This window comes from Amblyomma mixtum, chromosome 5 (assembly GCF_055824585.1).
Source record: "Amblyomma mixtum isolate Tamu chromosome 5, ASM5582458v1, whole genome shotgun sequence".
NCBI lineage: Eukaryota > Metazoa > Arthropoda > Arachnida > Ixodida > Ixodidae > Amblyomma > Amblyomma mixtum.
In genome coordinates this window covers 160,772,658-160,836,164 of record NC_143016.1, presented here as the reverse complement: position 1 = coordinate 160,836,164, position 63,507 = coordinate 160,772,658, and the positions used below count along the sequence as shown (strand labels likewise).

Genomic DNA, 63,507 nt, shown 5'->3' with positions numbered 1-63,507 from the left:
ACTGTGATGATGGCTGAGATTCCTTAATGACATGATTAATATTAGTTGCTTGTGCCTTTTTAATGGCATCGTTTATATATATATATATATACACATATATATATATATATATATATATATATATATATATATATGTATATATATACATATATGTATATATGCCGCCGCGGTGGCTCAGTGGCTATGGTGCTCGGCTGCTGGCCCGAAAGACGCGGGTTCGATTCCGGCCGCGGCGGCTGAATTTCTTTGGAGGAGAAATTCGAGGCCCGTGTACTGTGCGATGTCAGTGCACATTAAAGAACCCCAGGTGGTCGAAATTTCCGGAGCCCTCCACTATGGCGTCTCTCATAGCCTTAGTCGCTTTGGGACGTTAAACCCCATAAACCAACCAACCAACACATATATATATATATACATACACACACACACACAAATACATATATATATATATATATATATATATATATATACATACACATATGTATATATATATATATATATATATGCACATATATATAAATATATATATATATATACACATACCTACCTACCTTCCGTGCCCACAGAATTAGACGCTAAATTAGCAGCACTCGAAGCCAAATTGACCACACACTAAGAGCTAGACGCCCGCCTCGAGGCCAGATTCAATCACCCTGCAGCCAGTCTCACCGAAAAACTTGAGCAGCGCATGGACGCTATGCTTGCCAAGATGATGGAGCTCATGGAACATAATCTTACCCATCGCTTCACCCAACTTCAAACCACCTCCACGCTCCCCGTCCTACCTCCGCAAGCACAAACCATCTTTCCTGAGCAACACATACCACTTCACACCAGTCTTACTACCCCCCTCAACCCTCTCCCCCACTATCCATAATGGCGGAGGGGGGGCACTACTTATTTCCCCATTTTAACTTGGAACTGCCGCAACTTCCAGGCCCAGCGCGCACCTCAGCAACTTCTCCTTCCCACCATCGCACCCACACCGCACACACTTCTTCTCCAGGAGACTGCCCACCAGGCAACCCTCCCCTGCTACACACCTACACACTCGGATACCACTAACACACCCAGGGCGTCCACACTCATCCACCGCAGCCTCACCTACAAAACTCATCACATCATGTCTGAGACGCCCTGCGTGATCACAGAACTTATACATCACACACATTCACTTCCTTCTATATTTATAGCGAAAATATACCACCCCCCGTTCCTGCCGATGGCCTCGCTAGAATCACTTCTGCGAAAGCTACATAATCTAGCAGGGAAACATCCCCTACTCATCGGTGGAGACTTTAACAGTCAGCATACCAACTGGGAATACCCAACCACGACACATCGAGGTCGCAGGCTCTGGCTGCTCCTGCAGAACCTCCAACTCACTGTGTACAACACGTTCCAGACGCCTACGCGGATCGGCAACAGTGTCAGCATGGACACCAGTCCGGACCTGACGCTGAGCCGCTGCATCCGCGGCGTTACGTGGAACGAAAGACAACATACACTGGGCAGTGATCATTACATTGTACAAATCACTGTCTCGTACAAACCAACCCGTCACGCAAATACAACACACAAACTCATTAACTGGGATGCCTTTCGCCCTCCACGCACTGCCCTCCCAGACACTCCCATCGCAGACATCGACGCATGGGTACAGTCACTCAAGCATGATGTTCACCACAACACGCGACACATTGAAACTTCAACCGTAACCCCTACCATCGACACACGCCTAGCCCACCTCAGGGAGGCTTATCAGAGCCTCCTGGAACGCTGGAATGGCAACAAACAGAACAGGACACTTAAAAAGCGGCTGGCCGCGCTGCAGACACAAATCCAACAACACTCTGAGGAGCTCTGCCGATCCAACTGGGGACAGATATGTGACGGCATCGCCGGAAACCTGTACAGCAAACGCGCATCGCAACTCTTCCGACACCTCATTGACCCTTCGCGCACCAAATCAGCAACACAGCACCTCGTGACACGCCTCACACATGAACACATTGACGACCCAGACACCCTCCTAGACACACTTCAAACCATGTACACATCTCCAGGTGCCCCCACACCTCTACCCCACTACACAAGACAAGCAAATCCCACACTCGACACCGACATCACGCAGACTGAAGTCAGAGCGGCCCTCCTGATTCTCCGCGCCAACTCCGCACCTGGTGAAGACTAAATCACAAACTCCATGCTCTGTAATCCGGATGATTAATCTATAACCCACATTACGAAATACTTCAACCAGTGCTGGAGGGAGGGTAACCTCCCGCAGTCCTGGCGCCACGCGAAGGTAATATTCATACCTAAATCCAGCAAACCACTTCAAAATCTTCGCCCGATTTTGTTAACATAATGCCTCGGGAAGCTCATCAAGCATGTGTTAGCGAGACTCACATGCCACATGGCGGATGACTATCTTTACCCGCATAGCATGGTGGGATTTCGCCATCTATCCGCACAGGACGCCATGCTGCAACTCACACACGACATCTCGACCCGCTTCTTCCAGGTCACACCAAGGCAGTCTTAGCTTTGCATCTCTCCAAAGCTTTTGATCGCATTGAACATCAGGCGAACATGACTGCTCCGTCCCCATTGAATGTGAGTGTGCGCATGTACGCCTGCACTCAAGCATTCCTCACTGACCGCACGGCTGAGATACACTTCCCCGTGTACTGTGCGATGTCAGTGCGCGTTAAAGAACCCCAGGTGGTCCAAATTTCCGGAGCCTTTCACTACGGCATCTCTCAAAGCCTGAGTCCCTCTGGGACGTTAAACCACATAAACCAAACCCTAGATACACTTCGGCCCTCTGTCTTCCCCTCCTATACGCTTCAGAGTATCGGCACCCCTCAAAGGTCCGTCCTTTCCCCCTTTCTGTTTACCATTACCCTCACCCTCCTCGCCCGAAAATTGGGAGCTATTCCCCATCTCAAGCACACTCTTTATGCTGACGATGTCACCCTGTAGACCACCTCCGGCTCTTACGGCCGCATAGAGAACACCTTACAGGAAGCAGGCACCCTCACCCAAAATTACGCACGGACCATCGGACTGTCTTGCTCACCACAGAAGTCCCAACTGCTCCTCATCCGGCCTAAGAACCACCGCTGCCCCCGCTCCCCCCTTTCCATTGAACTGAATGCTGACCCGGTACCTGAGGTTGGCACCCTCCGTGTATTGGGCCTGCACATCCAGAACGATGGCAAAAACACCACCGCCCTCAAGAAACTTAAGCAGGTTGTAGGCGCGATATCGCACCTCATCCGCAGGGTTTCGGGACATCATAGAGGCATGAAGGAGAGCGACCTATGTCATGTCGCCTCATTCATGCCTTTGTCCTCAATCGTGTGCTGTACACTACCCCATACCTACAATTATCCAAACATGACATAAACGCTTTGGATGCCTTGATTCGCAAGGCATTCAAGGTAGCACTTAATCTTCCCCTCAACACACCCACAGCCAGATTACTAGGCTCGGGCCTCCAAAACACGAATGGGGGACTGCTTTTGACATACTGGAGTCCCCCGATGCACCCCCACCCCGCCGAGTGTAGCTGATATGGGTGCCTGCGCTCTCCGGGAATCCCGGAAACGGAGCCGCCAACCTTTTATCCCGAGGTTCTTTAAACCGGGCTCAGGTGCCCTCTGATGGGGGATTCACGAAGGAGCGTATGCACTCATTCAGCGAGCTGACGCAGGCATACAGAGCCTCACGCCAGCTCTACCCCCCGCCCCACCCGTTCCTAGATAACACGCAACACTCTGGCGCAGACTACAGACACACACTCTCCCCTTACCCCTTAACCTTGCCCACTATCATCCCTCCTTCCCCCCTCCTGCTTGCGCGCTATGCCCAGATCCCTTCGCTTCTTCCCTTCACATCCTTCCCCTCTGCTCGGAGGGCGCTCCCCCGCGGGACCTAGAGAACCTCAAGACCTGGGAGGACTGGGAGACCCTGCTGCACTCGGAGGACCCGGCCGTGGAGACCATCGCTACCGGCCGGGCTGCCAGTGTTATGGACTTTAGGAACATAAACATTTGATTGCAGTGGGGTCGTGCGGGTACCCTGGGGCGTGCCCCGAATTCCTCTTACAATAAAGTTTTTTTTTATGCGAAGCATATTACTAGAGCTACACTACAGCCCGTCGAGCGCGGCGGTGGAGCTACCATTGACCTTTAGCGTGACCACGTGACACCACGTGACAACATGACGTCACAGCAGAGGAGAGATGGGCTGCCGGCTCGCGCGGTCGGCCGCGGCGGTGGAGGCTCCACATCATAGTCTTCCTCGGCCCACAAAAGAGACAAAGAAAGCCCCATGAACATGGGATAACGCTAACGGTAAACGGGGACAAAATACCCTCAGTGGAGATGATTAGAGTACTGGGTCTTTGGATACAGGCAAACGGTAAGAACACCGAAACGATACGAAAACTCGAATCGAGTGTAAGCCAGACGTGTAGGCTACTCAAAGGAATAGCAAATAAACACGCGGGAATGAAGGAGACGAACCTCTTAAGACTAGTTCAATCATTTGTAATCAGCAGAATCACATACGTGGCACCATACCTACGGCTAGCCAAAGCAGAAAAAAACAAGATTGAAATCCTAATTAGGAAAGGCGTCAAAACCGCTCTGGGCCTCCCCCCGTACACATCCACCCAGAAAATTCTGAACATGGGGATTTCGAACACACTAGACGAGCTCATTGAGGCTACCAGAGTAGCGCAACAACAACGACTCCTACGCAGCCATTCGGGGCTAAAAATACTAGAAAAGCTAGGCTTCGAACCTCGAGCGCGGCTCAAACACACGGAGAATATCCCAACAGACATAAGGAACAAAATCAGAATCCCACCACTCCCAAGGAATATGGATCCGGTACACCATGAGGGTAGGCGAAAGGACAGAGCGAAAGCTCTGCAGAAAAAATTAGCCAATAGACAGGACGTGGTTTACACGGACGCGGCGGTATATGAAGGCAGAACGGGTTTCGTAGCCCTAGCGACCAGGGAGGGCGGAGACCGCGTCTTGTGCTGCAGCACCCAACAGAGAGATGCAACAGCGGCTGAGGAGGTAGCCATTGCGCTGGCTTTAACTCAACGGAATGTCAGGGTGATTATAACAGATTCCAAATCGGCTATCCGCAACTACAACGCAGGCAGGGTATCTGTCGAAGCAGTCAAAATTCTGAATGTCGGCCCGACACCGGCAGAACTAATTAACCTTGTTTGGACTCCTGCCCATGAGGGCCTCCGGGGAAACGAGACAGCGCACGCATTGGCCCGAGGACTCGCACACCGGGACCCCAATGCGGTCTCGTCGAGCAGAGAGCCCCTTCAGACGAGCGAGGAGCTGAACACGTACCAAGATATTCTTAGCCATTAGAGATTAGGAAGACAGACATTACCTGGAGCATGCAAGGGCCTCAGCAAAAAGGAAGAGGTCATATGGAGAAAGTTACAGGCGGGAGTTTTTCCGAACCCACTCGCACTAAGCAGATGGCATCCGGCGATCCAAGACCCCAGGTGTAAACAGTGTAATGAAATAGCAGACATGATCCACATGGTGTGGACATGCCCTAGCCACAACGAACCAGACAGGAATATAGAGTCCTGGGAGGCTTTAATGGCCAGCCAGAAAGAAGAAGAACTAAAAGAAGTCATCCGTCTGGCCCTGGACACCGCTGAATCCCAAGGGATCCCAGCCTGCTGAAAGGGGAGGAAGATGACGGCGGTCAAGACTCGTCTTTTTCGCCCTCTGATTCCTTGACGGGTGCCAATAAAGTTATTTCATCATCAGGCGCGGCGGCTGACCACGTGACAACATGACGTCACAGCAGAGGAGAGATGGGCTGCCGGCTCGCGCGGTCGGCCGCGGTGGTGGAGGCTCCACATCAGAGGCGCTGCAGCTGACCACTTGACGCTACAGCAGCGGTATAAAGGTGAGCTTGCCTCGCTCTCCAGACAAAGGTGTGTCTGTCCTCGCTTCGGCGAGCGCGGCTTCGGCCGCTTATCTGATTTTTTCAGCAGCGCCCGCTCCGGCGGACGCAGTTGTTTCTGCGACGCGCGTCTCTTCATGCCTTTTTCTCTTTCTTATGATCTCTTACCTCTCCTCTATCTGCACGTGGCAGCGGTGGTGGCTTGGCTAGAGCCAGTAGCAGGCCCGTGCAATTTCCTTTTCATCCTTCTCTCAGTCACAACAACAACAACTCTCCAGACACTTAAGAGGCGGCCAGGTGTTGGGATGCCGCCTAGAAGCAGCGCTGATTTGAACGAGAAGCGAAAGCTTCAGCGTGCCACAGGGACAGATGAAGGGCGGGATGAACGTCAACCAAGGAAAGCCATGACGAAATTAGAAGGCGCCGACCAAAAGAAAGGATGAGATGACGTTTCGGCTCCCCCACGGGAGCCTTGTTCACAATGAGGCAGAACGTAGCTGCGTTGTCCATTTTATACACGGCGCAAGAGCGAACCCAGGCACCTGGCGTAGATTGGGGGCAAGTTCCCGTCATTCCGATTGAGCGTATGCGCTGTCGTCTGGATAATCAGCGATTCCAGATAGAGGCGTGATATTTTGTCCTTTTCTTTTTCGATCACACGTGCCTCTGCCCAGTCTATGTTGTGTTTGGCGGACACTGAGTGCTCGGCAAGCGCATTTTGATCTGCGCGCCGGCTTTTGACGTGATTCTTGTGATCACGCAGTCTCCGCTCAGTCACCCGACTCGCCAATGTATACAGACGGGCAGTCCGCACATGGGATCGAATAAATGACACCTGGGAACTTTTCCTTCTTCAGTTTATCTTTGACGTGCACAAGCTGACTCCTCAGCTTTCGAGCGGGTACATGTGCGGTCTTTACATCGTATAACCGACAGAGGCACGTGTGATCGAAAAAGAAAAGGACAAGATATCACGCCTCTATCTGGAATCGCTGATTATCCAGACGACAGCGCATACGCTTAATCGGAATGACGGGAACTTGCCCCCAATCTACGCCAGATGCCTGGGTTCGCTCTTGCGCGGTGTATAAAATGGACAACGCAGCTACGTTCTGCCTGATTGTGAACAAGGCTCCCGTGGGGGAGCCGAAACGTCATCTCATCCTTTCTATTGGTCGGCGCCTTCTAATTTCGTCATGTACCATCCCGACCAGACGGGTTTCCGTCAAACACTAGACTTCAAGGAAAGCCATGTATTACCAAGCCTAGCCATCAATATGCTTCGGATCTGACTAGGCTTAACCTTAGCTAAGCCTCAGCCATTTTTTTCTCTCTCACTCTCACCCTCTCTCCCCAATAAGTAGACATACTCTTTTACTACTTGCAGCACCTCGCTACCAATTGGAAGCTGCTGTTACCTTGCTAGACTGTTGAACATTTGGTTTTCTGCATGTTAATTTTTGGCCCCACCGTTCTGCTCTGCCTGTCTAACTCATTGACCATGCTTTTCTGTCCATGTAATGCAGGGCTTGAAATGTAATGCGAAGGCAAGCGAACCGCTGGTACGTAAGGGTATCGGAGTGGACTCCAGGAGAAGGCAAGCATAGCAGGGGGCGGCAGAAAGTTAGGTGGGCGGATTAAATTAAGAAGTTTGCGGGGATACGGTGGCCGCAACTGGCAAAAGACAGGGTTAATTGGAGAGACATGAGAGAGGCCTTTGCCCTGCAATGGGCGTAGTCAGTTTGATGATGATGATAAAAAGTAAATAAGAATGCTTCAGTAAGAGATGAGAGAAGCAAGGAAGCTAAGACTAATAGGAAAAAGAAAACCTTCCTAAAGTAAACGTAAATCACAATTCGAATAAAGCATCAGATGTTTTATGAATCACACCTGACCTGAAAAATAAAATTAATAAGAAGCACAAACTCTATCACAAATTCATCAAATCAAAAGAGGTCAATGAACTGTAGACTTTCAAAATATACCGAAACCGCCTGAACAAAGAACTTGAGCGAGCAAGAAACGCTTACTACGTTAACCAGTTTGGTTCTGCAGGAGGTAAGACGGAGATAATGTGGAAAAAATTAAGCAATCTTTTCGCTTTTAGTAATACTCGCAATGATATTAATGTTATCAAGCAAAATGGGGTTGAGATATCGGGACAACAGTTAGTAAACAAATTCAACCAGCATTTCGTTAATCTTTCAATCCCGCCATACGTGCATAACGACCTTCGCAACATCCCTTTGAGCAGTGAAACAATATTTCTCGACGTTATTGAAGAAGGTGAGGTACTGCATGTTTTCCAGGAGCTGAACAATACCACAAGTATAGACATTGACGGGATGCAACTAAAACCCATCAAGTTTGCCCTTGATGTCCTGCTTCCATGCCTCACACATATTTTTAATTTGTGCATTGCTAATGCTATCTTCCCATCTAAAATGCAGATTGCACGTGTGTCTGTCATATACAAAAAAGGCGACAAAAATGACTTCGGCAATTATAGACCCATCTCTGTGCTACCAGTATTTTCTAAACCACTTGAAAAGCTAATTCACAAACGTTTCGCAAAGTTCGAGGAGAAACAAAATATAATAACTGACTCACAGTATGGCTTTCGTAAGCACCGTTCTACAGAGCACGCATTACTAGCTCAAAAAGAGTACATATTAAAACACCTTGATCAAAATAAAATAGTCATCGGCATTTTCATAGACTTTACAAAAGCGTTTGATTTGTTGAATCATGCATTACTAATCCGCAAACTTGACCGCTACGGTTTCCGAGGTCACGCAGGATCTCTTGTACACTCTTACTTGAGTAATCGCAGACAAGCTGTCAGTAATAATGGGTATATATCAGAAATAGAATCACTTCACCGCGGTGTTCCCCAGGGAAGCATACTGGGTCCTTTTCTTTTTAATATTTTTATTAATGATATTGTGCAAATCGCCCCTGCAAAATACATAATATATGCTGACGATACCAGTATATTTTTTTCAGGAACTCAAGTAGATACTTTAATAGATACAGTGAATTCTACCCTCTCAAATTTATATGAATGGACAAAAAAAAATGGTTTGCAGGTAAATGTCGCGAAAACAAAAGCAGTTATTTTTAGAGCAAAAAATAAGAAAGTTACACTTGTAAAAGACATTTGCTTCAATAATGCTCATGTAGATATAGTACCTACATTTAAAACACTGGGCGTTGTATTTAATGAAAAAATGACTTGGGATGACCATGCCTTTTTTATTTCCAGCAAACTGTCGCAAATTATTGGTTTAATTTGCAGATATCGCCAACTGCTGCCAACAAGAGCATTGCTGGCCATATATCATTCACTCTTTAGTTCTCGCCTCAATTACTGTAATTTAGTGTGGGGAAAAACTTCGCAAGAAAACATCAATAAGCTACTCGTATTACAGAAAAATTTTATCAGAATAATTGAAAATGTTCCTAGAACATTCCATACACAAGAACGTTTTTATAAATACAAAATACTCCCGGTAACTAAATTGTACATCTTTCGCCTCAGCCACGCACTGAAGCGCGAAATTATTAAACACACGTCCTTCCTTCATGAACTCTCCAACATTGTAGTAAGCTATAAAGTACACAACACAAGAAACGTCGATCAGTGGCACATTAAAACATACAGAACAACATATGGCTGTCAAACACTTGAAAACATATTACCGCGTCTACTAAATGCTCTTTGCGTCAATGACATTGACCTAAAAACCACCTCACACAGAAAGCTTTTAGAATATTTTTTATTTACAGATACTGCATTGAATCTGTGAACCGAATTTACTGTATTGCACTCTTCATTGCTTTGTTTGTCATTTTGTTTTTCTTGTGGGAAGTACCTGTCGCGATTTTTTTTGCAATATTGTATTTAGTTTCGAAGTGTGCCACGGTTTTGTTGCCAAAGTTCGCAGCTGGGTGTCCATGGCTAAGTCAAGCGGTCCAAGAGGCCGCTTTTACTATGGGCACCCTGTCACCATGTATATTGTGGTGGTAAATAAATAAATATCAAATATCAAATGTCTTTAATGGGGTACTGACACATAAGCGCAGTTGAAAGGCTATTGATTTCGTACTCCCTCTATATTAACGTAATTGTTCGCGCCTGAATTTTTAGGCATGCGCTTACGCCGCTCATTCGTCGCCAGCATCCTTGGAATGCAGGTAGGCTGAGGCGACCAGGTAGCATTGTATGTTTGCACTCGCAAGCTTATCTCGAGGTCTGAACAACCTCCGGGAGATCAGCACCTCAGACTCGGACCCCCTCGAGGTGAAGCACTGGCCATGTAACATGACACAACTACTATTGGGATGGAAGACGAATTTATCCGCCTCCGGATGCCGACCTCAGCAAATCTCAGGCCATGATGCTAAGAAGGATCCAGACTCGATCCTTTCGAAGTCCCCACAAGTTATTTGTTACGAATGGGAAGTATAACCCCACATGTCTAAATTGGCAGATCACATATTACGCAGACGTGAAGTCACGCCTCAACCTCCCTCCGAAGACAGCTGGAATCAACTGCTGCTCATGCAGGAGAAGACAGCACAAGAAGCTGTTGTTAACTGGTCCTTTGAGGACACCTCTGTATGGGGGCCGCACTGAGGTACAGTCGCCCACGACGCGCAAATATTAAGGCGAAAGCCTGTAATGTTGCATCGTTGTAAGCAGCAGTTGTCGACAGAGAATGTCACGCTTTTCAGTTGGTCGAAACGGTCGTGACGTCACAGTGCGCCAATTTCAAACTGGGCCAATTGTACTTTGGCTAGTAACCATGCAACCAATTGAAGGGACCATATAGTGATGCTTTAAGTGGGACTGAGCTTAGTTAATTACTTAATTACCCAATTAGCCTAATTAACTTCTCTAGTCAGGCCATATAAATAAATAAAACCTAGTAAGAAATTGGTCGAGCTCGGGAATCGAACCCCGGTCTTCGGAGTGTGAGACGAGCATGCTAACCACTCGGCCATGCCAGCTCGACGGTTTGGAAAGAACAAAGGCGCCTAGTGAATACGGTGTCTTCGCTCACTCCCATCCTCCTTCCGGCGAGGTTTAAGTGTCCACCGAGATATGAGAGACAGATACATTTCCTTTCCTGAAAAAACAATTTACCGACGAGCGAGGCGTAGAAATGAATTGGCGATGGCGTTCTATGGACTCCCTGGCAGCGTTGCAAGACGCTGTCGTGTTCCACTCTTAGAGGCGAAGCTAACATCTTAACCACACATCAGTGACCACACTTTAAGTCAAAAAGTGCACCCCCCCCCCCCCCCCTGAATTTTGACGGGTGTCCACTGAGATATGTGAGACAGTTACTGCGTAATTTTCTTTCCTCAAATACAGTTTTCATTTCCTTCATTACGGGCCATCTTCGTCTTTCTTCTTTCACTCCCACTTCCTCCGTTCCTCTACGGTGCGGTTCAGGTGTCAACCGAGATGACAGAGAGTTACTGCGCCATTTCCTTTCCTCAAAAACCGTTGCGATCAAACGGCAAGGCATCGCGCCGAACGGGTGGTGGTGTTCCGTGGACTCCCTGGCAGCGCTACAACACGCTGTCGCGTTCCACTCGTAAAGGCGAAACTTAAGCGTCATTAATTAGCAGTTAATTAGTATTCAGGCATTGATTAGTAATTAACAATTAATTAGTGGTTTGTCATCACTTAGTAATTAGTACTCAATTACACGTGACGCCACCAGTGCCACAGAAGCAGTAAAAGTGGTGCGAAAAACGCTTCTGCCTCTACGCACTTTAGACAGTCAAAGTGCCCCCTGAATTTTTTGGCAATAAAGTTGTTCCTCTCTCTGTTCTCTCGATAAGGTGTTGCAACGCTACTTCTGCAAGTACCGCTCACATAGAAGGTGGCACTGCGGGTAGAACTAGGCACCTAAGTTTCGAAAAACAATGCCCATAATTATACAAAGACGTCAAGAAAGGTATCTGCTCCAAACCCCACTGTTCTGTGAACTGAACCAATCGCTTGTGTTACAAAAACAATGTTATTTTGCAAAGTGGTCAATAGCGGGCTGGTTGCATCGCAAGGATAACACGATTATTTTATGGACATATAGGGGATCCTTGGTCGCAGTGCAGGTAATGAAAGTACACTCGACGGCCTTCACTGGGTTTTTACATAAAAGTTATGGTTAAGGGCACTCGACAACACAGCCAAACGTTTTAAGTTAGCCACACGTTTTCGAACCCGGCCACTGTGGCCCGGTTTCGATAGAGGAGAAGCGCAAAGACGGCGGTGTGCTGTAAGTGCACTTGTAAGTGCACGTTAAGGTTCTCCAGATGGTCAGAACGCCGACTGCGCTCGGAGCGAGCGGACACATCTTATATGCGGTCTGCGATTTTCCGGCGATTTCACCAGTTTCCGGCTATTTACAGCCACCAATATTTCACAGGACGGCCTGCCACCCATCCGGCGTCACCTGTGGGACTTTTAACCACTTTCAGGCGAGTGTCTTCAACATTACGGCCGATTTGCGGCCACGCCCGACCGCGGGAGCTAGGCCTAACGGCTCAACACGCCTAGTGCGTGCTCTGCTCCCACCTGCGGCGGCGACGCCCGCTTCGCCTCGACGGCGCTTCCCTGCATTTAAAGATGCAGTACACAGTCACCGGCACGGATGTTACCGCCGCGGAGCTGGCCGATGGCACTTGGACGGCGCTCGAAATGCAACGCCGCTACAGACGCCCGCTACCACCGGCAACGCCGCCAGCCAACACCCAAACGCCTGCAGCCACCACTGTCCTGCCAGACCAACGACCCCGCGGCCGTCCACCACCGCCGACTAAAAGACGACCACTTCCTCGCCTGCCTACAGAGGACTACAAAATCGTCTTCCGACCGCAAGGTACCGTCGACCTCAACGCAGTCGGCCCGGCCAAATTGGCGACGGCCATCTACAACGCCGCCAAGATCGACGGCCGCCTTGAAATCACCGCCGACCAAGTCCGCATCCACCCCACAAACAACACTGTCACCATCAGCACACCGGACTAAGAACGGGCGTTCCTGTATGCTAAAATACAAACTTTAACCATGGACTCCAATGCCATCCGGGTAGCCACGTACGCCCCAGCCCCCGATGACTCCGTTCGAGGAACCATATACAGAGCCTACAGTCACGAGACCGACGCTGAGATCCTCGCTGAGCTCCAAGCTCGAAACCCCGATCTCCACGTAGTCGCCGCACGCCGCATGGGCCGCACACGACATTTCGTGGTGACTATCGCCAATGCCAAGCTACCCCGCTACGTGAGGTATCTCGGCTTCAGAGGTGTTCCCCTACAAAAACCGTCCGGAGGCATGCTTCAACTGCCGGAAGCTAGGCCACAGGGCGGATGTGTGCCCCCACCCGCGACAACCAACCTGCCGACGCTGTGGCGCAGCCCATGACCCTCCTCCAGCTGGCCAACCGCCCACGTGCCAAGCCTCATGTGTGAGCGCCAGCTCATCCCCGCCGACGGAGATCCTTCGCCGGATAGCGAGCAACCCGAACTTTGAGTCCGAGCAACCCGAGCCGCCCGTGGGAGGAGAGAGTGATGCGAAGAGAGGATGAGGAGGACGAGCGTTCGCGCGGCGCGTGAAGAACAACAGACTCAGGTGTTGGACACGAAACAAGCAACACGGCCTCTTATTAACCCAGAGCTCCTTTGTAACGGAAAGACGAATAAACGTCTTTTGAATTGTTCTTTTATCCTAACAATTCAGAAGTGGGATAGAGTCAACGTTCGCCCGAACTTACGAAGTTAACCGGCAAGCCCCACCATGCCTGTCACCCGCACCGGAGCATCTTCAACGGATATGGCAAACGAAGATGGCGGACGACCGAGCAACGATGGCGGGAACGACGACGCCGACGACTCAAGTGAAGGCAGATCCGACAACGTGGTGACAAGTGGAAACTTATCCCCGTCAACAATTAACGTGGCGGAAATCCTGCAGGCCAGCGTTCAGGCCGCAGTGAGAGAAGCGATCAATGGAATTGCCTTGCTTCAGACACAGCAAGCAGCGGCCACACCCATCATCGGCGCGGGAGAGACAGCTCGGTTAGTGCCATCGTTTGATCCAGTGTCATCCAGCTCTCCGACAGTAGACGCTTGGATAAGACGCGTGGACGACTTGGCACAAGTCTACCATTGGTCCGACCGGCTGACATCTGGAAACGCACTCTCGAGGTTGGAAGGGCCTGCAAAGACATGGTATGACTCCCTCTCTTCCATCAACAAAACATGGCCGGAATGGAAAGAAGAAATTAAGCGCGCCTTCCCCACGACAGCGGGATTCCAACGACTCCATCGGGAAATGCAGGAGCGACGGCAAAAGCGCGGTGAGCTCATCGAGTGTTATTACTACGACAAGCTCTCGAAAGCTCGCCGTTGCAACCTCACAGATGAAGCTTGCATTGAATACCTCATCACGGGGCTATATGATGACGACGTGATTAGAGCAGTGAGCGTACGCACGTACCAGTCGCCAGAAGACCTTCTTCACTGCCTGAAACGCCTCGAAGAAAGATTGGGAAACACTGCCTCCAAAAGTTCAAAATCAAGTGGTCCCCCGAACTACTCTCGTTTCCTCGCATATGCCAATGCCCATGGCAACAAAAGCGAAGCAATGGCGTCGGCCTTGAACACGACCGACCACAAGAACCTTTCTCCGAAGGCGAGGAGGAAGCCGCCATGGAATGAAAGAGGAGAGCCCCTCTGCTTCAACTGCAGCGAGTACGGTCACGTGTCCCTCAATTGCCCGGCCCCACAGCGAAAGGCGAGATGCAACGCTTGCGAACGAGTGGGCCACGGAGAAAAAGACTGCAGGGCAAAAACGGAGAGAGGAGCGCGCGTCGCTCAGAACGTGTTGGGCTTTGACCTCCGAGCCTCTGAAGAGGCGAACGAAAAGTACTTTATGATGGCGAAAGCGAACGGCTGCGACATACGAGCATACGTCGATCTCGGTAGCCAATGCGTAACTCTGCGGAAGGAGGATGCCAACCGAATCGGAGTCGCTTACACGAAGTTGACAAAGCCGTTCACTATCGGGGGCTACGGGTCCGGACATGTGACACCGTGTGGGGAAACGAACATCACCCTCACGGTCGACCAAGCTACAGCGGACGTTCCCGTGCTGGTCGTGCCGGACGCGTCACAGTCCATACCCCTACTTGTGGGCCAACCTTTCACCGAGCAACCACACATCACGATTGTGAGGCGGAAGAACACAGTGCGGATTTTTGAGGAGCACAGGAACGAGGACAATAGAGACGACACGCTTCAGTCCATTGAAATTCCAGAGCTCCCAGAACGACCTGTGTGCCTATGGGCGAAGGAAACAACGGTTGTGCCCCCAAAATACGTGGGTTTCGTTAAGCTCTACGCCACTGGTAGCGCACCACGCTCAGATGTCTTCGTGGACATGCAGCTCAGGTGCCAAGAAGGTCGAGAGCATTGCATACCACGCTGTGTCCTCAGCGTTGACGGGACCAACGAAACAGTAGTCCCTATAATGAACATTTCCAATCATGAACTGACCATCAAACAGAACGAACGAGTCGCACGAGCGGAAATTTGCTACCCAGACGATACATCGCCACGAGAGGGTGAGTCGGACATTAGCACTGACCAGCCCTTATTGATACCGAGCGAAGAGATTCAAGTAGGTCCTGGTGTTGCTCCTGAGGGACGTGCAAAGCTCGAACAGCTTATTTTTGAGTATCAGGACTGCTTCGCAACCACCGTTTCAGAGATTGGCTGCACAAATGCCGCTGAAATGAGCATTGAGCTAACAACGCTGAAGCCAGTGAAATTTCGTCCCTACCGACTCTCTTACGCCGAACGGGCACACACAAAAGAAATGATTGAAGAACTAAAGCAAGCTGGCATTGTTGTCGACTCCAAATCGGATTATGCAAGTCCTATCCTACTGGTGCGAAAAAAGACAGGGGAGCAACGAATTTGCGTGGACTACCGTACCCTCAACCATGTCACAAAAAAGGACCGGTATCCACTGCCTTTAATTGAGGATCAACTGGACCGTCTGAGAGGGAAATGCTTCTTCACGAGCCTAGATCTTGCGTCAGGCTACTATCAAATTCCTATGACCGAGGAATCGAGACACAGGACTGTGTTCGTTACTCCAGACGGTCATTATGAATTCGTTCGAATGCCATTTGGCTTGGCCAACGCACCGGCAGTGTTCCAGAGAATGATCAACGCTGTACTGGGTCCCCTACGGTACACCGTGGCTCTCGCCTACATGGATGACATCCTGCTGCCCACAACGACCGTGGAAGAGGGGCTTGACCACCTGAGAATGCTTTTGGATGTCCTCCGTGGAGCGGGATTAACGCTGCGATTAAGCAAGTGCCGTTTCTTCTTCGAGAAAGTCGATTACCTTGGCTACGACATTTCTGCCAGAGGAGTGCGACCCGGAAGTTTAAAGATCCAGAGCGTCGCTGACTTTCCCGAACCAAGGAATGTACACCAGGTGCGTCAGTTTTTGGGTCTGGCAAGCTATTTTCGAAGATTTGTAAAAGGGTTCGCCAGCACTGCTAAACCTCTAACGCGACTGACGTCTAAGGACGCAGTTTGGAAGTGGACTTCAGTGCACGAAGCCGCGTTCACTGAACTGAAGATGTTGACTGAAAGGCCAGTTTTGGCGTATTTCGCGTTCGACGCAAGAACAGAGGTGCACACGGATGCCAGCAAAGACGGCCTAGGAGCAATACTTCTGCAAGAACAAGCAGATGGGCAGCTTCATCCTGTCATCTACGCAAGCCGGCGGACAACTGACTACGAAGAGAGATACCACTCATACGAACTAGAAGCACTTGCGGTTGTTTGGGCGTTAGAAAAGTTTCGAGTGTACCTAATCGGGATGAACTTCAAGGTGGTCACTGACTGCAACGCAGTACGGGCAACGATGAGCAAAAGGAATCTGCTTCCCCGTATTGGCAGATGGTGGCTGCGACTGCAAGAGTTCACCTTCGACATGGAATATCGTAAGGGGGCGGCAATGGCTCACGTTGATGCACTAAGCCGCTCTGCATACGACCCTCCAGAAGAGACGGATATTGTTCCTGGCCTTCACGTCCTTGCAACATGCATAGCGACAGAAGACGTGCTAACCGTTGCCCAGCTGAATGATCCAAAGGTTCAAGCTTTGAAGGAAAGGCTAGAAAAAAAAGACCTATCCAAAGAAGACGGGCGCATCAAAAACGAATACCGGTTGCGTAACGGCATAGTATTCAAGAAGAACCAAGAAACCGACTCGAACGAAGGACTGCTGTGGGTAGTTCCAGACCAGACTCGCTGGAGAATCGTCAGGACATGTCATGATGACATTGGCCATTTTGGAGTGGAGAAAACCTTGAAGAAACTTAGGGAAAGGTATTGGTTTCCAGCATGAAGCGTTACGTTAGAAGATAGATAGCTTCTTGCATCGAATGTCTTTTCCACAAGACGCCATCTGGAAAGAGACCGGGCAAACTTCACAGCATTGACAAGGGCGACAAGCCATTTCGATCAATACACATCGATCACCTAGGCCCATTTGTAAGAAGCAAGTCCGGAAACGCCTACATAATTGTAGTCGTCGACTCTTTCACAAAGTTCGTACTGTTGCGTGCAGTCCGCAATACATCAGCTGCACCAGCGGCGCAGTTTCTACACGATGTGGCAGGAATCTTTTGCCCACCGGCTATGGTGATCACGGACCGCGGAACTGCTTATACAAGTGCCAAATTCAAAGCAGCGTGCGAAACTTACAACATCGTGCACGTCAAAAACGCTACTGCCACTCCGCGAGCTAACGGGCAAGTAGAAAGATATAATCGCATGATAACCCCGGCAGTGGCAAGCTTGACGAAAGATGCAAACGGCAAAGACTGAGACTCTGCGTTGCCTCAGGTTATGTGGGGCATAAACAATACGCTCCACAAAGCCACTAAAACTACTCCGTTCGGACTGCTCTTCAACTTCAGGCCGCGAGTCATCAAGGGCGACACCGTGGAAGATGCCCTCGCCGAGGAATTTGACCATGAAGTTGAAACCAGGCGAGCCGCAGCGGCGGAAAATATCCGAGAAGACCAACGCAAGCAACAGGAGCGGTACAACAGGAAGCGGTTGGAAGCGCCGACATACAATCCCGGAGATGTTGTACTAGTTGAGCGAGAACCGGCAGCAAGTGGGGAGTCAAGGAAACTGAAAGAAAAATACAAAGGACCGTATATCATCCGAGAAAGGCTTCCCAACGACCGCTACCGCATCGAAAACGTGCCTACGGGGCGGCAAAGGCGAAGAGCTTACAGCAGTATTGTACCGGTTGACAAGCTGAAGCTTTGGGACCGGGAATTCCACGAGACAAGTTCGGAAGAATCGGGCCGCGAGGACGATTCCGACCGGGGCGGTCGGTGGCACAGGATGGCCGAATGTGAGCGCCAGCTCATCCCCGCCGACGGAGATCCTTCGCCGGAGGGCGAGCAACCCGAACTTTGAGTCCGAGCAACCCGAGCCGCCCGTGGGAGGAGAGAGTGATGTGAGGAGAGGATGAGGAGGACGAGCGCTCGCGCGGCGCGTGAAGAACAACAGACTCAGGTGTTGGACACGAAACAAGCAACACGGCGTTTTGTTAACCCAGAGCTCCTTTGTAACGGAAAGACGAATAAACGTCTTTTGAATTGTTCTTTTATCCTAACACATGTATCGTCTGCAAAGGCGCCCACCCTACAGGCAGCAGAAGCTGCAAATACCGGTTCACGTCCTCCACTCGGCCCAAGTCTTCCCCGTCGGTCACTGACACCGATACCGGCTCCAACTCGGCAAACCCTGGACGCCAGTCCCGGTCCCGAGACCGCAAACGCGGCGACCACAACCTACTGCGGGACGGCTCCTTCCCCCCTCTTGGCAGCGACGGCAGCGACAGCCCTTGCAGCCGCACTCGCAGCCGTTCCACATCCGCCTCACGCAGCTCTCGGGCCAGCTCTCAAGCCCGGCCGGAGACCAAAGCAGCCAAACAAGTTGGATGGAAGACTCCTGCACAAGTCACCGCTTCTCCACCAGATTCACAGGTAAGGGAGCTGGCAGACATGGTCAAGGAACTACAGCTACAATTGGCCAAAGCAAACGCTAAAATCCATAGCCTAGAATCAGCACAGGCAAACCCCAAATTGCAACCGCAGCAGGTGGCTCACGCTCCCACATCCGACCCTGTAGGTGATCCACGCATGGACACTGAGCAGCCTAAGCGCACGAAGCGTAAAGCACCTCCCCCCTCCTCACAAGCAGAAATAGATGCCAAATTCGAGGCAGCTGATGCGCGAATGGCCCAATTCGAGGGCGCCCTCCTTCGACTCGCCCCCACCATTGACCGTCTAGTAGAAAGCTGCGCCACAATGGCAGCCAACATCCAAACCCTTAATGCCAGACTCGATACCCTCACGAATCCCCCGACATCAGCAACCCGTTTGAAGTCGACAACCCCTCCTAACTACCCAGCACCCATTATTGTCGCCACATCGGAGAGTGCAACCGCGCGCTCACGTGCAGGCGGCATTCTTAAATCACCCGTCGCGCTATCACAGCGCCCCGAACCCTACGGGAAACGCGATGGCTAGCTCCCCCTTCACAGTTTGGCAATGGAACTGCAGGGGCTTCAAGGTGAAGCGGCGAGCCTTGGAGCACACCCTGCAGGCCCAGCCGCACACCCCCCACATCATTGCACTTCAGGAAACATACATGGACACGGAACTTACCAGCTACGCCGCATATAACCAACAAACGACACCAGACCAGCGGCACAACACCGCCATCCTGGTCCACCGAAATTAGCAGCTAATCATATAGACCTTAGTTACCCCGAGGTTCCGCACACTTTCGTACAGGTCCTACCGAACAGTCGCTCACAAGCCCCGCTCCACATCCTCAACGTCTACAGCCCCCCTAGCGACAAAAGCACACGAGTGGCAACCCTCGTTCGTAAGGCCTGCGCGATTGCACAAACAGGGATGCTACCCATCTTAGGTGACTTCAACGCGCCGCATACCGAGTGGGGCTACCCCCGCAAAGCATGCGGTCGTAAGGGAGCCAAAGTGTGGGAGACAGCCCAAACACTGGGCCTGACACTACTCCTAGACCCCAACAGGCCTACTCGCATTGGAAACAGTGTCACACAGGACAGCTGCCCCGATCTCACTTTCGCCCGCAACATCCCAGACGCACGCTGTGAAAACCTCGGCATGAACATAGGTAGCGACCACTATGTTCTCAGCACAACCTTCACGGCTACACACAGCAAAGCCCCCAACCGAACAATCAGGCACACTAACTGGGACGCCTTCCGATATGTGCGCGCCAAACGCACTTCGGCCCCCATAGACGACCTGGACGCATGGACGAACTCGCTTCTCAAAGACACCGCCAATGCCACCTCCACGACTACCCAGAACGAAGATGGCCCCTCTCCCGACGCCAAACTCATACACATGTGGGAGGCCCAGCGCAGTCTTAGGGCTCGCTGGCTCCACCAAAAACACAATCGACCCCTCAAGCTCCGTCTCGTTCGCCTCGAGCGAGAGGTCGAAGCTTACTCCGTCAAACTGAGTCAGGAGCAATGGCATCAAACCTGCGACCGTCTTAACGGCCAGTTAGGATACAAAAACTCGTGGTTCTTGCTCAGAAATCTACTGGACCCAACTCACACCAAATCCACATCTCACAAGAACCTCACCCGTGTCATACACGCTTTTCAGGGAACAAATGAGGAACTCCTCGCTACCCTGAAAGACAAATACATCAATACTTCCACTGAAATTCCCATCCCTTCAGGATACACGGGTGCTCAGAACACCAACATGGACGCCGACATCACGGCAGAAGTCCGCGCCGCCCTCAACCAGATTAAAACCACCGCGGCCGCTGGCGACGACCACATAACCAACAAGATGCTTCGTAACCTCGAAGATCAGTCCGTCGAGGCACTCACGGACCTCTTCAACCAACACTGGCATGAGGGTCGCCTTCCAGACACTTGGAAGCATGCCAAAGTGATTTTCATACCTAAGCCAGGCAAACGACTCGAGCTGGGCAACCTTCGGTCCATCTCGCTCACGTCCTGCCTGGGAAAGGTCATGGAACACGTCATACTCAATAGACTCCACACACACGTAGACCAAGAGGACCTTTTTCCCCCCACTATGATCGGCTTCAGAACCGGCCTCTCCACTCAAGAAATTATGTGGCAAATCCAACACGACATCCTCGATCCGAGACCCATCCGAGCTGCACGAACCATCCTAAGCCTAGATGTCAGCAAGGCTTTCGACAACGTGTCACATGCTTCCATCCTGGCAAACCTCTCACAAATGATTGTAGGCACTCGCACTTACAACTACATCGCCGACTTTCTTCATAACCGTACAGCAGAACTTCACATTGCAGACCTCCACAGCGAGAAGATCACACTAGGCACCCGAGGAACACCACAAGGAGCAGCCCTATCTCCGTTCCTTTTCAACACTACAATGAGAGGCCTCCCTCCGCTCCTGGAAGAGGTACCTCACATTAAACACTCAATATATGCCGATGACATTACCCTATGGACCAACTCTGGCTCTGACGGGGAAATCCAAAACTCCCTCCAAACAGCAATCGATAAAGTACACTCCTTTGTACAGGCGAACGGGCTCACATGCTCCTCCACGAAGTCCGAATTACTAGTCATCAGGGACAGACGAGCTCGCCTGCCCGTCCCCGACCCGCAAGAACCTATTGTGCTTCAAGTCGACACACATCCCATATCTCCGGTCCGCACCATCCGCGTTCTGGGTATGTTAATACAGAACAACACGCAAAACTCGGAGGCCATTCAGCGCCTCCGCACCACAGCCAATCAGATCAACGGCCTTATACGCCGCATCAGCACCCGCCGCAGAGGTATGAAGGAGGATGACCTCTGTCGGCTCACGCAAGCTTTCCTCATTAGCAGGATAGTCTACTCCTACCCCTACTATCACCTCCGCCGGAAGGACGAGGAAGCTGTGAACAGCATTATACGTTCAGCGTACAAAGCGGCACTGGGGCTACCTCAGTACGCCAGCACACACCACCTCCTCCAACTCGGCATCTACAACATGCTCACAGAACTCATAGAGGCAGACAAGACCGCCCAAATCCACCGCCTCTCCCGCACTAAACACGGGCGGCTCATACTTGACCGTCTCAACATCAACCCCATAGGCGACGTCCACCCCACGACGCCCATTCCGATAGGGGTCTATAGCCGCCTAGTTATAAAACCAATCCCCAAAAACATGCTACCTGGCCGCCATGATACGCGCCGTCAGCTGAAAGCCCAAGCACTAGATGCCCCATACCTTGCCGACGAACACGCAATATACGTAGATGCTGCACAGCAAAGTGCAAACACATTCGTGGCTTGTGCAACCACGCCACAGTCTACTCTCGTCACCGCCGCCACAATAGTAGCTCACTCTCCGACAGCGGCAGAAGAAACCGCCATCGCGCTGGCCATCGCTGACCCACGTACGCGCACAGTCCTCACCGACTCCAAAAGAGCAATACAAAATTACTCGGAAGGTTTTATCTGCCACCCCGCTGCACGCATCCTTCGCGGCTGCACTCCCAACCATAAGATCAACCTGGTCTGGGTACCCGCCCACGCGGGAAACTCTGGAAACGAAGGGGTCGACCGACTAGCCCGAGGACCAACCAACCGGGCGGCCGGCCCCACGGACCCAGACGCTATTGCCGAGGCTCCCCAGACCTTTGCCGAAATTACCAACCTCTACAGAGAGATGAGACGCCAGTTCACGCCTCCACACCCCGACTTGAATCGAGCGCAAGCCAGCTTGCTCCGCAGGCTGCAGACGCACTCTATCCTTAGCCATTCTAGACTTTCACTCATCACAGACGGGGAATACGACCCCGTCTGCCAAAATTGTTACCAGGGAGAAATCGCCACCCAGGCTCACATCCTCTGGGGTTGCGCGGGAAATCCGCCCCCTCGAACCTTACTGCCAGCTCCCTCCGAAGACGGATGGAACCAACTCCTCAAAAGGCCAGACAATAGCATCCAACTGGCACTCATTTCGTGGGCCCAGGAAGTCGCCCCCACCTGGGGGCCACACCAAGCCCACCTGCCCTAAATCCCGCCAATCTATGGCAATAAAGTTGTTTCTCTCTCTCTCCCCCCAGATGGTCAGAATTATTCTCCAGGCCTCCACTACGGCTCCTCTTCCTTCTTTCACTCCCTATTTTATCCCTTCCCTTACTCTGTGGTTGGTGGTGGTGGTGAACATTTAATTGGTGGAATAGAGTTTGGGAGCCATAGAGTGGCCCCGCTACATGGTCGGCGTCCCTAGTCCGGGACGCTGCATTACGAGGCCCCGTCTCGCGCCTGATTCACCAGAGCCCTTTGGGAAGGAAACAAGGACCAGTTGAGAGGGCAGTCTCCCATGTCTCTCGGGAAGGCGTAGGAAAAGGGGGGAGATGCGGATTTTGAGTACATGCCCACGCCATGGGGAAGATATCACAGGTATCCCTACAGTGCGGGCATCGCCCATCCGTGTTAAGATCATAATGTTTGATGATTGCAGGACGGAGTAGAGTACCCGTATTTTTTTTTCTTTATTGCCTGGCTTTGGCTCATGACATTGCACAACAAAAATACACATAACGCTATATACATACGACACTGTCGTGGTCAGCCAGCACGAGACTGGCTTCGTCAGCTTAAAATTCCCGCAACATACACAACGGCTCTAGTCTTGAGAGCCACAAGGGAGGCTCCGTAGCTTCTTTTTGGATTGCAAGAAACCAGTCCATGCTTTTCCGAAAATAAATCCGGGCCGGTCGTGCGTCTTTGTCACAATGGTAGGCTGCCATTCTGGAGCGCCATATACAGTGGAGGCCCAAGAGCATTATGAGATCAAAAGGTGCCCCATCCTCATTATCAGTGCTTAAATAGCGAATTCCGTGCGCGTCAAGTGGTAGCTCTTTCTTTATGGTCCTTTGTAACACGTCCCAAAAATAAACCCCTTCCCAGCAATGCAAAAAAACATGGTCTATTGTTTCAGGCTGTTTACAAATTAAGCAGTTCGATCCCCACGGTAAAAAAAATCCTTTCCCTCTAGAAACTTTTTAACTGGTAACGTCCCGGTGTGTAACTTAAAAAAGAAAGTCTTTACTCCTGGTGGTACCTGCATTTTCTTCACCCTTTTTAAAACATCCCCTCCCGGGCCACCACTGCACAAGGCCCTGTACATGGGCTCTGGGAAAACAATATCACAAAGATCATTGCACAACTTTTTCCTTTTACTTTTCCACAAATAATCGGTGGAAAAACGTGCCGAAAGAAACCGAACGCTTGCTACAAATTCTCTTTGTAGTAACCAAAAGTTCCACCAGAGAGCTCTTCTGTGGATACCACAAACTCCGGCAGCAATCGCCGCAGCTTCACTTGGCACACGGTGCGCAAGAACGGGTCTGTGACGTCGCGAAAAAACAAAAAAACGCTTCACCAGCTGCCTTAAAAAGAGGTGCCCTAGCCCTAGCCCCCCGTCTTTTACCCGCCGGAACAGGTTCGTTCTGCTACAACGTTCCCATTCGGACGCCCATATGAAAACTGCAAAAATCCTGTGTAGCTTCTGAACGTTCACACGCGAGCAATGCAAAACCTGCATCACATACCAGAGTTTGCTAATAAAAAAAAAGATTGCAGACTGTAGCTCTGGAGAAAATTGAAAGGCTGGTGCCTTTCCATTTCCCAGCTCGGTCACGTGCGTCTTTAGTTTGCTCTTTCCAATACTCATCGCTATCGCGATAAGCATCGAGCGGAACGCCCAAATACTTGCCCGGGGTCGTCGCCCACGGTACGTTGGCGAAATGGTCCGGGAGGGATGGCCACCATCCATGCCAGAGCCCAAGCACTTGGACCAGTTAACCCCGCTACCTGTGACTTCGCTGAACGCGCGTACACACCCGACAGCTTCACTTATGCTCCCCTGATCAACCGTAAATACTGCAACGTCATCTGCATAGGCCAGCAGCTTAACTTCAGCTGCTTGTAACCTTTCTGCAGGCGTCTTAAAGTTCACTTCTCCGTCTTACTCAGCCCCTTGGCAGGGGCTGGGGAAAGGCGGTGGTTGTCATTATAATGTGTTATGATTCCCCTGAACCGAAGCAGCGGCTGGTTTGCCTCCGAGCCAGAAGAGCTGGGATGAGGAGCCCGGTGAGTAAGCGCTGAGGCAGCCGCGTAAGCGGCCTCATTACCCCGTAAGCCCTGGTGGCCAAGAGCCCAAATGATTCTTTTCGGTGTTGGATCAGTGGTAGTTCGTCTTAGAATACAAGCGGCTAAGGGGGAGATCTCCCCTGCCAAGTAGCGATCACATGCTTTTCGGGAGTCCGTGATGATTCTCGAATTGGCGTGGGCGGCAGCAAGCGAGTGTCCACTGAAATGTGAGACAATTACTGCGCCATTCCCTTCGCTCCAAAACCATTTTTTTGTGTCAAGAAGCTGAGGCAATATGTTTGGTGTGGTTTATAACGGCTTAACATCCCAAAGTGGTGGTGAAAAACGCTTATCTTCTGTTATTATGCGAAGCATATTAACGTAGGTTTCGGGCCTTCGCGCGACGCCCGACGGTGGCCACCATTGACCCTGAAGTGGGGTCACGTGACATGACGTCACGTGATGACGTCACACCGGCTGCAGACGGGGCCTCATATCGCGCCGTTGGTCGCCTCCCGGCGGTGGCCACCATTGACCTTGAAGTGAGATCACATGATGTGACGTCACGTGATGACGTCACACCGGCTGCAGATGGGGCCTCATATCGCGCCGTCGGACGTCGCCCGGCGGAGGCCTCCACGCTTCGGTTCGCGCTGTCGCGCGCGACGCGGCGGCGGCGCCACCATCGCTGCATCACATGATATGTGACGTCACGCCAGGGATGAAGCGGCGCGCGCCCGCCGTCGCGTCAGTCTCTGTGCCCGCAACCGCGCCAGCGTCTTTGCGCCGGGCGTGTATGCGGTCAAGATGCCTCCAAACGCTAAGGACGTTAATAATAGGAATGCAAAACGAAGGCTGCAGCGTGCTATGGAAACCGATGAAGAACGCGAAGAATAAGTGACGTGCAAACCAAGAGTCATGCATTTACGGACCATAAGAGTGTGTTTGTCGGGCTGCAAAGAATAAAGTACGGCGATAAACCTAAAACCACGTCTCCGTTACTCAGCCCCATCCACACTGAGGCAGCTGCTTAACATGCTTCGCATCCACTGGGCTTAACCTTGATAAGCCTCCAATTTTTTTTTTTACATAGTGGTGATTAGGGTAATGCACTATTGGACCTTCCCGTTCACAATACAAGGTGGAACCCCTATTGCGGGGCCCTATTGATCAGCAACGCCGCCCACGTCCGTGGAACCAAGGCCTTTTGGGTCTTTAGGTCTTGACAGCCGAGGAGGGCCGCTTCCCAGTTCTCTCTGGTGGGGTTGGGGGGGATAGATGTGTTTTATTGGCACGCTCAAACCATGTCGAAGGTGTCAGCCACCTCTCCACAGAACTGGCACGCGCCATCAAAGGATGTATTGAAATGCCTAAGTACCACCGGGCACAGTAGAGTGTTTGCGAGAATTTGACGAGTAGGCGCTGGTCAGCGCCATCCAGTCCCTTACAAGGGGCCGGGTAGCGCCGGTGCTCCTCCTTGTAGTAATTGATGATGTGTTTGAATGTAAGCGCTAGATTGTCTGATTTTGAGTAGGCTTCCAAGGACAGGGATAGCCCGAGGAGAGAGTGCGCGGGCAGGCTGATCGGCCTGTTCGTTTCCGTGGAACCCCTGGTGACCGGGGGCCAAATCAGGTTACGTGGAGTTGTATCTTCGTATCGGCAGCGTAATTGCAGCATTCGCCAGGCAAGCGGGGGAGCCCATTCCAGCTCATAGTTCCGACAGGCCCCTCCCGATTCGGCGATTATGTGTTTCGACTTGGGATTAGTGAGAGCCAGAGCAATGGCAATATCCTCCGTGTGTGTTGCGCTATAGGCTTTGAAAGTGAGCCTGTTAATTGTGTTTGTGTCGTGTACGACTGTGGCCATGTAGCGCCACCCGTGGTACAGGCCGGCAGCGTCCACGTAATACACATGGTGTTGGTGAACACAGTATCGCGCCAACGCTTCCGCGCGTGGCGAGCGACGACCGCTATGGTCTTCTGAGGACATGTTGCTGGGAAGAAGTCGGACCCTGGGGGCGCGTCTCCAGGATTCTGGCACTCTCCCGTTCCTTAATATGGTAGTCGTGTTTGATGTGTAGCCGGTGCAAGAGGCGGCGACCGGATGTGGTCGGTGCAAGACGCGTGTATTGGTTGACTAAGTGGGCTTTTCGAAGCTCCAAGAAAGTGTTCACCACGCCCAAGTCCAGAAGTGTCTGGTTGGACGTGGCGACCGGGAGGTCGAGAGCCCGCTTCGCTTGATGACTTTCCGGTGGATGACCTCCAGTTGGTCATCATCGTGTTTGCGCAGGTGCAACTAGCGGTTGAGGAGAGGATTATACTCGTTACGAAAGCATTGGCAAGCCGCAGTGCATCCTTGCTTCGTAGTCCGCCCCGCTTTTTGGAGACTCGGCGGGCCATGCGGCCCACCTGGTCCTCCACCGTGCGAAGTTTGGCCAGGGTGGTGGCGGCTCTGCGTTGGTGGTGGATGAACAGGCCAAGGACGTGGATCTCCTTGGCCTCCCGGATCAGTCCCGAGGGGAGACTGATGCGAAGCGAAGTTGGTTTGGTTTGGTTTATTGGGGTTTAACGTCCCAAAGCGACTGAGGCTATGAGAGACGCCGTAGTGAAGGGCTCCGGAAATTTTGACCACCTGGGGAATTTCTTGAAGGCGAAATTCTAGAGGCCCGTGTGCTGTGCGATGTCAGTGCACGTTAAAGAAGCGAAGTTGTGTCCCCAGGGAAGGATCGTACGTGCGCAAATTCTGATTTAGCTGGAGTGCAATGGAGTCCGCAGTAGGCCACGTACTCGTGGACTAGAGTAACCGCTTCTTGGAGGCAGGATTCCACGTGGCCCAGGTTACCTTCTTTGGCGCAGATTGTGATATCCGCATAAAGATCATGATGTATCTCGGACAGAGAAGACAGGAGGGAAGATGAAGCATTGCCAAATTGGAGAGGAGGGTAGACAAGATCGCGTTGTTGAGGTGTTCCCCTCGAGCCAATGGTGCATGGCCCGTGTTCCGATTCTTTTGTGCGTATATAGGCTTGGCGGTCGGTAAGAAACTGTGTTATATAATAGTATGTTTTGTGGCCACAGTTTGTGTGAATGAGGTGGTCCAGCATTTCTTCGTGGTTGACGCTGGCGAATGCGCCTTTAATTAGGTCCAAGGACACATCACATTTCACATCAGTCTGGCGTGCAACTGGCGAAGGAAAGGGTTAATTGGAGACACATGGGAGAGGTCTTTGCCCTGTAGTGGGCGGAGTAAGGCTGATGATGATGGCGATGGCGTACAGTGTTGCATAATTGCCGAAAGCACATTACAGAAGCGCCAGTTAACTTTCTTTATAGGTACCGGACTTCCTTCCGGTTTATGGTCGCATAGATTGGGCGCCATTTTCGCACTGTCTAGCACAGACAGCTTTCTATGGGTAAGTCGACGCGCTGGCTCATCTCATTTTGCGTGAAAAGAATATTATGCCGGGGTGAAAAAAAAAACATGGGCTGAACCGAGTCCCGAACCGGTTCGGAACGCTCCCTTTGAATCGTTTCGGCTCGGGTTGATTCAAGCTGGCGAAAAAAATATGGGTTCGGTTCGGTGCCGGCGAAATATACGCGTGCGATTCCGGTTTCCGGTTCAGGTTCGGTACCGGTTCCACACTTTGGCCGCATATGTTCCGAATGGTGCCATACGAGTGAGCGTTTCGTGCAGCATCAATTTACTACTTCAGTTAGAGCCTGCGTCGCGGCAGAGATTCGAACCGGCGACCTTTGTTAGGTGTGTTAACGGTGGATATTCGATTGCTGCCTCATCGTTGTTTCATTTTGTTTGCGCTGTCCTCCTCTCACGCATCACGCCTTTGTATAATGCATCACGCCTGCGCGAAGATTTCTCCCCATGGCCCCTCTATGCTTTTCGCATTAATAAAGATAATTAAGTCCGCTTATTCCTCTTGATTTCGACTAGGATGTGATTATCCCGCGTTTATTCCCTCGCCCCCTCCGCTCGTTTCCGATTTCTCAACGTTTCACCTATCATTTTTCTTTCCATAGCTGGCTGCGTAGTCCTTAACTTAAGCTGAACCCTCTTTGTTAGCCTCAACATTTCTTCCCCATAGGTGAGTACCGGTAAGCAGCGTTTGAATACATTTTCTTGAGGGATATTGGTATACTGCGATTCATGATCGGAGAGAGAGGGAGAAAGAGAAAAACTTTATTTCAACAGGAATTCCGGGCACGCCCCAGGGTTCCCGCACCACCCCACTGCACTCAAGTGTTTATGTTCCTAAGGTCGATAACACTGGCAGCCTGGCCGGTGGCGATGGTCTGCACGGCCGCGTCCTCCGAGCGCAGCAGAGTCTCCCAGTCCTCCCTGGTTTTGAGGTTCTCTAGGTCGCGCCGGGAGAGGGTTTGCCGGGCAGAGGGAAAGGATGTGGAGAGAAGAGGTGAATGGTTCGGGGCATAGGGCGCATGCCGGAGTGGGGAAGGAGGGATGATAGTGGGCTAGGTTAAGGGGTGAGGGGAGAGTGTATGTCTGTAGTCTGCGCCAGAGTGTTGCGTGTTTGTTACCTAGGAAGGGTTTAGGCGGGGGTTAGAGCTGGCGTGAGGCTCTGTATGCCTGGGTCAGCTCACTGAATGAGTGCATGCGCTCCTTCGTGAATCCCCGACCCGAGGCCACCTGAGCCCTGTTTAAAGAACCTCGGGCTGAAAGGTTGGCGGCCTCGTTTCCGGGATTCCCGGAGTGCGCAGGAACCCATATCAGCTCCACTTGGCGGGGCGGGGGTGCATTAGGCGAGTCCAGTAAGTCAGAAGCAGGGACATGAACTCGGCCTTGAGAAAAATTTAGAATCGCTGTTTTAGAGTCACTTAAAATATGCCGGGCTTCCGTGCGAGTGATAGCAAGCGCAATGGCGGCTTCCTATACACCCTCTGGGGAGATGTCTGGAGGGAGAGGTAGCGTGAGGAGGGTGGATGAAGAGGAGTCCACCGCAGCAGCTGTCGTTTCATCACCCGTACAGGCAGCGTCCACCCATACGGCGTCCCGCTCGGAGCCGTACGCTCGATGGAGTGCCTTCGCACAGGCTCTGCGGCGCTGCTCATGGTGGGACGGGTCAATATTCCTCGGGAGCGGCCTGATGAGAAGATCCCGGTGAAGCGGTCGTGGGATGGCGAGGAGGGTTGGGTCGTTGGCCGGTATTCTGATTCCGAGGGAGTCCAGGATATACCGACCTGTGGAAGTTTGTGTGAGCCTGATGTATTGGTCCTGTCGGTGGGCCTGCGCCAGTTCCCCAATTGTGTTGTGGAGGCCTAGGCCTAGCAATCTGTCTGTCATGTTTGGATAGTTCTAAGTATGGGGTACTGTACAGCACACGGCTGAGGACAAAGGCATGAATGAGGCGACATAGGCCGCGCTCCTTCATGCCTCTATGATGTCCCGAAACCCTGCGGATGAGGTTCGATATCGCGCCTACAACCTGCTTAAGTTTCTTGAGGGTAGTGGTGTTTTTGACATCGTTCTGGATGTGCAGGCCCAATACACGGAGGGTGCCAACCTCAGGTACCGGGTCACCATTCAGTTCAATAGATATGGGGGAGCGGGGACAGCGGTGGTTCTTAGGCCGGATGAGGAGCAGTTCGGACTTCTCTGGGGAGCAAGACAGTCCGATGGTCCGTGCGCAATTTTGGGTGAGGGTGGCTGCTTCTTGTAAGGTGTTCTCTATGTCGCCGTCACTACCGTGGGTGGTCCATAGGGTGTTATCGTGGGCATAAAGAGTGTGCTTCAGGTAGGGAACAGTTGCCAATTTTCGGGCGAGGGGGATGAGGTTAATGTTAAAGAGAAAGGGGGAAAGGATTGACCCTTGAGGGGTGCCGATACTCTGAAACGTATAGGAGGGGGAAGACAGGAGGCCGAAGTGTATCTCAGCCGTGCGATCAGTGAGGAATGCTTGAATGAAAGCGTACGTGCACACACCCACATTCAATGGGGAAAGGGCAGTCATGATCGCCTTATGATCAACGCGATCAAAAGCTTTGGTAAGATTCAAAGCATGGTGTGACCTTGAAGACGCGGCTCAAAAAGGTCGTGTGTGAGTTGCAGCATGGCGTCCTGTGCGGATAGATGGGGGCGAAATCTCACCATGCTATGGGGGTAAAGATTGTTGTCCGCCATGTGACTTGCGAGTCTCGCTTACACAACATGCTCGAGGAACTTCCCGAGGCATGAGGTTAGCGAACTCGGGCGAAGGTTTTGAAGTGTAAGTGGTTTGTTGTGTTTAGGTATGAATATTACCTTTGCGTGGCGCCAGGACTGCGGGAGGTTACCCTCCCTCCAGCACTGCTTGAAGTATTTCGTAATGTGGGTGATCGATTGGTCATCCAGATTACGGAGCATGGAGTTTGTGCTTTGGTCTGCACCTGGTGCGGAGTTGGCGCGGAGAATCAGGAGGGCCGCTCTGACTTCCGTCTCCGTGATGTCGGTTTCGATTGTAGGATTTGCTTGTCCTGTGTAGTGGGGTTCAAGTATGGGGGCACCTGGAGAGGTGTATGTGGTTCGAAGTGTGTCTAGAAGGGTGTCGGGATCGTCAATGTGTTTATGTGTGAGGCGTGTCACGTGGTGCTGTATTGCTGATTTGGTGCGTGTGCGGTCAATGAGGTGTCGAAGGAGTTGCCATGCGCGTTTGCTGGACAGGTTTCCGGCGATGCCGTTACATATCTGTCCCCAGTTTGATCGGCAGAGCTCCTCAGAGTGCTGTTGGATTTGTGGCTGCAGCGCGGCCAGCCGCTTTTTAAGCGTTCTGTTGTGTTTGTTGCCTTTCCAGCGTTCCAGGATGCTGTGATAAGCCTCCCAAAGGTGGGCTAGGCGTCTGTCAAGGGTAAGTGTTTCGGTTGTAGTTTGAATGTGTCGCTTGTTGTCGTGAACATCATGCGTGAGTGATTTCACCCATGCGTCGACGTCCGCGATGGGAGTGTCCGGGAGGGCGGTGCGTGCAGCGCGAAAGGCATCCCAGTTAATGAGTTTGTGTGTTGAATTTGCATGATGGGGTGGTTTGTATGGGACAGTGATTTGTAAAATGTAATGATCACTGCCCAGTGTATGTTGTGTTCTGTTCCAGGTAACGCCGCAGATACAGCGGCTCAGCGTAAGGTCCGGACTGGTGTCCATGGTGACACTGTTGCCGATCCGCGTAGGCGTCTGAAACGTGTTGCGGACAGTAAGTTGGAGGTTCTGCAGGAGCAGCCAGAGCTTGCGACCTCGATGTGTCGTGGTTGTGTATCCCCAGTCAGTATGCTGATTCTTAAAGTCTCCACCGATGAGTAGGGGATGTTTCCCTGCTAGATGGTGTAGCTTTCGCAGAAGTGATTCTAGCGGGGCCATCGGCAGGGACGGGGGGGGGGGGGGTGGTATAAGTTTGCTATAAATAGAGAAGGAAGTGAATGTGTGTGATGTATAAGTTCTGTGATCACGCAGGGCGTCTCGGACGTGATGTGATGAGTTTTGTAGGTGAGGCTGCGGTGGAAGACTGTCGACGCCGCGGGTGTGTTAGTGGCATCCGAGTGTGTAGATGTGTAGCTGGGGAGGGTTGCTCGGTGTGCAGTCTCCTGGAGAAGTATGTGGGGCGTGGGTGTGATAGTGGGAAAGAGAAGTTGCAGAGGTGCGCGCTTTGCCCGGAAGCCGCGGCAGTTCCAAGTTAAAATGGGGAGATAATTAGTGTCCCCCCCCGCCATGTTGGATGGTGGGGAGATTGAGGAGGGTAATAAGAGGGGTGTGAATTGGTATGTGTGGCTCAGGAGAGGTGGTTTGTGCTTGCGGAGGTAGGATGGGGGGAGTGGAGGGGGTTTGAAGTTGGGTGATGCTATGGGTAAGATTTTGTTCCAAGAGCTCCATCATCTTGGTAAGCATAGCGTACATGCGCTGCTCAAGTTCTTTGGTGAGGGTGGCGGCAAGGTGATTGAACCTGGCTATGAGGCGGGCGTCTAGCTCTTTTTTGAATTTGTGGCCAAATTTGGCTTCGAGCGCTGCTAATTTAGCGTCTATTTCGTGGTGCACGGGAGGCGTGTGGCGTCTGTGGTACGCTGTTGTTTTGCAGGAGGGGTGCTCGAAGTGTCTCTGGATGATGAGGTCGAGTTTATGATCGGAGAGAACCTGCGATATGCGCTCCATGCCATTCCTATTCTTCTAGTTATTTCCCTCTCATGAACCGGATCAGCGGTCACTACCTGCCTTAAGTAGGTATTCTCTTACTACTTCCAGCACCTCGCTACCAACTGCAAACTGCTGTTACCTTGCTAGAATGTTGAACATTTGGTTTTCTGCATGCTAATTTTTAGCCCCACTGTTCTTGTCTGCCTGTTTAACACATTGATCATGCTTTTTTTCAGTCCATGTAATGCAGGGCAGGCCATGTAATGCGAAGGCAAGATAACCGCTGGTTCTTAAGGGTAACGCAGTGGACTCCAAGAAAAGGCAAGCGTAGAAGGGGGCTGCAGAATGTTTGGTGGGCTGATTAAATTAAGAAGTTTGCGAGGATACGGTGGCCGTAACTGGCAAACAACCGGGTCAATTGGAGAGAGATTGGTAAGGCCTTTGCCCTGCAGTGGGCGTAGTCAGACTGATGATGATGATGAAAGATGGTGATGATGATGATGAAGGATACTTAAGAATGCTTGAGTAGAAGATGGGAGAAGCAAGGAAGCGAAGACTGATAAAGAAGAGAAGAATGAAAATAATTCACCTGGGTGGCAATTTGGGCATGTCGGTACTGATCCATAACACAAGAAATGCCTACTGACTCTGAGATAAGATTTCTTAATATTCGGCTTGAATTCATAGACAACCACCTTTGCTGGTGCTATTCACCTCGTGCCAACAAACCGCTTCTACTATACACACCAGATCATTCTAAACTCGTGAAACGATGCATTATTAACCTCTGGATGGAAAACGACTTTGAAAAGTCATTCCCCCACCAATGCACATCTTGCTGTCGTGAACAACACGCAAGGTTCCTCGAAGCAGGGTACCCTAAGGATTTCTCGGGTTCAGTCGCCGAAAACCTCCTGAAAAAGAAAGTCCGGAAAAAACGTAACACCACAGAAGAAAGGAAGAGCAAGGTGGTTGTCATTCCTTACGTCCATTGTGTCGCGCACAATCTCAAGAAAATAGGAAAAAAGGCAAACGCTCGCGTGGTGTTTTCAGCCCCAGAGAAACTCAGTGTGTTATGCAAAAGATCCCTGCCCTCCGCACATCGCTCCCAAAAGCAGCAGTGCACCATCCGCCACAGGAAAAGGTTTGTTAAATGTACTGAGGGCATTGCGACAATATTCCGCTCTCTTGTGGCAAGCAGTATATTGTACAATCTGGTAGGTGCCTGAACGATAGGCTTCGAAAGCACAATAACAACATGAAGACATATACCGGCAGCAATCTAGCTTTGCATTGCAGAGATTGCAAGTGCGTGCCTTTTTTGGATAAATACTCAGTCGTTGACAAGAGTAGAGATAAGCTAACTTGCGAAATTGTGGAAGCTGCACAGATTGCTGCCTTTATTGATAACTGTGTTAGCACACTGTCCATTTCCTTGTCTAAACGAGAGCTGTCCTTCTTGTGTTTCAAAACGTCCGTGATCTCCCATTTTTAATCGCATCTTTTTTTGGATTTATGTTTTCTCTTAGGTCAGCGCATGCGCTACTTTTGCACAGGTTCCATTCACCTGGTTGGTTTTGGCTTTCTTCGTCAGTCGGACGTTAGCGCCTGTGTTGTGGGTGTGTTCTCTCCCCTTTTGTCCGTCGTCCTGGTTTTGCGCTACTCTGAAGAAAATATTTTTCCTAAAGTAAACTTAAATCACAATTTGAATAAAACATCAAATGTCTTTAATGTGGTACTCACTGATACATAAGCGCAGTTGAAAGGCTATTGATGTCGTATTCCATGCACATTAACATAACTGTTCGCCACTGAATATTTAGGCATGCTCTTACGCGGCTCATTCGTTTCCAGCATCACATGAATGCTGGCAGGCTGACACTGCCGTGGGTGGTCCACAGGGTGATATCATCGGCATACACAGAGAACACTTTACTTGAAGCTGCCACCCTTAACCAAATTTACGCACGGAACGTCGGACTGTCTTGCTTCCCAGAGAAGTACGAACTGGTCCTCATCCGGCCTAAGAACCGCCGCTCCCACCTCTCCCCCATTGCCATTGAACTCAATGGTGACCCGGTACCAGAGCTTGACACCCTCCATATATTGAGCCTGCACATCCAGAACGATGGCAAGAACACCACCACCATCAAGAAACTAAAGTAGGTTGTATGCGCAATATCGCACCTCATCCGCAGGGTTCCGGACATCATAGAGGCATCAAGGAGCGCGATCTATGTCGCCTCATTCATGCCTTTGTCCTCAGCCGTGTGTTGTACACTACCCCATACCTACAACTATCCAAACGTGACATAAACGCTTTGGATGCCTTGATTCGCAAGGTATTCGAGGTAGCACTTCATCTGCCCCTCAACACTCCACAGACAGATTACTAGGCCTGGGTCTCCACAATGCGATCGGGGAACGGGTGGAAGCCCACCGACAAGCCCAATACATCAGGCTCACACAAACCTCCACAGGCCGGTATATCCGGCACTCCCTCGGAATCAGAATACCGGCCAACGACCCAACCCTCCTCACTATCCCACGGCACCTTCACCGGGAGCTCCTCATCAAGCCACTCCCAAGCAATATGCACCAGTCGTATCATGAGCAGCGCCGCAGAGCCCGTGCGAAGGCACTCCATCGAGCGTAGGGCTCCGAGCCGGACGCCGTATGGGTGGACGCTGCCTGCACGGGTGATGAAGCGACATCAGCTGTGGTGGACCCCTCTTCATCCACCCTCCTCACGCTACCTCTCCCTCCAGACACGTCCCCAGAGGCTGCAGAGGAAGCCGCCACTGCACTTGCTATCACTCGCATGGAAGCCCGGTATATTTTAAGTGACTCTAAAACTGCGATTCAAAATTTTGCTTGGGGCCGAGTTCATGTCCCTACTTTTGACATACTGGGCTCGCCGGATGCACCTCCACCCCGCCAAGTGGAGCTGATATGAGTGCCTGCGCACTCCGGGATTCCCGGAAACGAGACCGCCAACCTTTAATCCCGAGGTTCTTTAAACCGGGCTCAGGTGGCCTCTGATCGGGGATTCACGAAGGAGCGCATGCACTCATTCAGTGAGCGGACCCAGGCATACAGAGCCTCACGCCAGCTCTACACCCCACCCCACCCCTCCCTAGATAACAAACCCGCAACACTCTGGCGCAGGCTAGACACACACTCTGCCCTAACCCCTTAACCTAGCCCGCTATCATCCCTCCTTCCCCGCTCTGGCATGCGCCCTATACCCAGAACCCTGCGCCTCTTTCCTTTACATCATTTCCCTCTGCCCGGCGGACCCACCCCCGCGGGACTTAGAGAACCTCAAGACCAGGGAGGACTGGGAGACCCTGCTGCTCTCGGCGGACCCGGCCGTGGTGACCATCGCCACCGGCCGTGCTGCGAGTGTTATGGACCTTAGCAACATAAAAACTTAAGGGCAGTGGGGTCGTGCGGGGGACCCCTAGGGCGTGCTCCAAATTCCTGTTGCAATAAAGTTTCTCTCTCTCTCTCACCCACGACGCACGAACCCTGGCCAAAAAAAAGTTTTGAAGAGGTTTATTGGACTGATTATTCATACAAAGGGACCATAGTGCCTACAAAGACAAAAACAACATTTTTCTCAAAGTGTCTTCTGCTCAGACCGCTCATGTATACAGAAGCCCTGTGCACTGAACCAGTCACTTGTTTATAAAATTGGTCAATATCGGACCGGCTCCATCGCTAGGGTACCATGATTATTTTATGGACATATAGGGGATCCTTGGTCCGCGTGCAGTTAATGAAAGTACACTCGACGGCTGTCACTATGTTTTTACATAAACATTAGAATACTGGCGCTCGACCTCTGAGCCGGAGTTCCTGGGTTCGAATCAGGCCACGGTGCGCGGGCTTCGATGGAGGCGAAATTCAAAGGCGCCCGTGTGCTGTACGATGTAAGCGCACGCTAAAGATCTCCAGGTGGTCGAAATTATGAATGCGAAAGCATTACTAGACTATGACGGCGGGTTTGTGCCCGCAAATAACGTGCTACAAAAGTGCCCGGAAATAACTACAAAGAAATATCGTGTGAAAGTGGTTATAATGGAATGTTGGTGACGTGAGGATGCCGGGAGAAAAATTTGGTGCCAATCGGTTCATTAGTTCGAGCCAAAAATTACGAGGAACTTTAGCGGCTAAAGTGGTGAAAGGCGAAAGCCTGAGAGCTGTATTCTGCTACGCGATTGCTCACTGCACATTTTGTTGGTGCATTAATGAACTGCCAATTAATGAAGCTTAAGCTTCGCCTTTAGGAGTGGAGCGCGACAGCGTGTTGTAGCGCTGCCACGGAGTCCAAGGAACGCCACCACCCGTTAGGCGCGATGCGTTGCCCTTTGAACGCAACGCTTTTTGAGGAAAGGAAATGGGGCTATAATTCTCTGTCATCTCGGTGGATACCTGAGCCGCACCGTACAGGAAGGCAGGAAGTGTGCGGGAACGAAGAAAGAGGGGCCGTAATGAACAAAATGAAAATTGTATCTGAGGAAAGGAAATTACGCATTAACAGTCTCACATATCTCAGTAGACACTAGTCGAAAATTGTATTTGAGGAAAGGAAGTTGCGCAGTAACTGTCTCACATATTTCTGTGGACACCCGTCAAAATTCGCGCCCAGTGACGTCACGTCAATTTCGACCAATCTGTACGCGGACAAATACGCCTTGCTCGTTGGTGAATTGGTTTTTGAGGAAAGGAAATGGATCTGTCTCTCATATCTCGGTGGACACCTAAACCTCGCTGTAACGGGAAGGGAGGAAGATGGGAGTGAACGAAGACACCGCATTCACTAGACGCACGTTTCTTCATTGCAAACCATCGAGAGAGAGAGAGAGAGAGAAAACTTTATTTACAGAGGAATTCGGGGCACGCCCCAGGGTCCCCGCACGACCGCACTGCACTCAAGTGTTTATGTTCCGAAGGTCCATAACACTGGCAGCACGGCCGGTGGCGATCGAGAGGATCCGTCGGGTTTTTGCTGTATTTATTTGGGCGTCGACATGGGAAAGAACTAGTCGAACAAACTTATTCTTGCCCGTGAAGGGAGGAGGTCTCGGTCTTGTTCATTTATTTGTACGACAAATCGTGTCCCGCTTTATGTTTCTTCGCGACCAGGACGATAATTTTCTTCGCACAGTTATGCAAGTTCGTTTATGTCGATTGCAACCAGGAGTTGTAGTATGCTCTGTTGAAAACATGCGTGGTACCGTGAGAGGTTATCTGCGTGAAGTTGTGCTTGCGTACAGAATGCTACAAGTGCGATTTTCAATTCAGTACCTCTCCAATGTCACTAGAAAAAATCTGTATAAAGATTTAATTGAATCAATGCTTCCTGTACCCATTTACCGATTGTCAAACTGCGGAGGCCCAGGAGCAGATGTGCTCAAAAGGGTTAAAAGAATGCCAGTTTACCCATCTTTGAAAACTTTCTTCTTCAAACTTCACACCGGAACACTGTCGGTCAAAACATGGATGCAGGATAAAGAACTCTTTGTCCCTTGGTCAACAGATTGTTTTCTATGTAAAAAACCTGAAAGAATAGATCACATGTTTTTAGATTGTTGGGATGCGTTTTTCTTCTGGGATGTGCTTCAAAGAACCTTAAAGAAAGATTTACCGCTACACTCGCATGGCATCAGGTACTTACCGGTAATAAAACAGTGCAGCCCTTATGATACTATTATGCTCCTTGGGCTCCGTAGTTTATGGAAAATAAGGACACAATTCAACAATGCAGAAGTAGTTGTGAGATCTCCACGCGAGCATTTCATTGAAGGTGTCATACGTCTGGGGGAAGTGTATCAGGCACTGCCTGATCAGCCAACTTTGTTAAATGTGTTGGATGACTTGGTTGAACTGAAAACATTTTAACCTGCCGTGTCAGTGCAAGTGTTGCCGACATGTTTTACTTATTTGTACGTGTTGTGAAAATGCAATAAAGAAAAAAAGAAATCTGGCATGGCGGTAAGATACCCCCCCATTCTATTTTATCGAGGTGATTTCTTTCAGCGCGCGCTTTTTCTAGACCGAGAGCACGTTTCGATGGCGCTTCGCCAGTAGCTGTGTCTTCCGCCCTTGCCCTCACTAGTGCTCCGCGATAACGCCGTTCTTGCATAAGCTCTATCTTTTGTTTTGTTTTCCTGACATCTTCTATCCATTTCCCAGGCTCTTTGCATTCCTGCTTCATCAGCGTTTGAAGCAGTGCCTTTAGCTCAGCTTCGTCTTTTTTTTCCTTATAACGGATACATGTCGCCCTTTCTATTGCTTTGATTTTTAAAGATTCTTTACTTAGCTCCCACTGTTGCCAAATCTTCAGGTTCTTGCGCGGGTTTATTTTCCCTATTTCATCCTTTACTGCTCTGCAGTAGATTTCGTCTTGAAGAAGCGTGTTGTTTAGCTTCCACATTTCCCACGAAAATGCCTTGCTTCGGTTCACACTTCCCAGGCAGCACTCAACTAAACAGTGGTCTGAGAAGGAGAGTCCCACAACTTCATAATGGTTGCAAACAGGGGCAAGGTCGACTGATGCGTAAATGCGGTCCAGCCGTGCATGGCTCGAGCCCTGGAAATGAGTGAACTGCACTGTCCGCGCACCCTCAATAAGTTCAGCCACATCCTCAAGGTTTCCGTTCTCGATCATTCGCATCAACACTTCAGTGCTCCTGTCTCGAAACCCCCGGGTGCTTGACCTATCGCGCGCATTAAGAAAACAATTGAAGTCGCCTAATACAATGAGCCGCCTCTCCGTACAAAGGCGCTCTTGGAGGCTTTGGAAAAAGGCAACCCTTTCCTCAACCACATTCGGCGCGTACACAGTAACAATGCGCCACTCATTGCCGTTCAGACAAAAATCAAGCACAATACACCGGCCATACACACACGAAAAATAAGCCTGCACCTCTAGCCCCGGCATCTTCTTTACAAAAAGCACGCAGCCAGCCGATGTTCCCACTGCTTGACTGACGACAGCATAAAATCTAGTCGTGAAACGTCGCACCATGCTGTCGGTTTCTTCGTTGCCGTCCACTTTCGTCTCCTGCACGGCCAATACATCTTTCTTGCGCTCTGTAATAAGTCGGTACACCTGTCCTTGTTTTTTCCTTGCCGCCAGGCCCCTCACATTCAATGTAGCGACTCTAAAGGCGGAGGCGGGAGCCATTTTTACGCAAGAGGAAGGAACCAACAGCATGGTGCTTACCTTCCACGTCTAGCGCGCAGCTAGACGCCACTGTTTCCGCCGGTATCATCCGGCGCAAGAACATCAGTCTTCTCGAGTAGTACCTTGCCTGCGGAGGAGTACCGTTTGTCAGCCGCATGGTTTGGGCGTGGCCGTAACGACGAACGCCGGGCTTGAGTCGTCTTTGCAGGGGTCTCCTCGACGCCGGGTGCTACCACTTTGTCCCCTTCAGGGCTGGCCTGGTCATGGGAACGTTTCGCCGGGGTGTTAAGGGGGGGCGTGACGCTTGTTGTGCGGGCGCCGGTATTCTCGTGGTGGTCCTCGTTCAGGTCCTTTCCCTCGACGACTACGGGCTCTGATGGGCACGCCCCGTTCTCCGACGTCTCGTTAGAGACGCCGAGGGAGCCTCCCGTCGGCTGTTGGCTCTCTGGTTCGTCGGCCGCTTTGGTGTCGTCACTGGGAGTCCCAGACGTCGCAAGTGTGGAAGCCGACTTGCCCGCCTCGTCCGTACCAGTTTCTGCTTCCTCCGCCTCGGCGATGTCCATGAGTTCCGCAGTGGCGTTCGCCTTTCCGAGCCCGGTAGCTGATGCGTAGGTACGGACGCAGTCCGCGTCCACGTGTCCGTAGCGCCTGCACAGGGAACACCTGGGCACCTTGCATTCGCGGCGAACGTGACCCGTGCCGTGGCAACGCAGGCACTGCATCGGTCGCCCAGGGACAACAACGAGGGCCAGCTCACCGGCTACTCGGACCTGGTGTGGCAAATCATCCACCTTAATTCCCGGCTTCAACTTTAGTAGCACGGTCCTGGTGGTCGAGCCTTTCTCCTTCAAGCCTTGGACACGCCAACGCCCCCGCGTCACCTCCTTCACTTTGCCGAACGCCGCGAAAGCAGTCCGGATGTCGTCGTCCGCCACACCGTGCAGCATCCAATGCAGGCGCAGCTTTATCTGCTGATCTTCAGGGTCAAAAATAATGCACCGGCGCCATTTCACTTGTAGCTCTTTGCAGGCAGCAAGTTTCTTCGCAGCTTCTGCGGTGCTCATCGTCACCGCCCACACGTGGTTAATCTGATACGCCCCCAACGCCACGACGTCGGGGAGCGCACCAGCGTTGGCCAGGGCATCCCGAAAATCTTCCACCCTGTAGGGCCTCGCTCTCACGTCTCCGTGAAGAAACACCGTGTTAAGAACAACACGTCCTGTAGGCAAGGTAGGCAAAACGATTTCGTATTCCTGATCTGCGTTGGCAGCTAACCTGTTTCCGCGGCCAGCAAGTGCCGCTATCGCCGCTCCGCCGGAGCTCATGATCCTGCGTCCGTCACGCTCGGTGGCCGGAAGCTATCTTATCGGCAGACACTGACCACATCAAAGAAGCCTTTAATGAATACTACCAGAGGCTTTTTTCATCGACTCCTGTAGACGCAGTAGCCTTTACGCATCAGTTTCTTGGTGCAATGCCACGGCTTGACGAAGAAAGCAAAAAGAAACTGGAACTAGCAATAACTCACAGCGAGGTAGAGCACGCGATATATCAGTTAAACCTAGGAAAATCACCAGGACCAGATGGATTCAGTGCGGCATTTTATAAAAAATTTAAGCACGAAATTGCCCCAGTGCTGTGTACAATCTTCAATGAAGCCTATGAAATAAACGTATTGCCTCCGTCTTTTGGGATCTCCCATACAGTGCTCATACCTAAAACGGATGATATAGAGAAATTACAATTGGTTACAGCGTATCGACCCATAGCACTCACTAATGTGGACTACAAAAATTTTATGAAGGTATTGGCGCGTAGACTGCAGACAGTGATATCGGATAATGTTGGACCCCACCAGACATGTGGAATCAAACGGCGCTCAATTTTTTCCAACATTCACAAAGCGCGCAGTCTGCTTGAAAGCTGTGACGACATCAATGGGCGAGTAGCGATGCTTCAGACTGATCTCGAAAAGGCATTTGATTGTGTTTCCCATGAAATTTTGTTCACCGTTTTAGGCCATGTGAACGTCGGTTCAGTTATCCGTAAGGGTGTAGCCCTGGCGTATCGAAACTGCACGACGAGACTGATTGTTAACAAAAGTCTGGGGGCCCCCATTAGCGTGCAGCGTTCGGTGCGTCAGGGCTTCCCCCTCAGCCCTCTCTTGTTTTGTATTTACATCGAACCACTGTGCATGAAAATCATAGAAAACAATAGTATTAATGGCTTTAGGTTACAAGCAGCTGAAGTTAAGCTGCTGGCCTATGCAGATGACGTTGCAGTATTTACGGTTGATCAGGGGAGCATAAGTGAAGCTGTCGGTTGTGTACGCGCGTTCAGCGAAGTCACAGGTAGCGGGTTTAACTGGTCCAAGTGCTTGGGCTCTGGCATGGATGGTGGCCATCCCACCCGGACCATTTCGCCAACGTACCGTGGGCGACGACCCCGGGCAAGTATTTGGGCGTTCCGCTCGATGCTTATCGCGAGAGCGATGAGTATTGGAAAGAGCAAACTGAAGACGCACGTGACCGAGCTGGGAAATGGAAAGGCACCAGCCTTTCAATTTTCGCCAGAGCTACAGTCTGCAATTTTTTTTTTGATTAGCAAACTCTGGTATGTGATGCAGGTTTTGCATTGCTCGCGTGTGAACGTTCAGAAGCTACACAGGATTTTTGCAGTTTTAAAATGGGCGTCCGAATGGGAACGTTGTAGCAGAACGAACCTGTTCCGGCGGGTAAAAGACGGGGGTCTAGGGCTAGGGCACCTCTTTTTAAGGCAGCTGGTGAAGCGTTTTTTGTTTTTTCGCGACGTCACAGACCCGTTCTTGCGCACCGTGTGCCAAGTGAAGCTGCGGCGATTGCTGCCGGAGTTTGTGGTATCCACAGAAGAGCTCTCTGGTGGAACTTTTGGTTACTACAAAGAGATTGTAGCAAGCGTTCGGTTTTTTTCGGCACGTTTTTCCACCGATTATTTGTGGAAAAGTAAAAGGAAAAAGTTGTACAATGATCTTTGTGATATTGTTTTCCCAGAGCCCATGTACAGGGCCTTGTACAGTGGAGGCCCGGGAGGGGATGTTTTAAAAAGGGTGAAGAAAATGCAGGTGCCACGAGGAGTAAAGACTTTCTTTTTTAAGTTACACACCGGGACGTTATAGGTTAAAAAGTTTCTAGAGGGAAAGGATTTCTTTTTACCGTGGGGATCGAACTGCTTAATTTGTAAACAGCCTGAAACAATAGACCATGTTTTTTTGCATTGCTGGGAAGGGGTTTATTTTTGGGACGTGTTAGAAAGGACCTTAAAGAAAGAGCTACCACTTGACGCGCGCGGAATTCGCTATTTAAGCACTGATAATGAGGATGGGGCACCTTTTGATCTCATAATCTTTGGCCTCCACTGTATATGGCGCTCCACAATGGCAGGCTACCATTGTGACAAAGACGCACGACCGGCCCGGATTTATTTTCGGGAAAGCATGGACTGGTTTCTGGTAATCCAAAAAGCAGCTGCGGAGCCTCCTTTGTGGCTCTCAAGACTAGAGCCGTTGTGTATGTTGCGGGAATTTTAAGCTGACGAAGCCAGTCTCGTGCTGCCTGACCACGACAGTGTCGTATGTATATAGCGTTATGTGTATTTTTGTTGTGCAATGTCATGAGCCAAAGCCAGGCAATAAAGAAAAAAAAAAGCTGGTAAAATGCCAATTTCTCCTTGCACAAAAACATTTTTCTATAAATTACACACTGAAACTCTACCTGTCAAGACGTGGCTCGATAGGAAAAACATTTTTGTGTCTTCTGTCAACTGTCGCTTGTGCAATGTGCCTGAAACAATTGAACATTGTTTTATAGACTGCAAAGACGCGATTTTGTTTTGGGATGTGTTGCAAAGGACGCTACAGAAAGATTTTCTCCTAAATTCCTACAGTGTGCGCTACCTTGTTGTTTTCCAACCTGACTCGAATCCTTATGATATGATTCTTCTGATTGGACTTCATAGTCTCTGGAAAACGCGCATGCAAGATCGCAACGTTGAACCTGTTGTTTCGCCCCGAATTCACTTTAGCCGAATGTTGCGGCAGGTAACGGACATTTACAAAAAATTGGACTTTGTACCCGATTGGTTTCCTCTCCTGATGCGCTGTATATCTTTACCGGCCTTTTAGTTATAATATGTTACTATTATGTTTCTGCCACGTAGCGCCTACCTAGGTGCTCTGTAAATAGTTGTTTTTGTGTGTGTATATACACACACACATATGTATATATATGCTTTGTATACAAAACCATGTAAATAAATACCATGAAAGAAAAAAAAAAGCTGGCATGGTGGAGTGGTAGCGTGCTCGACTCGCACTCCGTAGAACGGGGTTTGATTCCTAAGCTGGGCCAATTTTTTACTCGGTTTTATTTATTTATCTGGTCTGATTAAAAAGGTTAATTAGGCTGATTAGTTAAGTAAGCAATTAACTAAATTCAGTCCCACTTAATTGGAGCATCACTAAACGATCCCTTTAATTGGTTGCATGGCTACTAGCCAAAGTACAATTGGCTCGCTTGAAATTCGCGCACTGTGTCGTCACGACCGTTGCGGGCAATTGAAAAGCGTGACATATACAAAGCAAAAAGTGAGGCAGATAAGAAAACATTAAAATGCCCAACCTGCCGTTTGCCTTCGTCGCGAAGTGGGCAAACGTTCGTGCTCCCACCTGCTTTGGGTAAAGAACTTTCTGAAATAAAGAAGAATTTGGCTGCACTTACGATCAAGCTGGATGGCCTGACACCATTAAATGAGACCGTAGCAAACATTGAAAAATCTGTCGCGTATATTTCTGAAACATACGACACGCTACTCACGACTTCTGAGAGGCATGATGGAGAGATTGAAAGGCTACGCGCTAAGCTTGAAAGCACTGAAAAAGATCAAAACGAGCTAAAGAAAGAACTAAATGATCTGCAACAATACAGCAGAAGACAGAACATGGAAATCCATGGTTTGCCCTTTGAAGAAAAAGAAGACTTGCTATCTAAGATAAATGATCTTGCAGTGACGCTCGATCTACCTTGCCTATCAGAATCCGATATTGAAGGCCTGCATCGTCTCCCATCACGCCAAAAGAAGGTACCGGTGGCACTGATAAGGTTTTCTAGGCGGGCTCTTAAAGATGCATGGCTTGCAAAGCGCACAACCCTGAATGAACAGGAGGACAAGATACAATTTTTTGATAATTTGACTGCCACTAACAAGAAACTTCGATGGCTAGCTAAAATGAAAGCTCGCGAGCAGAACTACTCTTTTGTGTGGTCAACAGAGGGAAAGATTTTCGTGAGGAAGGAGAGCGGCACTCCAGCAATAAGGATTGCGTCAGAGGAGGACCTAAGTAAGATTGTATAGGCATCGTAAACTTGGAACCTTGCTAAATCCCTGTTTGGAATGATGGCTTACTATAACCCTGACCTTTTTAATCGATTGTTCAGTGTCAGCTCTTATGCTCCTCAAGAGGTCCTCTCCTTGTATCACCTAAATGTACGCAGTTTGAAGAACAAGGTCGAAGAAATTGAAGCTGAATTGGAGGAACTGAAGCGTAGTTTTGATGTCATTGGTTTTACGGAAACTTGGTATAGCTCTGATGCAGAAGTTGTGCAGTTTCCATGCTACAATCACATTTCTATGTTCCGACAAGGCAAACGCGGAGGTGGTATATCTCTATATGTACACGAACGTTTGCCCTATGATGTTCTTACAGACTCATGTGTTGTAAATGAAAACTTTGAAGTTGTTAGTTTATTGCATCGCGACATTGCTTTACTTTTAGTATACCGTCCCCCTCATGGTAATCTTGATGCATTCCTTGATTTCTCTGATAGTTTCCTTAATTTAGCTAATCAAAACAGGTGGCGTGTCATTATATTTGGTGATATGAACGTTGATTTGCTTACGAAAAACTCGATGCAGACTAAACTACTTGAATTGATGTTCTTACATGGTTGCCAAAATGTTATCGACCTACCTACCAGAATAAGCCAACAAACACAAACACTCATCGATCACTGTTTTACAAATTTTTCCCCACAGACAGTTGCCGCAGGTGTTTTTTCATCAGCCATAAGTGATCATATGCCATTCTTTGGCTTATTTTCAAATAAGCTAAACTCTGCTAAACCTAAGTACAATCAACGAACAGTGAATGATGATACTGTTGCCCATTTTTGTTCACTTATGGCTGAAACTTGTTGGGCAGAAGTATATCTGGAAAATGATCCATCCGTTGCGTACGATATATTTTTAGAAAAGGTACAACACAATTACAACATTGCCTTTCCTATGGTTCCCGTACGTAAGCACAAAAAAGCTAAGAAAGAATGGATCACGCCGGTTCTTCTCAGGCGCATTCGATATAAAAACTCGTTATTTGCTCATTTCTTAGAAACAAGAGACCCAGCCGATTTCGAAGAATTTAAGAAATTCAGAAACAAATTAACTCTGGATCTAAGAAAGGCCAAAACTGCTTATTATGAAAACAAATTTGCTTCAATAGCGGACAAACCCAAACAAGTTTGGAACGTTGTAAATGGCATGATATCCAGTGGGAAACCTCGTCTGCCTTCCGAGCTACTGATTGATGGAACTTCCTGCTCTGGTGTAACACTTGCTAATACATTTAATGAACATTTTCTTAAAGCAGGCGCTTATCATACCACAGCAGGCGCGAGTCGCCCATCACCTGTAGAGCTTTATATGAAAACTAGTTGCTGTGAGTCTCTATTTCTGACCCCCGCGTCTGAAGAAGAAATCGTAGTTATCGTTAATTCCCTTAAAAATAAATGTTCTCCAGGTGATGACGATATAAGTACGGTACCAGTAAAAGCCGCTATCAGAAGCATCAGTCCACCTTTAACGCATATATGCAACAGGATGATCCTGACTGGTATTTTCCCTGATAAGATGAAGTCAGCTCGAGTTACAGTAATCTACAAGGGAGGCGACAAAAATGATATGAGCAACTATCGCCCTATCTCGATATTGCCACTGTTTTCCAAGATCGCAGAACGTGTGGTACACAAAAGATTACAAAACTTCCTTGATAAAAAAAACGTAATATGCAAAGAACAGTATGGATTCCAGGCTGGTAAATCCACACAGACTGCTCTACTGGACATAAAAGATCGCCTTCTTTCTAACTTCGAACAAAAGCTTTTCACCATTGGAATATTTCTAGACTTTCGCAAAGCTTTCGATTCAATTAAACACGGTATCTTATTATTAAAACTAGAAAAATATGGAATTCGCGGTATTGCACACAAATTGTTGGAAAGCTATCTTACAGGACGGAGGCAGTCTACGTGGCTACAGGAGCTTAAATCCGACACGGGCGTAATAAAATTCGGTGTACCACAAGGGTCTATCCTCGGCCCTCTACTTTTCATTTTATATATTAATGATATTGTAAATATACATTCAACTTCAAATATGGTCCTCTACGCTGATGACACTAATGTCTTCTTTTCTGGTCCCAACCTTAGCATGCTTGAATATCAATCCAATACCTGGCTCAATGAACTGCGAACATGGCTTGATGCCAATGAGCTTGAACTAAACATAAAAAAAACTAAATATGTGCTTTTCCGTGCCAAAAATAAGCCTCTTGTGCATAATATCCGACTATATTTTAATAACACAGAAATTGAACAGGTGAATTCTCATAAGTTCCTAGGAGTTCGTTTCCGCAGTGACTTGGGCTGGACTGATCACATCAACAGTCTGCGGATACGAATATCAAGATCAGTTGGGTTAATTCAACGACTTCGTTATCTTCTTCCATTCCATGTAAAAAAACAGCTTTATTTTTCTCTTATTCATTCCCATATTGTGTATAGTATCTTAGTGTGGGGAACATGTAATAAAACTGACTCAGATAGGTTGTTCTCTCTGCAAAAAAGAGCCTTGCGCATATTGGGTAGTTATCCTGCTAGTACCAATGACATGTTTACCTCTTGTAAGGTGTTACCGTTTTTTCTATGCTATAAGCACTACTTAGCACACCTAATCTACCAAAAAATAAAACATGACTTTGAATCATTTTCTCGTTCTTATTTGAATAGAGAAATCCCACATAACTTGCGCACAATTTCCTTGATTGCTTCTAGGCCTCGCACTAATTACGGAACCCAGACTACGGATCACCAAATAACAGTTTTATGCAACAAATATCCAACACTAATTGCTTGTGCCCAGGAGAGTGTCACCATTCACCAATTTAAGAAGAAAATGAGTAATCTTTTGAACACCCCTGTGTGAAATTGTTATGCATACCTGCTGCATTCATTTTTACACCTACTGTTCTGTACTGTTCTTTCTTGTTCTGCTCGAATGTGTTTTTCTTTTCTACTCCAATTACTATCGCTCATTGTTAATGACTTCTTGAGTATTATTTTCTGCCTGATCAGTGTTTGTGTAATTGCTTATGTTGAATTCCTGTACCACTGTGTTTTATGTACCACTGTTTTCACTGATATGTCACTCTGCACCATCTGCACCGACGTGTAAAGCGGGTGTTAGGCCTCGTCAGGAGACACTCCAGTCTCCTTTAGCCTCTCCCCGCGGACACCATGTATTGTTGTCCGAAATAAAAAATAAAAAAATGAAATGAAAATTTCTGTCGACAGCTCCTGCTTACAACGATGCGGCATTAAAGGCTTTCGCCTTAAATAAATAAAGATGTTCGATAACTACGAATGTCCTAACGTTCAATATCCTGTCTGTAAATTGCAACAAACGAGCAGAAAAGCATTTTAGTGCAAAGTTCACCCAAAATAAGAGATGGCTGGCTTTCCTATTGGCCAAGTAAGGAACGCTATAAAAGTATAATTTTGTGATTAACAGGCGCATATTTAAAAGTAAATATGTTTTACAAAAATTTGTTGCTTAGATACTTTAAGAGGTTTTCTAATGGCATTTCGGAAAAGTGAAACATTGTATTGGCGTCGTGTGTCGTTGCGTTTTCATTACCATGGTTTTGCACACTGCGATCGCGCGACAGTCGTCTGCGCACACACGAACACCGTTTTCGGAATGAAACCTCTTAGTAGTGCCACTCCGTGTTCCCAAAAAAATATGACTGTTCCGCAACAAGTAGTTCACCGTCCCATGATGTTTTGAGCGTAGATGATGGCTGAAGTGCAGCGCCGCCAGCTTTCCCTCTAGGTAATAGAATAACATCTGGTCACGAAACTCCTCCGTAACTCTATGGGAGAGGTTCATATACCGCCCGCGCCTGCCGCGGCGCGGCGCCACGGAGCACTGAAGGGCATCATTCGGCGAGCTCAGCGCTGTCGCGACCGGTCAGAAAGCGTCGCCGCTCGTTATCAGAGTGCGAATTTCACCGCCTGCTGCTGTGTTGTGTGTTGACATAATGTAAGTCGTGTGCGTGACACCATGCCGAACACTTGTTGCGCACCAGGGTGCCGGTCCGGCTACAAAGGCGTGACAGAGAAGCTCTCGTTGTTTCGCTTCCCTGCTGACAAGGGGCTGTCGGAAAAGTGGAAGCGTGCTATTCCTCGGGAAGAGACTGGTGACTTCAGTTTTGATTCGAAATATGTGCGTGTTTGCGAAAAGCACTTTCACGTTGCGGACATCATTCGTGTAGAGGAATTCGCTGTGAATGGCGACGCGGTATCTTTGCAGCGAGGGAGGCCGGCGCTCCGCCCTGACGCTATCCCAAGTATTTTTGAAGGCCTTCCAGGCTATTTGACAAACTGTAAACGACGTAGGCGGTCGCCAGTAGCTCGGAAACAGGTGAAACGACGTCGCGAGCTATCGTGTTCCAGCCTGCCGTCTCAAGATGCCGCCGAAGCCTCGTCTGTGGCTGATCCTGCACCCGCGGTTGACTGCATTGACGGTAAGCATTGCTTCTTAGCCTTGTTTTTTTTTTCGCTTATTGTTTCTAAAAATCCGTGGCTTCCTGGCACGAGTTCGGGAGGATTAGTTTTAAGCAGTATTTTAATCTTTTTGCAGCGCTAGCACTTTCGACGAGCGACAGCGGTCGGGACCGGACCACGGACGCGGCCTGCCAAACGGATCAGGTCGTCGGCTGTATAACTTGCGTTGAAGTGCAGTCATTGAAGCGCCAGCTTCGTGCCGCAAAGCAGCAGCTTGAGCACAGCCAGAAAAAGGTGGCGACGTTGAAAGTTGAGGCTAAAAAGCTCCAGACGCTTCACCAGAACGTTGGCAAGCTCTCGGAGCGCGGAAGGCTGGTATTTCATCAGAGCGTGATGAAGGCAAACGCAAAGTCTGCGAGAGCTGTGCGGTAAGTGTCAAATGTGCATTGCGCGTTAAATACCGAAGGAGTCTCCTGCTTTTTACTAGACTGTATTACTATTTGGTCATAGGAGGAATAATATGCGTAATCTGTAATCTATTAATCTGCGACCTGTAAGATTTCAGTCGAGCTAGGGAAATGTATCTTCTTTCAGTGTAAAACGCCATCTTTCGTATTGATAACTACGTTCATTATAGACCATAACAGAGAATGTCATCAGAACATACATGCACTCTGTTAAAAAGTTCAGGGGGCACTTTGACTCTCTAAAGTGGGTAGAGGCGGAAGCGTTTTCCGCACCACCTTCGCTGTTTCTGTGGCACTGGTGGCATCACATATAATTACTAAGTGATGGCAAATCACTAATTAATTGTTAATTACTGATTAATGTCTGAATACTAATTAACTGCTAATTAATGACGCTCAAGCTTCGGCTTTAGGAGTGGAACGCGACAGCGCGTTGTAGCGCTGCCAGAGAGTCCACAGAACGCCACCACCCGTTCGGCGCGATGCCTTGCCCTTTGAACGCAACGCTTTTTGAGGTGGTGGTGGTGGTGGAACTTTATTTCCAGCGGATATAGAGGAGCGACCCGAAGTCACCCCCCGCTTAAACGGCGGCCGCTATCCCTTGGGCAGCGGCGGCGTCTTCAGCCAGCTGGAGGAGCTTGATCTGTGTCCCCGGGTCGGGGCTGAGCAATAGAGCCTCCCAATGATCAGAGTCGGTAATGAAGCGACTCGCGGGTAGGGACTGCGGGCAGTTCCAGATCATATGATTTAGATCGGCTTTGGCATCACAATTTTTGCATTTGTCTGAGTAGAGTCCATCCGAATAGAAGCTACACAATTGGGGATTTGGATAGGTTTTAGTTTGAAGTTTACGCCAGGCTTTGGCCTGTTGCTTGGAAAGCGTTTTATCTGCTGGGGGAAATCTGAGTCTTGCAAGCCTGTAGTGCTGCAGGATTTCTCTGTAAGAAAACAACCTGTCCTTGCCGGAGTATAGGGCGGGTGGACTGCACGACCCAGCTCGGCGGGACAGTTCTCGAGCTAGGTTATGAGCCGCCTCATTACCAGCAAGGGAGGCATGAGCAGGCGTCCAGATTAGGCGAATGCGCCGCGTGGGCTGATAATTTAGCAGAATCCGTGCTGCTTGTGGAGAGATTCTTCCAAACGTGTAGTTACGTATTGCCAATTTTGAGTCGCTGACAATGGTTTCTGCCGAGGATCCCGCAATGGCTAGAGCAATGGCTGTTTCTTCACCAACATGTGTGTGCTGAGTGCGTATAGTGCCCCCAGTTATGAATGTACCACATTCCGTGGTAACCACAGCTACCATCTTGTCAGCCGAAGAATCTGCTGCATCAACATATACCACAGAGGTATCATTAAGGAAACGTTTGCCTAATGATTTGGCTCTGTCTGCACGACGTTCAGCGTGGAAATCGGGGTGCATGTTCCGAGGTAGTGGAGGAATGACCAGAAGCTGGCGTATATGCTTGGGAAGGTCAGTTGTTGGTCCGCCTTGTCGTTCGTATGTTATGCCGAGTGTGGACAGAATGTGTCTGCCAGTTGGTGTGGCCGTTAGTCGTTCGTACTGCGAGACGGTTACCGCTTCAATAATCTCACTTAGGGTGTTATGAAGACCGAGACCTAAGACTTTCTCAGTCGCTGTGTGCATGGGTAGCCCAACTGCCTGTTTGACGCATTTTCTGATTATGGCTTCCACTTTCTCTTTTTCAGCTGACTTGAGATGTAGGTAAGGGCATACGTAAGCGATGCGGCTGATCACAAAAGCTTGTACTAAACGGAAAGTATTGCTTTCCCTCAATCCCGAGTGGCGGTTACTAATGCGGCGAATGAGTCGCATAATTTGCTGCGAGGTTCCCTGAAGCTTCTGAATTACGTCACCATTGAAGCCGTGTTCTTGTAGAATTAGGCCCAAGATTTTAATTTTGGGTACTCGAGGAATGGGGACTCCGCGAATACTGAGTTCGATGGCCGGTGGGGGTTGCGCAAGGGATCCGATTTTGCGGAATATGAGAAATTCAGATTTGGCTGGAGAGCACCGCAACCCCCTGGGGTCTACATAGTTCCCCACGATATCGATGGCACGCTGGAGTCTCTCTTCGATTTCGGCATCACTGCCCTCGGCGGTCCACAAGGTGATATCGTCAGCGTAGAGGCTGTGGTGGAGTTGCGGGATCTGCGCTAATTGGTGTGGAAGTTTCAACATTGCAACGTTGAAGAGAAAGGGTGACAGGACCGATCCCTGCGGGGTGCCCTTGTTGCCGAGGGGGAAGTCACGCGAGTGGAGACCTCCTACTTGAAAATGCGCCTTTCTACCTGTGAGAAAGTCGCGGATATAGTTGAAGGTGCGGGCTCCCACCCCGAGTTCATGAAGGTTCTCCAAGATCGCATCATGTCTGACATTGTCAAAGGCCTTTTCCAGGTCGAGTCCAAGAATTATTCTGGTGTCCCGCGTTTTTGCCTCAATAATGTGATGTTTGAGCTGAAGCATTACATCCTGCGTAGAAAGTTTTGGTCGAAAGCCAATCATGGTTGGGGGGTACAGCTCGTTCTCCTCCATAAACCTGTTTAGGCGGGTATGAACTACGTGCTCCATGAGCTTACCTACACAAGACGTGAGCGAAATTGGCCTGAGGTTCTCAAGGCTGAGTGCCTTCCCGGGTTTTGGAATGAGAATGATCTCTGCCGTTTTCCATATTTGTGGGATTGAGCCCTCCGACCAGCATTTCTGCATATACTCAGTTAGTGATTGTAGCGACTGTTCATCTAGGTTGCGGAGGATCTTGTTGGATACTGCATCTGGGCCAGAGGCGGATTTACAGTTTAGCCTGGCAATCTCTGCCCTAACCTCATCCACAGTAATCGGGGAGTCGAGCTGCGTGTTTTCCGTACCAGCATAATCTGGGAAGGCTTGGATAGGAGCATTGCCAATATATCTGTCTTTAAGTTCAAGGAAAAGGTCCTCTGGTGTGCCTGCGTATGCATGCACAAGCTTTTGCAGGTTCTGCCTCTGGGTGGTTTTGCTACCTGCAGGGTCAAGTAGATGACGGAGCAAGTTCCAAGTCTTAGATACTCCCATATTGCGATCCATGCGGTTGCATATGTCCTCCCAGTTTTGCTGAGTAAGCTTGACCGCATGATCCTCGATCTCCTTGTTTAGCCTAGCTATTCTTCTGCGCAGATTGCGGTTCCACCGCTGTCGTTTGAGTCGGTTCTCTAGTCCTCGCTTTGCCTCCCATAGGTGAAGAAGCCGGCTGTCCGCAATCTCCAGGTGGTCAGCCTGCTCTAACGTACGGGTGGCTGCCTTCGCATCTTGGCAAAGATCCTGTGCCCAGACATCTATGTCTAGTATATCGGGGGTATCAGCTTCTCGGGCGGCCCTTTTAGCGCGGAACATGTCCCAATCGACAAGGGTGGGAGCTCGAGCGCTACGACGCTTGGGGCCAGTTGAAGCCACTATTTCCAATATGTAGTGATCGCTGCCGAAATTTTGTTGAGTGTTTATCCATGTTGGAGTGCCCGAATTTTTAGCAAAAGTCAGATCGGGAGTCGTATCCCTGGAAACACTGTTGCCGCAGCGGGTGGGGACTACTGGGTCTGTAAGAAGAGTCAACCCACACTGTTGTGCGGTGAGCCACAATTTTCGACCTTTAATGTCCTCCTGTGGGTACCCCCAAGCCGGGTGTTGCGCATTAAAGTCTCCCGTGAAAATGACGGGGTGATTGCCTGCAAGTTTCAGGGTCGCCTGAAAGAGCGGGCCAAAGCTTGCTTTCCGTAACTTTGGGCTGCTATAGACATTCAGCACAAACAGACTGTGATCAGGTTTCCTAGGCGGAATTAATTCGACTAGCACGTGTGTGACATTTGTGACTGGGGTATCGTGCTGGACAACCGTAATATTTCGTTTGACGAGAGTCGTGACTCCAAGCGTGTCACCCCCCGATGAAAAGGATTGATATCCAGCTAGCTTGCTATTGGTTTGTGTCTCTTGTAGTGCGATTAAGTCCGGTCCGTCTCTATTGTGGAGGAATTGTTGGAGTACAGCTCGTTTGCGGTTAAATCCTCGGCAGTTCCACTGCCAGATGGTGTAGTTTGGTTGTGGCGCCATATTGGGCTAGTCTGATACCGCTTCAGAAGAAGCGGTTTTGCGAATTTTGACGGGAAAGAGCCTACTCTCTGCCTCCTGCTGCCAGGTGCCTAAGTTAAGTAATTCCTGTCGGTGTGTGCATAATTCTTCCATGATGGAAGTCATTGTAAGCTGCATTTGAATGAGGGTGTTGGTAGTCTGCGTTTGCGCTTCTTCAATTTTGTGAATGCTGTCGGCTAGCTTTTGGTCTTCGGAGAGGGAACCGCCCGCTTTTCGCTTAGGCGGGGGTGCCCGCGGTGATTCAACATGCATGTCCGCTCCGGCGGAGGTAGAAGGGGTAGGGTTATTGGCGCCAACGGTCATAGGCGGTGACCCAGTCTGCATTTGTTGCTGTTTTAGAGCGGCATTTTCTTTCTTTAGTTCCTCCACCTCGCGAAGTAATTTCCCTACCAGCACTTTCAGGTCTGCTAGCTCAGAGGGTTTGGAGTTAGATTTCTGGGAGGCTTTATCTGCCCAGCCTACCTTTTGCGTGCCGACGGCGTCCTGGTTCAAACCGGGGTTCCGTGGCTGGTGTGAAGGAGTCCTGGATTTGGAGGCGGACCGGCCTCTCTGTTGCAGTCGTGGAAAAGAGCTGGATCGATGACTATAGTCCGTCCGCCCCCTGCTTTTGGAGCGGCTGCGTCGCTCTTTAGACTGCGGCGTCTCTTGGCTATGCTGGGTCAGATGTTGGCGTTCCTGTTCCCAGCGGCGTTTGGTCACAATGTATGGAGTGCGGTAGATCTCGCGGCATTTGTTGCTGCCCAGCTCATGGCCCTTACCGCACAAGGCACACTTAGGCTCACAGGTATGCGTTTCAGGAGGGTTGGCCATGCCGCATCCGCGGCAGCGAGCGTTTTTCGGGTCCGGGCAAACGTCTCTGCGATGTCCGAGTTGTCCGCACAAAGAACACACTTCGTATTTTTTTTTGTAGAGGCAGCAACGAATCATGCCACCACCGAAGCTGATCCAACGGGGAACTCTCTCACCGTTGAAGAGAATGAGGACCGTCTGCGACTGCGCACCCATGCGCCGGACACCACATATTGGAGGATTTCTGGGATGCTGAAGGTTCGCTAGGATGACAGCGTCCGATAGATGTTTGGGAACGCCTTGGATCACTCCTTTACCACTGCCGTCCGGCGTGGCGACATACGAGGTGATGGCGATCTTGTTCTCGCCGTAGGTGAGCTCCTGGATGCTTAAGTAGCGTTCCACTCGTGCCGCGGAATGGGTGGCCACCAGTATGGTGTGTTGCTTGAAGTTGAGGAGCATGCAGTCTTCAGAAGATTCCGCCAAGGTTACACCCGCGGCGTCACGAATGAGTTGAAAGATTCCGAGTTGACCACAGCTCTCGAGTATACGGAGGCCGCCCGATGGCCGGAGTATCACCTTGGTTACGCCCTTGGGTAGGCGAGGTAGGTTCGACGCCACCGATTGTCGAGCAAGTCGTCGGCCAAGCTTTTTCGCAGAGGAGTCGGCAGATTGCCGCATGCTGCCCTGTCCCTGGGCGCAATCGGTTCCATTGTGTGCCGCGGGGTCAGTCCTTCGGCGTTCGTGACCGGATCGTTGAGATTCACCGACGGTGAACCAACCATATTGGTGCGAAACTTCTTCGGGGGCTATATCAGTCCCCTCCACGGTGACTTCCATATCCAATGTTGGACGAAGATCCCACTCAGAAAATGCGGCACAGCCCCGTCAGAGCGGGGTCGCTAGGCCTGGCGTAGGCCTAGCGGGCCGTGCGTACCGGCGAGAGCCGAATCGCAAAAAAGTCCGAACAAACAGGCAAAAAGGGACTTGCCGATGCGTTCGATGGCGTTATCCGAGCTTCAAACACGAAATCCAGGCGAGAGCGGTGTTGAGCGTCGCTGAATTCAGCGGTGGGCATGGGTGAAGCGAGGAGCGTTCGCACGAGCGTCCGATCCACGCCACGTCCAGCCTCTTCTCGCTTTTTGAGGAAAGGAAATGGCGCAGTAATTCTCTGTCATCTCGGTGGACACCCGAACCGCACCGTACAGGAATGGAGGAACGCCACCACCCGTTCAGCGCGATGCCTTGCCATTTGAACGCAAGGTTTTTTGAGGAAAGGAAATGGCGCAGTAATTCTCTGCCATCTCGGTGGACACCCGAACCGCGCCGTAATGGAAGGGAGGAACGCCACCACTTGTTCGGCGCGATGCCTTGCCCTTTGAACGCAGCGCTTCTCCCCCGGATCACGTATGACAACGAAGTGTAACGTGGCATTTATGTGCTTTTTTCACGCCTTATTAGAAATCGGAAATTATAATTCCGTGCATTATCAAACCCACATCTCCACTGATATCTTGATAAACATTGAGAAGGCACTGGCAGCAGTTATTTTTTGTCTCGTTTGGAGACCAACCGGTGCTTGCATGCCGGTCGCGTAGGAGGGCTTAGAGAGTCTCGTTAAATCTCGTTAAGTCTCGTACGGTGCCCGGATGTTCTCGTTTCAGAGCCCGGATGACTGGATTTCAGTGCCCGGATGAGTGGATTTCAGTGCCCGGATGAGTGGAATTCAGTGCCCGGATGACGGGAATTCAGTGCCCGGATGACGGGAATTCAGTGCCCGGATGAGTGGATTTCAGTGCCCGGATGATGGCTCTAGGTCTCAGCGTGACGTCACCACACTGCCGACAACGGGGGCTAAAAGCATTTCATGCTTAATACAGACGAGTTAAACGTAAGGGTTCGAAGTATAAGACATCAGAATAATGCCTACAGAACTAGTGACAACTACAATAAGGACTTGAAGACGTTAGCTCGTAAAACAATTGAAAGTGAGGTATGTAGGGAGGGGAAAAAAGGAGAGGTTAATATAGAGGGGAAACGAGTGCTTATCTGCAGGGATGGCAATCTCCTATTCGAAGGAGGGTAGGTCGTTGCGGGGCTGATTCAGTGGCGAGGACGTTGGAGGACCAGAGCCTGATGTTGGCTTATCATGGGGCCTCGGGGTAACGAGGGTTGACGTGGTAGGTTCTGATCGTAGTCCCGATCGCTAGCCGATCACGTCCTTGCCTGATGCACGCTCCCGTCTGCACGCATCGACTAGCCCAAATGCTCTGTCCGGCCCTGCGCTTACACTGCCGCCGTATCTTTTACCCTCACGTGCACCGTCCACAAAATTACTTTCACACCGCCTTATAAGCCGCATTCGGTCATTCCCCGCGTGACTGCGTCCTTGGCATTTAGGAGACGCAAGCGCTGAAGGACGCGGTGAGGCCGTCCACCCATTCCGACGACCGGCGCCAGAAAAACAGAGGGGATACCGCGGGGGTCCCGAATTTAGTGACAGGAGCATATATTTTTAAGGCTGCAGTTCTCATGTTTCTCCTAATGACAAGGCTCCTAATGACAAGCTGACAACAGTGTCAGCTGTAATCGGTTCAAGAAGAATTAAGTTAAAAAAAAATTGTCGTGAATTAAGAAACAAATGCGCTGAAACTCATTGGCTCGCATGTTTGCAACGACCACGAATGCTGATTTAGTGATTTAGATACACGACAGCCAAAAATGACAGAGCCCTTTCATACGCGTAAGCTGAATTAAAGCAAAAATCACACGATGAAACTTAGCGCGCGTTCCTTATGTGTCACATATATGCAGCCGTGAGCACGGGGTCTTTCGTTGATCAAGCCATCACGGCCATGCTTGCTACTCTTAAAACTGCGACAAAAAGGGGCAAATTAAGAAGCCCGTTGAGCAAGCCATCATATGCTTACTTTCGAGCCCGGACGGGCATCGCGCGGCCCCAGTTCTCACAAGAAAGCTGCCTTATAAATTCAAAAGCACCGACTATGTATACGCGTCTTGAAAGCGGACTCACGCTTGAGCTGTCAGACCAGAGTTGGGAGGTGTTCAATGGGGACTGCGGTCATGTTTCTGCTCGTATTTCGCCAACTGCAAGCTAGCGGTTACGCGCTGCAAGATTTGAGATCGAAAACAGCGATGCGAAGGCAGGAGACAAGCAACTGTCTTTGTAGCGCGTATCGCTTTCTTCTGGCAATATCGTTAGCTTTTTATCGCGTCTACAGGGCGTTAGTGTGCTGCATCACGTTCAAAAATGTAACAGGGCCATTTTGAGAATAAACAAGTAGCTGCGCATTTCTACACAAATCGTCTGCTTCAGAGAAGTATCTGTATGTCGCTACGTCATCATTTCTTTCCCATTTCCCATTTCCTCCCTGATTAAAGTTCGTCATATTCTCGTTAGACTAGATTGGAAGGAAAGCTAAACCGACTGTCGCTGAAATTTTCGAGTAATCGGGTGAAAATACCTCGCGTGATGCAAAGCCGGCTGGGGCGGGCAGGCGGCTGCGCCGCTGCTCGGTGCCCTCCAGTGCCCAGCGGCGCCTCTAGCGGCCAGCGCCGACCCTATATGAAACTGAGGCGGGAGTTTCAGACTATGGTAATAGTAAGAAACTCCGCCGTTGCCTAGCAACGCCGCAGCCGCGCTCCAACAGATGGCGCCGCCGGCGACGTCGCTGCCGTCGCCGCTCACTCCACCAGATGTGGTCCGCTGGGGTAGAGGGAGAGGAGGTGTCGCCTCGTGGAGGTTATATATACAGGGTGTCCCCGCTAATTGTACCAAAATTAAAAAAACAACTAAGCGGTCTTAAAGGGTCAGTCTACTCACCGAAATGAGTGTATAAATAATGGCATATTCTGGTAGTTGGCACCCTATAACATCAATAACGAGGGGTCTGCGCCCGGTTTAGGCAGGAATTTATATTTGATTTCGGCCTTAAAAGTCGCGTAAAAAAGCATGGTGGCGACCCCAAACGTTCATTTTGTTCAAGAAAGTGGTAGTCTTTTTTTGTAGAAGCGTAAGTGAATATACTACGTACCATTTGTATGCCCCAAGGTCAGAGAAACGCACGTTTTGTTCTAGTAAACTAGAAGGCGTACCGCTCGCTTTTTCTGTAAATCACATTAATATTTATAGTTACACGTACGCAAAACGCGGGCACATTCCCACTTTTAGTTCAGCGTATGCTAGCAGAGACGCAAAAATAAACTAAGCCTATAGTGGCGCCATCGGGTCGTCAGGACGGGAACCATTGCTGTAAACAAACCGACTCTCCACTTAAGCCTAGGAGCGGCAGAATCGTCACTCTAATTATTAAAATAAAGCAAATTTATCTCTTATATGTTTTCTTATAGGCGAGATGAGACGAAGCGAAAGACAGGCGCCCCATTTATGGCCAGTGAACGCACTGAAAAAGGCAGCAACAACGAGAATTCAGTCCGAAGCGAGAGGTCCGGCTTCGACGGGCGCCGCCATGTTTGTCGCCGCGCGGCGGAAATTCAGATGGTTGCCAGATGAGACTACCATCTCATACAGATGTGCTCCCATATTAATATATTATATTTTAAAATGTTCTACCGCACTCCTTGGCACCACAGCTGGCTAAACGGTAATTTGAGTAAAGAGCTATCGGTTGCCGCAAAGAAAATATGGTCGATAAAATTCAGTAGACTGACCCTTTAAAAACTCAAATCACGTGCATGCTGTTAGGGTGTATCTATAGTTGCAGTACCAATTTTTAAGGCGAAAGCCTTTAATGGCTGATGCTCGTGGGGTCCGTCCATGCTTGCAGTGTCCGCGCGTGCTCTCCGCGTCCGTTCATGCTCGCGGTGTCCGTCGTTGCGCTGGAATCGTGCCAACTGTGGCCTCGCCTCTGCGCAGCAGCGCAACGACCTCCGTAATTTCCTTTCCTCTAATTCATTTTATTCACTACGAGCGCTCTTTTTGTTTCTTCTTTCACTCCCACTTCCTCCTTTCCTCTGAAAACAGATGACGGGTGTCCACCGAGAGATGCGAGACAGTCACTGCGTAATTGCCTTTCCTCAAATAGAATTTTCATTTTCTTCACTACAGCGCCCCTTTGTCTTTCTTCTTTCACTACCACTGCCTCAATTCCTAAACCGTGCGGTTCGGGTGTCCACCGCGACAGTTGCTAGGCAACGGCTCTTGCAGGCCCAACAACTACACAAAAGCGCGACTGAGGCGTCCACTGACGCAGGGAGCCAGTTATGAGCGCTTCCTTTCCTTAAAATGATCGGAGGGTAAAACGTCAACGGCAACGCAAGTTAACACAATGAACGCCGAAAGACAACGGCGACGGCGACGCCGCGAAACAGGCTCAAAAGAGCTCGCTTTAAAACACTGCAATCAATTTAGAGACCGCAGTCACCAAAGACAATAAAAACCGCACATGCGGGAAGCCCGCCACGCTCCAAGCGGTTCGGGAAAGGGGCGGTGGGTTGACCATGAGGCTTTCGCCAAGCACACTTTAGAATTTCCAAAGTGTCTTCGGTAATTTTTAGAGCGCAGCTCTTTGACGTCCGTTCCTGGGTTTCGCGTCGTCGTCGGCGTCGGCGTCGGCCTCGTAACCAGCTCCGCCCCCAATGTCACGCTTTTCAATTGGTCGAAATGCTCGTGACGTCACAGTGCGCGAATTTCAAATTGGGCCAATTGTACTTTGGCTAGTAACCATGCAACCAATCAAAGGGATCGTATAGTGATGCTGCAACTAAGTTGGACTGAGTTTAGTTAATTGCTTAATTAATCAATTAGCCTAATTAATATAGAGGAGAACGAAGAGGTCAGAAGAAAAGAAAAGAAAGAAAGAAAGACGCGCGGCGCAGCGACAACAGCGTCCGCGGAAAAAGACGCTGCTGAAAAAAACAGATAAGTACGAAGCCGCGTTCCCTCCACCACCACGCACTTCCCCACTCAGTAAGACGTTGCTCGTTTCATATACGTTGTGTCGAACATCCTAGACAGTTCCAACAATTGACAGGTTAATGACAGAACACGATGGATAGAAATACAATAATATAAATATGAAATAGCCTAATTAACCTTTCTAGTTAGACCGCATAAATCAATAAAACCGAGAACGAAATTGGTCGAGTTGGGGAATCGAACCAGGGTCTCCGGAGTGCGATACGAGCACGCTAGCCACTCCGTAATGCCAGCTGAATGGTTTGGAATGAACAAAGGCGCGTCTAGCTAATACGGCGTCTTCGTTCACTCCCATCTTCCCCCTTTCCCTTACGGCGAGGTGCAGGTGTCCACCCAGATATGCGAGAGAGAGAGATACATTTCCTTTCCTCAAAAAATAAATTTACCGTCCAGCAAGGCGTACAGCCGAATTGGCGATGGCGTTCTGTGGACTCCCTGGCAGCGTTGCAAGACGCTGTCGCGTTCCACTCTTACAGGCGAAGCTTAACATGTTAACCACACACCAGTAACACACGCAGACAGCCAATGGACGCGTCATTCGCTGGCAGCACTTGATTCATCATTCACAACCACATTCTTAACGTACGCTCCCTTGCCGCACATGCCAAGGACGTACACCACGATCACATTCTGCGCCATTCCTCTGTACTTTGCTTTGCTGAAACCTGGATGGATCCCGAAGAGCCTCTCAAAATCATAGATTTCCTATACTGCTGTGGTGCTCGCAGAGACCACAACAGAGCGGCGGGAGTCGCTATCTACTTGCGCACAGGTCTCTCTGCAATACCAGTCGAAATGTTTGGCACGTCACATGAAGTTGGCGAACTGTGCGCCGCAAAGTTGCCCAACGGCTTGCTGGTAGTAGCTGCCTACTTCGCCCCTACCGCACTCACGAAAGACGTCGTGCACTTCCTGCAACTCGCATTAACCGTCCATCGATCCACACCGATGTTAGTAGTGGGGGACTTTAATGTTGACATAAAGACAAACAGCAATTTCCTAACACTTATGCGGGAGAACATCCCGTTCCTCTCGCTCGTAACGCGTCCCACGGCTGTGACAACCTCGCGAGGCACCTGTATAGATCTCGTCTTTGAGAATCAAGCATTGGTGTACCAAGTCGAACATATATCAGTCTTTTTCTCCGACCACAAAGCTTCCTTCATGACTGTCAAGAACTGTTAGTGGAGTCTTTGTTAAAGGAATACGTGTGAAAAATAAAAAAAAATTCTGTGATAGCGCATACATGTGTTGCTCGATTTCTTTGCCTCAATCTATCGAAAAGGTGAAACAGCTTATTTGCTGCGCTCAAATTTCGCATTAGGAAGTAACGTAATCGTCGGTAATTTTTTTCGCTCCTCCTATTTCAATATACTCGAGATAGATAAATGAACTTTTTAATTATAGCTTGAAACGCTCAGGCATCAATAGGAAAGATGTGGAGCTCCACAAATAATGTCTAACCCAGGCAATTCCAACGAGATCGGCTTAGCGTGGCCGTCTTTATTGGCGAAAAACGAAAGCCCGCGGAGTTTAAAAAGGATCACGTGACGTGACAGCGCGCTCCGTGCGCCCGGATGCGCCGCGATCACAGCGCCCTCATCCGCGCTTTGTAAAAAGCCTGAGCCTTCACGGCGGCAGCGTACGCGCGCACTCCCATACAATTACACCCTTTTCCTTCTATCACCTCCTCTTTCATGCACGC

The 63,507-nt window shown here is 50.0% G+C and overlaps 2 protein-coding genes across 2 annotated transcripts; one reads left to right on the top strand and one right to left on the bottom strand.

Annotated features, from left to right (window-relative positions):
• Positions 1-13,642: 13,642 nt before the first annotated feature.
• On the top strand, positions 13,643-36,813 carry LOC149344314 (uncharacterized). The gene is made up of 3 exons (XM_089547208.1): positions 13,643-17,292; positions 17,988-18,190; positions 36,629-36,813. The coding sequence occupies exons 1-3, from the start codon at positions 13,778-13,780 to the stop codon at positions 36,811-36,813; spliced, it is 3,903 nt and encodes a 1,300-aa protein (XP_089403334.1). The 5' UTR covers positions 13,643-13,777.
• Positions 36,814-40,526: 3,713 nt separating this feature from the next.
• LOC149344313 (uncharacterized) lies at positions 40,527-41,982 on the bottom strand. Its single transcript, XM_089546242.1, has one exon. The coding sequence runs from the start codon at positions 41,894-41,896 to the stop codon at positions 40,631-40,633; it is 1,266 nt and encodes a 421-aa protein (XP_089402368.1). The 5' UTR covers positions 41,897-41,982; the 3' UTR covers positions 40,527-40,630.
• Positions 41,983-63,507: the final 21,525 nt, after the last annotated feature.

What these genes read in the sequence shown, in the direction of transcription:
- LOC149344313 (XM_089546242.1), bottom strand. Translation starts at nt 41,896, where the DNA reads ATGAGCTCCGGCGGAGCGGCGATAGCGGCACTTGCTGGCCGCGGAAAC.
- LOC149344314 (XM_089547208.1), top strand. Translation starts at nt 13,778, where the DNA reads ATGCCTGTCACCCGCACCGGAGCATCTTCAACGGATATGGCAAACGAA. An exon ending in GACTCGAACGAAGGACTGCT is followed by an intron (nt 17,293 to 17,987) that starts GTGGGTAGTTCC and finishes CTTCAACTTCAG; the next exon opens with GCCGCGAGTCATCAAGGGCG. An exon ending in TGAGCGAGAACCGGCAGCAA is followed by an intron (nt 18,191 to 36,628) that starts GTGGGGAGTCAA and finishes CCCTATACCCAG; the next exon opens with AACCCTGCGCCTCTTTCCTT.